We start from the raw sequence: 72,089 nt of genomic DNA, 5'->3' as shown, positions 1-72,089 counted from the left end.
TTGAGCTCATTTGATTGAGTGAGTCTACTTGGGATTCAAGATTTAGATTGATTAGAGGATGACACAGTCTATGCCTCATATTGATCAATCTAGATGTCTAGGATAGAAGGACAATGTCATATATTGTGAGGAGTCACAATTAGTAGTCACAAGGTGATGTTGGATCTCAACATTCTTATAACTTGGGTAATAATGATGTGTTGCTAGATACCGCTCATTACTTATGCTTCTAAATGGGTTCAGGAGCATTGCTAACGTTATAAGAACCTATAGGGTCACACACAAAGGGCAATTAGATGGAGATTAGGTTTATTTGATGAACCTAAAGGATTAGGTCCATGTGATGAACCAAATTGGATTAAGAGTAATCCAAATTAGGCTAATTGAGTTGGACTCAATTTGGTTCATGTGTAAGATGAGTCTAATTTGGACTTAGACTCATTGAATCAATTTAATTCAATGAATAGAGATTCATTAAATTAAAATTGACTTGAACCAATGGTTAGATTAGATCAACCATGGGAGAGAAGTGGTCAAGTTTGACTTGACTTGAGAGGAAGATGAAGGGTCAAGTTTGACTTGACCATTGGCCACCTCATTTGTGAGTTGGCATTAAGTGGGCCAATTATGATGTGCCACATCATCAAGGCTAGCACATGTGTGTGCCATCTCATGAGGGAGATCAAGAGTTGTGACTCTTGATATCCCATGGAGGTTTAAAAGCCTTCTTGAAAAGTGGCCAGCCACTTATGTCATTGTATGTGAGTTTCATTTTGGTGTAACTCTCATCTTCTTCCTCCACTCATCTTCTTCTCCCTCTCTTCCTCCTTGTCGTGACCATCAAAGGTGCTAGCACACCTTTTGTGTGGTTTTCTCCATCTCTTGCTTGTGTGGATGATACACATAGAGGAGTATCTACTTTGATACTCTCAAGATTCGGCGAACCTTGGGCGAGCGGGATTACGCGAAGGGCTTCGCATCAAGGGTAACCACTTTTCCTTTGTAGATCAAGGTTAGAGAAACTCGTATACGAAATTTTGTTTTATAAACTTCGCACGGATCGTGGCATGGGAATTTCGGGGTTTCCGTAATGCAAAAAGTGGTTTTTATGGCCCGAAAAACCCAACACACGGTCGTGCCTCACAACCAGCAACCAAGCAAGGAATGGTCGTGCAACCCTACACAGTCGTGCCCCCCATGACCGCAACTAAACAGTACATGATCGTGCAATCCTGCACGGTCGTGTCCCAGGAGTCAAGCCTGGAGTTCACACAGTCGTGCCAATTGGCACGACCGTGCAACGCAGCCAGAGACCAGAAAGGGCACGATCATGCCATCCTTACACGGTCGTGTCGTCGTAGCAGTGCCCTTGCCTATAAAAGGGTTTTAACCCTTTTCCTCAAAGAGGGGGAGCCAGGAGACGAGCCGTCAATAGGAGAATCACTTTGGTGTTATTCCACGCTGTCCAGGACATCATTCCAATGATCTTTCATCACCACATCAACTCCAGAAGCAAATGATTGGATTCGAAGATCACTCGCCGTCGTTGGATAAGCATACTTTTTCTTTCTCTCTTCATGTTTGAGAATTGTATGTTTAAATACACTATGTCTTCGGATTTTTCTCTAGCGTCTATGGAGTAGAGTCCTTGTTCTAGGATGAGGAAGTAATTGTGGATTGATTTTGATGTAAGACTCGTATTATGCTTATATTCATTGGATGATTTCACTTGCTTTGTTTCGACTACTCGATCTCTATATCGTGTTGATTGATTGTGTAGGAATTGCCAACCTCGTAGAGGGAATATCTTAGATTGTACACCCGAGGAGCCCTAGTGACAGGGATAACCCATTCACGGACATCTAGGGTACTTCCTTAAAAGGAGAGGTGACTCCTCTACAAAGAAGTAAGAGACCAAACTAAGCTCCTTAATTCTATCCTTGATAACATCTATTAGAGTTGTGTCCTTGTGATCTACCGAGGCGCCCTAGTGACAGGGGTTAACCGTAACATGATTTCATAGGGATCCTCTTTGTTTGGTGCTTAAGGATAGTTGCTTTAGCTTTCGGTGAATGCATGCTGATGGACAATGAGTATAGGATAGTATGTGATACGTCAATACCACCACAATAAAATCGAACTCCTAGAACTCTTCATAAACCAAGTTGATTACTTCTCGTTTCCGCTTCTCATTCCCTTTTCTTTAGATAACTTACAACCATCGATAGTTTAGCTAATCTTAGGTGAACCATTGCTAGTGCTTATAACCAGTTCTCGTGGGATCGATAATCTTTATTACTGACGACCAATCCGTGTACTTGCAGAATCGTAACAAGTTTTTAGCGTCGTTGCTGGGGACTGTGTTTATAACATTAGTGATAATCATATTAGATTAGACTAGACTTTGTTTTCTTTTCCTTCATCTTTCCTTTTTCTAATATTTAACATTTAGAGATAAATAATTTTATTCTTGTTTTTCTTTACCTTCTGCATTTTTATTAAAACGCCAAAGATAATATTATTTCATCTCTTCTTCTTTACTATATTTCATATTTTGTTTTTTGCATGCGAAGAGCTAATCTTTCAGGACAACTTCTATCGTTCGATCCAGAGATCAATAGGACCTTTTTGAGAAGAAGAAACTTTCAAAAAGTATTTCAAGCAATACAAGAATCTTCAGAGATGGCTGATAAATTGTTGAAGGATTAGGCAACACCTTATGCACGAGGGGTTCAGTCTAACATCACTCGACCACCAATCGAAGCTAACAATTTTGAAATCAAGCCTGCAGTAATTCACATGGTTCAGCAGAATCAATTTGGAGGAGGACTGTACGATGATCCAAACCACCACTTAGAGCTTTTCTACGAGATTGTGGTGCTATGAAAGTGAACAGAGCCCCTCTAGAATCAATAAGGTTATTGCTCTTCGGATTCTCCCTGAAAGACAGAACCAAGCAGTGGCTAAATTCCCTTCCAACAAATAGCATTACATCCTGGGAGCAGTGTGAGCAGAAATTTCTGGACAAATTCTATCCACCAAGTAAAACTGCTCATATCAGGAATTTGATTGCAAACTTCAAACAGATAGACTCAGAATCATTGTTTGAAGCCTGGAACAGATTCAAAAGTATGCTGAGACAGTGCCCCGATCATGGCCTTGAGAAATGGTTGGTTTTACACACCTTTTACAATGGAATCAACTATCACACGAAGGTATCCCTTGATTCTGCAGCAGGAGGAGCATTGATGAACAAGAGCCTTGATGAAGCTGAAGAGATCATAGAGAATGTGGCACAGAATCACCATCAGTGGGAATCAGAAAGATCTGGTGGTTCTCTCTTAGGGAATCCAATAAAAGCGTCAGGTAAATTTGATGTAGATGCAGACACTCTCATGTCTGCAAAACTAGATGCTCTGACCAAGAAGTTTGAGGCCATGGGAAACAACAACAACAACACAGCCAATGCAATAGTTTGTGTTTGCGAAACTTGCGAAAGTACGGATCATGCTCAAGATACTTGCCCCCTAGGGCCAATACAAGCATAGATAAACCAACTTGAGCAGTGTGATGCGATAGTCAGCTACAACCAAAGGCAAAACAATCCGTACTCCAACACATACAACCCAGGATGGAGGAATCACCCGAATTTCTCATATCGGAACAATCAGGACCAAGGGCCAGCAAAACAAAGCTATTAACCTGGACAACAGAGCTACTCACCTGAGCAGCAAAGCTACTCATCTAGACAACAGACTTTTCAACAACAACCTTCACAATTGTCCAGAATTGAAAAGATGCTTGAAGAAGCTCTCTCAGAGCAAAAAGAGATGAAGAATGAGATTAAGTTATTGACTCAAAGAATGGAAAATTCTGAGAAACACCAAAAGATACAAGATAGCTAGATAGCTCAGATAGCCCAATCCTTCTCAAGAGCACAGGGAACATTTCTAGGAAAGTCAGATATAAACCCAGTGGAACATTGCAACCGCATGGAGCTGAGGAGCGGATGAACTATGGGAGACTCCCAAATCATTACTCAGAAAGGACTTGACTCAGGGGAAAAACCCTCTCCTCTAATGCCCAATCATATCTAGAACAGGGATGGAGAGGAGGTCACCAATAAAGTTGAAGGGACTCTTCAAATTCCTCCCACAAAGTCAGACGATTCCTTTCCCTCAGAAACTGATAACATCCCAGAAGGATGAAGAGTTCAACCGATTCCTGAAGAAGATTAAGGAAATTTGCATAGAAGTACCACTGATAGATGCACTGCACCAAATGTCGAAGTTCGTAAAGTTCTTAAAGGGAATTTTATCCAATAGGATGCAAAAGGGAGACTTCGATATCGTAGCATTAACAGAGAATTGCAGTGCTCTACATATGGCAAATATTCCACCAAAACTTCAGGACCCAGGGAGTTTTTCCATACCTTGCAAAATTGGTTCTGAACTTATACAGAGAGCATTCTACAACTTGGGAGCCAGCGTTAGCCTACTTCCATACTCTTTATGTAAGAAGCTGGGACTCTAGGATATTAAACTGACTACTATGGCACTGCAATTAGCTGACCATTCAAATAGATACCCAATGGGAATAGTGGAAGACGTGTAAGTAGAAGTGGGTGGATGTATCATTCCTACAGATTTCATTATCCTGGATATGGAGGAGGATCCCAAGATACCGATCATCCTTGGAAGACCATTTCTTGCCACAGCTGGAGCCCTCATTGATGTGAAAAGTTACAAGTTATCCTTGGAGATCGGCAAAGAAAGGATTGAATTTGATTTATCATATTCCTCTATCTGTGACCCCTCTTCTCAGGGAAATTCGAGCAAGATGAATATACACAAAGTCGAGGAGTGCAGTTTCCAAGAGAGATCCCCTCCAGCAAGCAATAAGAAGTACATCTGTCCTGCACGAGCAAAACTAAAGGTGCAGATTGGAGCATTAACCTTAGGAGGAGAGTCGTGCTTCCACGGGTTTAGTCCACATTAACTGAAATGGGATCGAGCTAAAGACCTAAAACAAGCTCTTCTTGGGAGGCAACCCAAGGGTTTTCATTTTAGTTTATCATTCCGTTTATCGTTTTATTTCTTTAGTAAGTTCGAGTCGAGTACTTTTATTATTTCTTTATTTTTTGGATATTCGTTTCCAGGATGTGCAGAGCCTCCACGAGCTGGCCGTGAGCATTTCATGGGTGGGGTGTCAAAGGAACCAAAATGGCGAAAGGCGAGTCACCGTGAGCTTAAAGGAGTCAGGCGTGTGACCTCACACGGCCGTGCGAAGCCAACAGAGGGACGAAGGCCACGGGCTGTGCAACCTTTCACTCTCGTGTGGCATATGCAAAGAAGAGAAGAACATGGGTCGTGCCAATCGACATGGCCGTGCGAGAACGCCAGAGAGGGAGAAGACTCAAGCCGTGCCAATTGGCACGCCCATGAGACATATGCAGAGAAGAAGGAAAAACTGGCCGTGCCAATTGGCACGGCCGTGCGACTTTAGTCGAGGGGAGAAAAGAGGAGGTCATGCCAATCGGCACGGCCGTGCAGAATCCCACCTAACCCGACCGTGTCTATAAGACACGGTCGTGTCCCTACCTGTGTGCGTCGCCTATGTTAATACAGTCTGACCTGACTGTTGTTTTGATGTTGACACTGATTTAAGTTTGATCATGTGGAGAGGAAAAGTCCAAGTACGGATACTTGGCACGCGAAGTCGGAGAGGGCTCGGCAGCTCGTTCTCTGGACTAGGTCAGAGAGGGCTCGGTAGCTCGTTCTCTGGACCGGACGAAGTCGGAGAGGGCTCGGCAGCTCGTTCTCCAGACTAGGTCAGAGAGGGCTCGGCAGCTCGTTCTCCAGACTAGGTCAGAGAGGGCTCGGTAGCTCGTTCTCTGATCCAGACATGGAAGTCGTAGAGGGCTCGGTAGCTTGTTCTCCAGACTAGGTCAGAGAGGGCTCGGTAGCTCGTTCTCTGGACCAGGAAGACGTTAGGGTTTAGGGCTAGGAAGCGCTAAAACCAACAGAGGCATTGGATCAGTATGTTGACCGATCCAATGATACTTTGGCTGTCTGGATCGGTCTGTCGACCGATCCAGTGATACCTTAGTTATCTGATCGGTCTCTTGACCGATCAGCAACCACACAGTAGCTTTCTGTGGGTTACCTGATCGGTCTGGTGACCGATCAGTAACCAAACAGTGGTTCACTGTAAGTTATCTGATCGGTCTGTAGACCGATTAGAAGGAAGCGAAGGATTCAGAGGACTATAGCGGATCGGTCTGTGGACCGATCCACCTATAGGCTGATCGGTCCACAGACCGATCAGAAGCCTCCCAGACCGATCAGAAAATGTCCTGATTGGTCCAGAGAGCTATGGATCGGTCTGTTGATTGATCCACAACGATGTCATTTATCTTCTGATATTTCTCTGCGATTTCTGATTCATCTGATCTAACCATCTGCTGTAAGCTTTTTGAGTTACAGATTGCAGGTGTCGTGCCATGCTTGAATTCAAACTAAGCACCATCAGAAGAATAAGACCAAGTGCTCTTTCTGCTGTGTTTCGCTGCAAATTATGCAATTGGAGCGTCAACATTCACTGGCTGCGATCAGTTGGCAACAGCTTGACTCTTGCTTATTGGTTCGAGCTCAGAGACACCAGTGAAGACCATGGATGGTATTGGTGTGAGTTCAGAGAACCAGATGAGGAGGAAGAGTGATTGGAGACGCCTGAGTTGGTCGCAGTGATTCGATACAGGTGACAGTGATTCGGCTCTGGCTGAAGACAGTGAGAAAGCAGAGGGATAAGAAGAAGGAAGAAGAGAGGTTTTGTAAGAAGAAGATTTTGAAAAACTCTCTGTCGATCAAGCAAGAGGCTGTGTGTTTGAGCTCTTGGCTGAGGAACTTCTTCTGTCTTTGCGTTTTGCTTTCATCGTGGCTGTAAGTTCATTGTTCATTTCTTTTAGCCACTAAACTCTGTAAGTCTTGTGCTTCATTTCAAATCTTTTCTGAGACTTTGTGGAGAGGTTACTCCACCGAGAAGGAGAAATACTTAGCCGGAATCTGTCCGGGGTGTGATCTACCGAAAGATCAAGGGATCGTCCACCTTACGGACACGCCGAGGAGTAGGGGCAAGTTATCCCCGAACCTCGTACATCTTTGTGTGTTAGTGGTGGGTTGTTTCTTTTCCTTGCATCAGTTTTCCTTTTGCTTATTTCCGCTGTGCTAACAAATTTTTGTGAGGAAATTGATTGAGTTTTAGAGGAGGCTATTCACACCCCCCCCCCCTCTCTAGCCATCCGAAGGTCCTAACAAGTGATATTAGAGCAAGGCGCTCTTCATCCGGATTAACACCCCAAAGAGCAAGAAGATGGCTATGAAGGAAGGTTTTAGCACCAATCGTCCACCCTACTTCGACGGAGCGGACTTCCAATATTGGAAGAGCCGTATGGAGTATTATCTCAAGACCGACATCTCCATGTGGTTCTCGGTCAAGGAAGGGTTCACACCTCCGAAGGACGAAGAAGCTAAGGAACTAGAGTCGTCAAGGTGGTCCGCCGAGCAAACTCGCAAAGGACAAGCCGATGCCAAGGCGGTGGTCACTCTACAATGTGGGATAGCCAAAGATCAACTTGTCAAGGTAGGTCCATTTGTGAGCGCAAAAGATTTGTGGAACAAGCTCATCGAGCTCCAAGAAGGAACCCGAGACTCTCGGATCGCCAAGAGAAACTTGTTCCTAAACCAACTACAAAATCTCACCATGAAGGAGAACGAAACGGTAAGTGAACTACACGGAAGGTTCAAAGAGATTATCAATGGTCTTCATTCCGTAGATGAACGCGTAGAGAATCGCGATCTTGTAAGGTACGCTCTCAAACCCTTTCCGAGGAATGCCTTGTGGTCATCTATGGTAGATGCCTACAAGGTCTCCAAGGACCTTTCAATTGTTAAATTAGATGAATTCTTTTGTGAAATGGAACTTCATGAACTTGCTAACAAGGGTCAAAAAGAGAAAGGTATTGCCTTAGTTGCAGGAGAAAAGAGCAAGGATGGAAGAAGGAAGAAAGAAAAGAAGAAGGAGAAAGAGATTCCTACATCCTCATCCTCTTCCGAGTCCGATGATGAAGGTGGATCATCATCGAGCGAGATGGCCAACTTCGTAAGGAGAATCATGAGAAGGAGCCGGAGATACAAAGGGAAAGGTAAGTCTATTGATCAAAATGTTGATAAGACTAATGTTACGTGTTATAAGTGTAGCAAGAAAGGACACTATCGGAGCGAGTGTCCAAAACTCAAGAAGAAGGAGGAAAGGGCCAAGAAGAAGAAAGCCCTCAAAGCTACTTGGGATGAATCCTCCTCAAGCTCATCGGAGGAAGAGAAGAAGGAGAAAAGCACTAGTCAATTAGCACTCATGGCAAGGGAGGAATCGGATTCCGGAAGTGATACATCAGCCGCGGCTTCATCATCTTCGGATGATGAAGAGGTAACTTCTCCTCACTTAGAAAAATGCTATAAAACTATTGCACATTTATCTACTTTGCTTAAGAAATCAAAAACTGAAATCAAATCACTAAAAGATGAAGTAGAACACTTGAAGACTCTTAGGGAAGATGAGGTTGATGACCTACATCAAGAGCTTCTTGAGGATGAAAACAAAGCCTTAAAGAGTGAAGTTGAGAAACTCAAGAAAATGCTTGAGAAATTCTCAACTAGCTCTAAGACCTTAGATATGATTCTAAATGCCCAAAGGGCGGTCTACAACAAGGCTGGGTTAGGATATCAACATAAGGAGTCTAGTTTTATTTCCCTAGTGTCTAGAACCCAATTTTATAGATCACATGCTTCTAGGGTTCATGAGACTAGGAAGGGTGTGACCAAGGCATGGGTTCCTAGGTCTTTCATTGTAGATGCATTAGGTCCCAAGATTTGGGTACCTAAAACATCTATCTTTCGTGTCTTGTAGGCATTTGTCAAGGGGGAGCATCTATCAACTTGGTTTGTTGATAGTGGATGCTCCAAGCACATGACCGGTGACAAGCCACTCTTTACTACCCTTCAAAACAAAAATAGAGGTAATGTGTCCTTTGGTAATAATGGTAGCCTTAAGGTTATAGGAGTTGGAGATATTCATATATCCGAATGTCTCCAAATCAAAAATGTCCTTCTAGTCAAGGGGATGACCTTTAATCTCCTAAGTGTCAGCCAATTGTGTGATACGGGTTACACAATTGAGTTTCATTCAAGTCAATGTCTGGTCAAACACATTGACACACTTGACACGGTACTAGTAGGCACAAGGGTAGATAACATTTATCAAGTATTTTTTAAAAGTGTTACTAATGCCTCTGCTAAGTGTTTCATGTCAAAAGAAGAAGAATTATGGCTGTGGCATAGGAGGTTGGCCCACGTAAACATGAAGAATATTTGAAAGCTGGCCAACAAAGGATTAGTGCGAGACTTACCAAGCTCAAGTACCAAAAGACAAAATTATGTGATGCATGTCAAAAGGGTAAGCAAACAAAAGCGTCTCATAAAGGTAAAAGCGCTGTAAGTACATCTACTGCTTTAGATTTATTGCATATGGACTTATTTGATTGTAGTAATGTCATTTCATTGAATGAAAGTAGATATTGCTTAGTGATCATTGATGACTTTACTAGATATACATGGACTTTCTTTTTCAAAAATAAGGATCAAACCATAGATATTTTTGTTTCCTTTTGTAGAAGAACTGAAAATGAAAAATCAACAACAATTAAAACAATTAGAAGTGATCATGGTGGAGAATTTCAAAACCATAGATTTTTAGAATTTTGTCAAGAAAAAGGATATAAGTATGAGTTCTCTACTCCAAGGACCCCACAACAAAATGGGGTTGTGGAGAGAAAAAACCGAGTCTTGCAAGAGGCTGCACGAAGCATGCTCAATGAGTACTCACTACCGAGCTACTTATGGGCTGAAGCTGTAAATACCGCTTGCTATGTGCAAAACTGAGTCTTGATACATAGGTTTTTAGGAAAGACTCCCCATGAACTTTGGTTTGGGAAACCCCCTACAATTAAACATCTTAGGGTGTTTGTTTGTAAGGTGTTTATCTTGAGCACCAAGGATCATCTTGGAAAGTTCACGGCTAAAGCTGACGAAGGGATACTAGTTGGGTACTCTCTCATCAGCAAAGCCTATCGAGTCTACAACAATAGGGCTAAATTGATTGAAGAGTCCTCGGATGTAGCATTTGAAGAAATTCCTAAATCAAATGATCAATCGAGGGATGTAGGAGAAATTCAATTGGAACTTAGAAGGCTAAGTTTGAATGATCAAAACATAGAAAGAGTCGAAGTTGACTCCGATGACGATGAGCAAAGGCAACAAAGGCTCAGGCTGATCCATTGCCTGATACTGAGTCTTTGCCTGTGCCTAGTGAGACCACTCATGAGGCACCGCCAACACCAAGGCAATCTAGGATAGCCTCTAGTCATCCCCAAGACCAAATTGTGGGAGACATTCAACAAGGGGTTAGGACTAGATCATTCTTTAGAAATGAGTCTAATGAGGTCGCCTTGATCTCAGAAATCGAACCAAAATTAGTTGATGAGGCATTGCACGATCCTGATTGGATCATAGCTATGCAAGACGAGTTAGGTCAATTTAAAAGGAGCCAAGTGTGGGACTTAGTTCCTAGACCTAAGAAGACCACCATTATTGGAACCAAATGGGTCTTCAAAAATAAGTTAAACCAAAAGGGAGAAGTCGTAATAAACAAGGCAAGACTTGTAGCCAAAGGCTATAGTCAAGTCGAAGGCCTCGATTATGATGAGACTTATGCTCCTGTGGCTCGATTAGAGTCCATTCGTTTAATGCTAGCTTTTGTTGCATATAGAGGCTTCAAGCTCTATCAAATGGACGTTAAATCGGCCTTCTTAAACGGTTTCATTAAAGAAGAGGTCTATGTTGAACAACCATCGGGGTTTGTGAATACCGAAGCTCCAAACCACGTGTATAAGCTCAAGAAAGCTCTTTATGGGCTTAAACAAGCACCTCGAGCTTGGTACGAAAGGTTGTCAACTTACTTACTAGAAAAGGATTTTGTAAGAGGTCAAATAGACCCAACACTATTTCTGCGTAGAGATGGTGAAAACATATTTGTAGCCCAGGTGTATGTCGATGACATAATTTGTGGCTCAAATAACAAGGGCTATTTGAATGAATTTATCACTCACATGGAAAGTGAGTTTGAGATGAGTCTAGTGGGAGAATTGACATTCTTCCTTGGACTTGAAATCAAACAAACTCGAGATGGCATTTATGTCCATCAAACAAAATACACTCAAGAGATGCTCAAGAAATTCAAAATGAGTGACTCTAAGGAAGTATCCACTCCAATGGCGACGAACACTCGCCTTGACAATGATGAGAGTGGAAAACCAGTTGATCTAACGCAATATAGAAGCATGATCGGTAGTCTTCTATATCTCACAGCTAGTCGACCGGGCATACTCTTTGCTGTGGGCATGTTCGCTAGATATCAGGTCTGTGCCAAGGAATCTCATTTAATTGCAGTTAAGAGAATCCTGAGATATCTTAAGGGCACAATCAGAGTAGGTCTATGCTACCCTCGTACGGAGTCTTTTGACTTGATAGGTTATACCGACTCCGATTATGCTGGGTGCAAATTGGATCGGAAAAGCACTAGTGGGGGTTGCCAATTTTTAGGTTCATCATTGGTTAGTTGGTCAAGTCGGAAGCAACATTGCGTTGCTCTCTCCACAACCGAGGCTGAATACATTGCCTTGGGAGAGAGTGTATCACAATTGTTGTGGATGATCCACACCCTAGAAGATTATGGGCTTTCATATAAGGGAGTGCAAGTGTTGTGTGATAACATCAGCACAATAAACCTAACAAAAAATCCAGTCCATCATTCAAGGACCAAACATATTGAAGTGTGTCATCACTTCATTAGAGATCACGTAGCTAGGGAAGACATTGCACTCACATATGTTGAGTCAAAGTCAAACCTAGCCGATATTTTCACCAAACCTCTTCCGGAAAATGAATTTAGTCATTTAAGGAGAGAATTGGGAATGTGTTTGGCTCAATAGGCCATTAGGACTTCATCATAATCGATAAGGACATTAAAATGACAAGAGGAATTGGGAAATTAATTTGGGTAACTTGGGAACATCTCACACAAACTATAAGGTTTAACAAATTATTTTTTGTTTGCTAGAAATGGGGTGAGATGCTAGGATCAGCCGAATTATTCAAAATGTATCATGCATTCTTTGAATAATTAGATTGACGAGACATAAATTGAGTATGGGGAAGACCATTACATAATTCATGTGTATTTGGTTCCTAGATCTTACTCATATATTCCAACCAAGGAAACTTGGTTGGGCCTTTACCTAGAAATTATGTAACTTTGGTTGATGGACTGTTTGATACCTTTGACCGATACTTTTCATGATTTTGATTGAAACTAGGACAAATCCTTGAAATAATGATAGCAATTTGGTTATATTTTGACAAACTTGAAACTGAACATAACAAGGTCAAAAATTTCAGTTTTCAAGCCTTGAGTTGTCTGTTTTTCTAAATGTCTGAAACCTTCGGGCTATAAATAATTTCAGACCATGATCTTTAGGAAATAGTTATGCTTGTAGATTCTTCAGGTTCTAGGTACTAAATTTGAAAGTTTTACTGGAGAAACTTCTACGAATTATCGAACACCTCTACGAATTCCAGTTACTGAAATTACTGGAGAAACTTCAATATCAGGCACTGATCGGTCTATAGACCGATCAGGAGTTCCCTGATCGGTTCGGGGATCGATCAGGTCAGTCTGGTACGCAGAGAGGGGTACTGATCATTTTCTGATCGGTCTACAGACCGATCAGGAAGTTCCCTGATCGGTCTGGGGACCGATCAGGTCAGTCTGGCACGCAGAGCCTCTCTACTGATCATTTTCTGATCGGTCTACAGACCGATCAGGAGGTTCCCTGATCGGTCCAGAGACCGATCAGGAGGATTCCTGATCGGACTGGTGACCGATCAGGAAGGTTCTGATATCTCCTGATCGGACAACCGTCCGATCACTTCGACACCTGGACCCTAGCCGATCTCTCTTAAATCTTCCCGATCCTTTCTCCTCTCCTTTCATGCTGAAACCCTAGCCGACACTTTCCTACACCTCAACTCTTCTCTTCTCTGTGCACGCCGAAGCCCTAGCCAAAAGATACTTCAATGGCACCAAGGTAACTCCATACTTCTCTAGAACTACTCACCTTGGCATTTCAGTTTCATTTCTCACCGTATCTGTGCATTTTGTTTTGGCTTTCGGTTGTTGGTGGCTCCGGTGCTCACTTATTTGCCCCATTGTATCACATTGTTAAACCTTAGGAAGAAACAAGTGGGTGAAGGAACCTCTAAGTCGCCTGAGAAGTCTAAGTCTAAGGCTCCCTTCCGACCTCAACCATCTGTCTCCGGGAGATTCCCAAATCACCATTTTGAACAAGCCTTTAAACAACGGACCTTCAAATTGTCTCCCTTGTAGGTCTATGGATCGAAAATTCATGGACGAATTTTGTCCATCTGTATCAGAAATCATTGCCTATTACAAACTTGATTCACTTGTCTATTTAGAACGAGATATCAATTATGACTTAGTCTCTGAGTTTTATAACAATCTTCATCAAACTAATGATGTAAGTTATAAAACAAAAGTTGCTAAGCAGACTCTTGATTTCAGTTTCTCAGCGTTCTTTGATTATCTAGATTGTCGTAGGTGTTCTGGAAATGTCTTTTTCATATATCCTGACTTACCAGACCCCTTACCTTCTCCCTTTGATATCTCATCTGACTCCATTTATGAGTATTTCTTTGGCCATCCTAGACCGGGTGGACTAGATGAGTTAGATGTTGACTTTCCTACTTTTGCATCCTTGAGATTATCTGCCCCAGATTACATTCTTTTTAAGATTGTCACGAACTGCCTTCTGCCAATCACATCTAAACCCTTGTCTGAGATCCGACCATATCATTGCCTGATGCTTTATGGATTGCGTCGGCGTCTCGACTTTGACATCATGTCTAGCATCTATTCTTCGATCATCTCCTATAGTGAGCCAAACAGCTTCACTGTTTATATGCCTTATGGGCATATAATTACAGATTGGCTCGAGACCCTTCAGATTGATGTCTCCAAGGGTAGAATAGTCAAGATCGTCAGGCAGGACAGCAGACTTGGGAAACGGATATTTTCCAAGTCTAGCATCATAGGACAGAATGGGGAGGTTCGGTGGAAGGATGGGAGAGCACTAGGTGAGCTACCACGGGCACCTCCACGACAGGTTGCGGCTGCTCCTGTTGCTGTTCCTCTTGCTGCTGCTGCTGATGATGGAGAGGCAGATCCTGATCTACGCTGGCAGATCGCCGAGCTGGAGAGTCGCATTGATCGGTACGATGAGCTGCTGGTTGCTGAGCTCCACGGGCTGCGCGTTCGGATTGACCAGCGCTACGATGATCTACGCAGTCAGCAATTGGCGACACATCAGGCGATTATGGGATGGATGGCCAGATACCCACCTCCGTAGTATTTCCCGGGCTATCCATCCTCGAGCAGCGGCATGCCACCTCAGGGACCCACTCCTCCAGCTGATGATGCTGATGCTCCTCATGATGAGGAGGCTGATTGATACACATTGTTCTATGCTGTCATTTTGATTATCTATGTTTTGGATGTTGTTGGTTGGATACTTATGTCTGACCTGGATAATTGCTGATTTTATATATTTATGCTGCTCATTTTCTTGCTTATGTTTCACTTCCTATTGGCTATTAATATGCTGTTCATATGTCATGTCTTGTATGTCTCTTATTTCTTTATTACTGTCTTATAATACACTTAGAGGACATTCTAGGTGGATTAAGAAAAAGACAGTATGGGTTAAGGGGGAGTCCTTTAACGTTTTCTTTCCTAATTCGTACCTTTTCGGTGTTTGACAAAGGGGGAGAAGATAACTAAGTTTAGAGATAAATGAAAATTTGGTTTTAGGGGGAGGATCTTGATTCCCCTATCCTTACATGGTGTTGTATCTGTCTTAGGGGGAGGATCTTGATTCCCCTAAAATTAGGGAAATATGAACATTTCTGATCTAAACTTAAATCGTGTTGTCAAACAACAAAAAGGGGGAAATTGTTAATACAGTCTGACCTGGCTGTTGTTTTGATGTTGACACTGATTTAAGTTTGATCATGTGGAGAGGAAAAGTCCAAGTACGGATACTTGGCACGCGAAGTCGGAGAGGGCTCGGCGGCTCATTCTCCGGACTAGGTCAGAGAGGGCTCGGTAGCTCGTTCTCTGGACCGGACGAAGTCGGAGAGGGCTCGGCAGCTCGTTCTCCAGACTAGGTCAGAGAGAGCTCGGTAGCTCGTTCTCTGACCCGGACATGGAAGTCGGAGAGGGCTCGGTAGCTTGTTCTCCAGACTAGGTCAGAGAGGGCTCGGTAGCTCGTTCTCTGGACCAGGAAGACGTTAGGGTTTAGGGCTGGGAAGCGCTAAAACCAACAGAGGCATTGGATTAGTCTGTTGACCGATCCAGTGATACTTTGGCTGTCTGGATCGGTCTGTCGACCGATCCAGTGATACCTTAGTTATCTGATCGGTCTCTTGACCGATCAGTAACCACACAGTAGCTTTCTGTGGGTTACCTGATCGGTCTGCTGACCGATCAGTAACCAAACAGTGGTTCTTTAAGTTATCTGATCAGTCTGTAGACCGATCAGAAGGAAGCGAAGGATTCAGAGGACTATAGCGAATCGGTCTGTGGACCGATCCACCAATAGGCTGATCGGTCCACAGACCGATCAGAAGCCTCCCAGACCGATCAGAAAATGTCCTGATCGGTCCAGAGAGCTATGGATCGGTCTGTTGACCGATCCACAACGATGTCGTTTATCTTCTGATATTTCTCTGCGATTTCTGATTCATCTGATCTAACCATCTGCTGTAAGCTTTTTGAGTTACAGATTACAGGTGTCGTGCCATGCTTGAATTCAAACTAAGCACCATCAGAAGAATAAGACCAAGTGCTCTTTCTGCTGTATTTCGCTGCAAATTGTCCAATTGGAGCGTCAACGTTCACTGGCTGTGATCAGTTGGCAACAGCTTGACTCTTGCTTATTGGTTGGAGCTCAGAGACACCAGTGAAGACCATGGATGGTATTGGTGTGAGTTTAGAGAACCAGATGAGGAGGAAGAGTGATTGGCGACGCCTGAGTTGGTCGCAGTGATTCGGCTCTGGCTGAAGACAGTGAGAAAGCAGAGGGATAAGAAGAAGGAAGAAGAGAGGTTTTGTAAGAAGAAGATTTTGAAAAACTCTCTGTCGATCAAGCAAGAGGCTGTGTGTTTGAGCTCTTGGCTGAGGAACTTCTTCTGTCTTTGCGTTTTGCTTTCATCGTGGCTGTAAGTTCATTGTTCATTTCTTTTAGCCACTAAACTCTGTAAGTCTTGTGCTTCATTTCAAATCTTTTCTGAGACTTTGTGGAGAGGTTACTCCACCGAGAAGGAGAAATACTTAGCCGGAATCTGTCCGGGGTGTGATCTACCGAAAGATCAAGGGATCGTCCACCTTACGGACACGCCGAGGAGTAGGGGCAAGTTATCCCCGAACCTCGTACATCTTTGTGTGTTAGTGGTGGGTTGTTTCTTTTCCTTGCATCAGTTTTCCTTTTTCTTATTTCCGCTGTGCTAACAAATTTTTGTGAGGAAATTGATTGAGTTTTAGAGGAGGCTATTCACACACCCCCTCTCTAGCCATCCGAAGGTCCTAACAGCCTACTCCTTCAAAAGCCCTAATTTCCATCTCCTTCTCTCCCAAAAGTCTTCTCCTCCCTACTACACCTCATCAAACCACAAATTCCCACCTTTAGAGTTCATTTAGATCTACATCTAAATCTAACACTTCTTCAAGCTACAAAACCGGAAAGAGAGAAGCAACTTCCATATTTTCTTTCTCCTCCTCTCCCATTCTCAAGACCCATCTCCACAAGAAATTCCTCAAAACCTTGCACGCAGATCTTGAATAGACTTCATCGAGGAAGCAGTGGATCTGGCGAAGGAGATGTACCGGGAGGCGACAAAGGCAAAGGAAAAAGGGTGGCACGCGACGAAGGTAACGAAAGCGAGTTCAATATTATTTTTAGAAATCATGAACAAAAAGCTAGATATGATATCCTTGTTGCTAGAAAAATTATATGCACTAAGTATATGGATCCCATTACTATGGATATGCTAGGAATTAGGGATGATGTACATTGGATGATTAGTTCTTTAGATTGGAATGATACTATGTACGCTCATGCACCGACTTACCCTCGCCTAGTCCTTGAATTTTTGAGCTCGATTGATGTTAAATTTTCTTCTGAGGATAACTACGTAGGGGTCATAACTTTTAGGATGATGAATAAAGAAGTTCAGTGGACTTTTAGTGATTTCAATAATTGTTTTGGTTTATCCATTGGTGGTACCCGTGGATTTGATGATGAAATGAGATGGAATGAATTTTGGACGTCAAGAACCGGATCAAAAGACCCTTATGAACCCTCTAGAGCCAAGGCATGCCGCATGCAAAACCCGACCTTTAGATACCTTCACCGAGTGATGAGCAAAACGATCTTTGGTCGAGGAGAGAATGATGGGGTGGTTAGAAAGGTAGAACTCTATTCTATTTGGGCGATGTTGAATAAAGTATATTTTGATTCCAGATTTCATTTTTTGCAAACTTTGTTGAGGGCAGCAAAGGTATCTTCAGGGATGATAGTGTTTGGTAGATTGATCACCCAAATAGCATTCAATCTGGGCTGTGAGCTTGATGGATTAGAGGTGATTCATGGTAATGACAAGATCAATATCGATTCTTATCTTGCTATGAAGATGATTTGTCTGGATGAGAATGGGTTTGCCTTCCCTAGGAATAATGGTTTTCCATTACCCCTTCCTTGCCCCGAACGCACTTCAGTTTGCAACCCCGTGAACTGGGTGATTACTGATTTACACCCCGAGACTGTACCCTCCATTATAGAAGAAACCGAGTACCACCAAGAGCCCTCGTCATTAGGATTCCCGCACCCTTCTGAACATCCAGAACCTCCTAGGCACTCTTTTACCTATGGTACGGGACCCTCTAGATTTGATTTTTCTGACATCCGTGCCTCTTTAGACTCCCTTCATGAGAAGCAAAATACCCAACAATGATTATTGGAGGGTCGCTTCAAGTTATTTGACGACCAGTTTAGGGAGATACAGGATCATTTTCAGTTTACTAGGGACTTCCATAGTCAGGTGGCAGGATTCGTTCAGGATTATGAGGTTAACCAGAAAAGAATGAAAAATTTAATGGATGATATGGATATCACTAGACAACAATTAGATGCTCTTTATCAATATCATCAACACCTTGGTCATCTTCCTGGTATGCCTAGATTTCCCCCTAGCACACGTCGGGGACCCCCTTATCCTCCACCCCCGCCACCATATTGATTTCATCGGGACGATGAAAAGTTTAAGCCTGGGGGGGTGTTGTGTCTGTCAGCACAACCTGAGTCAAGTCGAGTTTTTTTTTCTTTCTGCATTTTATTTTATTTGGCATATTTTATTAGTCTATTTTTTTTATTCACATTTTACTAGTTTCATATTTTTATTTGCATCTTATTTACACTTTGCTTTATTTATTCGCATTTTATGAGTTTCATATTTCTAATTTTGAGGCATATTTGAGAACATCAAACCTTCTACTTTTTCTGCTACTTGTCCGATAGTAAAATGACTAGCATTTTCTTAGTTTATGTGTTGTCAAGATAGTGTTAGTATGTTTAGTGTATCTCCTTTCTCTAGCTCTAGTAGTATGAAATAAGCTAAGTATTGTACGGAGTTTGGTATAAGTTTTGGCCTAACCTTAAGGATCTTATTTACACTACACTTAAGTACTTAAGCTTGAATAGTAGAAATATTTTTGGAATAGTTATAATTCATCCAAATTGTTTAGTACTTTTGTTCCCATGGTGATTTCTTATTTACATTTTGGTTACTGGATGACCTCGGATCATGGAAGCTCATTTGGAAAAATCTAAATCCCAACATATGCATCCCGCATATGTGATTAGTACTACACTATAGCACTAAAAAAAATAAATAAATAAAAAATGAATAAGGGATAAAAAATAGTTGTCGTAAGTAGAAACTAACAATTCACCCCTTTGAGACTGAGTTAGGTTACTGGGGAAATGAATGTTATATTTCTCTTGATTCCGCGAAATATCCTTTGAGACCTTGTGTAATTTAAGGAAAACAAGCCAAGTGTGTGGCAAGTAAGTACCTATCACCGGAAACATTAGGAACTCAATTGAATGACGACTTAACTAGGATAGAAAAGTGAAACTTGAAGAGTTTGAGTTACTTATTGCACCGAGCACAAAGAACTTATGTTTAGGTCATACTTAGGTTACTCTACGATCATGCTTATCAATGAAACTAGTTGATAGAGTTAGGCGAATGCACTAGGGATTATGAAACACTGCTAGGCACTCATGAACATAGTTTGCAGCGTTTTGCTTTAGGACAAGCAAAGGTTCAAGTCTGGGGTTGTGATGTGCGTAAATATTATGATCATTTATGCATGTTTTAACGCACATTCACTTGCTTTATACGTATATATTCCTTGCATGATCACCTCTTTTATCATGTATTCATTATATATACTCTTTTGTTCGGATATCTGCTCTTTGTTTGGTTTTGTGTTGACAGAGACAACTTTTGGAGCGAAAACTGTGATTGTTAACGCACCGGAATAAAGCAGAGAGCACAGTTGTGCAACCTTGCACGACCGTGTGGCCAATCCAAAGAGGGATCAGAGCACGGTCGTGCCTCACAACCAGCAACCAAGCAAGGAACGGGCGTGCAACCCTGCACGGTCGTCGCCCCCCCCCCCATGATCGCAACCAAATAGTACACGGCCGTGCAATCTTGCACGGTCGTGTCCCAAGAGCCTAGCCCGGAGTTCACACAGTCGTGCCAATTAGCACGATCGTGCAGCGCAGCCAGAGACCAGAAAGGGCACGGTCGTGCCGCCGCCGCAGCGCCCTAGCCACGCCCTAGCCTATAAAAAGGGTTTTAACCCTTTTCCTCAAATGGGGGAGAGCCGGGAGGCGAGCCATCAACAGGAGAATCACTTTGGTGTTGTTCCACGCCATCCAGGACATCGTTTCAGCGATCTTTCATCATCACATCAACTCCAGAAGCAAAGGATTAGATCCGAAGATCACTCGCCATCGTTGGATAAGCATATTTCTTCTTTCTCTCTTTGTGTTTGAGAATTGTATGTTTAAATACACTATGTCTTCAGATTTTTCTCCGGCGTCTATGGAGTAGAGTCCTTTTTCTAGGATGAGGAAGTAATTGTGGATTGATTTTGATGTAAGACTCGTATTATGCTTATATTCATTGGATGATTTTGCTTGCTTTGTTTCGACTACTCGATCTCTATATCGTGTTGATTGATTGTGTAGGAATTGCCAACCTCATAGAGGGAATATCTTAAATTGTACACCCGAGGGGCCCTAGTGACAGGGATAACCCATTCACGGACATCTATGGTACTTCCTTGAAAGGAGAGGTGACTCCTCTACAAAGAAGTAAGAGACCAAACTAAGCTCCTTAATTCTATCCTTGATAACATCTATTAGAGTTGTGTCCTTGTGATCTACCGAGGCGCCCTAGTGACAGGGGTTAACCGTAACATGATTTCATAGGGATCCTCTTTGTTTGGTGCTTAAGGATAGTTGCTTTAGCTTTCGGTGAATGCATGCTGATGGACAATGAGTATAGGATAGTATGTGATATGTCAATACCACCACAATGAAATCGAACTCCTAGAACTCTTCATAAACCAAGTTGATTACTTCTCCTTGTTAGTTCTCGTTTCCGCTTCTCATTCCCTTTTCTTTAGATGACTTACAACCATCGATAGTTTAGCTAATCTTAGGTGAACCATTGCTAGTGCTTATAACCAGTCCTCGTGGGATCGATAATCTTTATTACTGACGACCAATCCGTGTACTTGCAGAATCGTAACAAACATGTTATCCATGTGCAATGTGGTACTTAAATGTCTCTTGGGCCTGTCCAGGACTCTTATACATTTCACTTTGTATGTTTAAGTGACCTGTTAAGTGTTTGACCCCCTTCGTGGATGTCTAGTCAGCTTATCACCCAAGCATGCATTAGCAAGGGTCATTTCACCTGATCGGGTGCTAATCCTTATTGGCCACTCCATCTCCCTGAGTGGGTTACGTAGTGCAGCTACTCGATCAGTCGTCAGCCACAATGATTCCAAGGTCCTCATCCCTGCCCAAGTAGGGATTATTGCAGCACCGCTTGTCTCCGATGTCATAAAGGCTTCTAACTCCTTTTTAACAAGTGTCCTTCAACCCAGATTTTTCTGACAAGACCCTTATGCACAGTTTTCTAAGGCGATCCAACGGCCAACATCACTTACGTGCTTACCCCTGACGCCACATACATTATTTACACAGCGTATGATTGGCGTTAATATCAAAGCATTTCTTCTGGCGTTCCTCCTGACAACTATAAATAGTCTACTCTACGCCTCCTTCGGACTCCTCACTGTTAGCTTAAGCCCTCTCCCCTTCTCTTCTTCCTTCCGCGTTCTTGCCTTCTCGCCTTCCTTTTGCTCTCCATGGATCCTTCAACACCTAGGCATGTTCCTAGCGTGTCAACCTTCAGCGGCGTGGATTTGAACAATCTTCGCTTCAACTATAAAGTGTCCAAATCCATGCACATCATCATACCCTCCGAGATTCATTAACTCTCTCGGCCTCCTCAGTGTTATGTGACTTTTTTCAAAGAATAGATTGTAGCTATCCTCCGTTTTTCCATTCACCCTTTCCTCTGTGACGTGAGTCGCTATTTCCGCATTCCCCTTTGTTAATTTACCCCTAATTCCATCCAAATTCTATGCGGCTTCATTCTTCTTTGTGAGTTATGTGATCTCCGTTGGACCCCTTGCCTGTTCCACTACTTATTTTCCCCTAGACACCCTACCGACGGCTTTTTCCACCTCCAAGCTCGCCTTAGGACTACTCTTTTCGCTCCCTTATCCTCTTTAGGGCCCGAGTGGAAAGAAAAGTACTTCTTCCTTCGCTTTCCCTCTGTCGTAGACTGGCCCACTGAGTGAAGGTCCTCACTTCCTTCATCACCTTTCCTAGGTAATTATCACGCATACCCTACATTTATGGAATCAAAGGCACAACTGGCGAGCTGGTGCTTCGACCTACGTGTACTACTGACAGAGGATGTGTTGTACCTGTTTAGGTTGAGCAGCATTCCTTCAGAGATTCCACATTCGCTTGGTAAGTAGTACCCTTGTCCTAATTTGCTTTTACCCTCTTATCCTGACCCTTATCTTGCTGCAGTGAATACTCTTACCAGGGTGTCTTTGATTAGACATCTTACACTGAGCGCTCCGGAAATAAATCGTCGAGGGTGAATGATCTTGAGCAGGTAACGCCCCTCATCTTCCCATTCGAGCGCTCCCGAGATGGTCGCAGATAGTACTTCATCTCATCCTGTCACCCCTCTCACCACACATCAGGTAGCTCTATCCTTGAACCTGCTCAGCAAACTCCTGTCCCCCCTGCTCGTCACCCTCTTCCTTCAGAAGAGGGGTCAGACTCAGATGATCAGCCACTTTCACGTCGGGTGAGGCATAGGCCAGCTAAAGTCGACCCTAGGACCAGGGCCTCCACTACAACCCAGGTGCCCCAATCAACGGCAGCCTCTATTCCGGAACCACCATCCCAGGGCGGTCCTTCCATTCCTTCATATGCTTGACCGTGGCTTGACTGAGGGAAAACCCCCGTCGTTAAGGAAGAGATTAATCCAGAGGGGGGACCCCTGCTAACTGCATTGGTTGGGCCATCCTCTCCTTGACTATCTACCTCCGCTCATCCTACCCCCAACGGGACCGCTCCCGATCCTCTAGGTCCCGGGTGTTCCGCTTTCACGCTAATATACTTTCTAAGCAAGGGATACGCCATGACCCTTCTTTTTGTGCTAGTACCGTCCTGCTTTGGGGGAAACTGGCAATGGTCTGGAAAGATGCTATGGATCAGACAAACTCTGTCCTAATTCATGGCCTGGTGGATTTGTTCGCTGAAGATGCTACTGTGGTCAGTCCTTAACTTCTTTTATTATTCCTCCCTTCTAATTCTGATTGTCCTTTTCTATGGCCAGCTCTATGTCGCGATGTTGTGCTTGAGTCAGACAGTCGCAGACATGCATTAGCATAATAAGATCTTGAAGGAGTGCATTGAAGACTAGAGTCTCCTCCTTCTGACCCCCCCCCCTCTAGAGTTGCATTAATTGAAGGCGGAGGTGACGTCTTTAGAAAAGTTGAACGCTTCGAACAGCTCCTCAATGAGGCCTTACTGGAGGCCCGACAGTTAAGGAATGACAAGAAGAAGCTTAAGGCCCTCCATCAATCGGCTAATGCTAAATATTAGGAGGAGCTGACCCTCAAGGAAAGGCTCAGTCAGAGCTGGTTCAACAAACTGCAGCCCTGGGGAACTTCAAGTTCATGCACAAGCAAGAGATCGACCGCCTAACCAAGGAATTTAATGCCAAGGATGTGCTCCTCATAGACCATAGAAGGGATCTAGAATCTCAAGTTACAGAGCTAGGCTCCTTGTGGGCAAAGCTATCTCAAGCCTAATCTGCCTTGTCTCACTCAACCCAAGCCTTGGAAACTTATAAAGCGGGGGAGAATGAGCGTCGCTTAATTGATCGAGCAGAGTATCTGCGCTCTCCGAAGTTTGGCTCTCAAGTAGGAGATCGCTTCGTCCAATCACTGGCCTATGGAGCAGTGGGAGCAGTCCAACAACTCCAAGAGGGAGGGTACTTATCGCCTGACCCTCCTGAAGATTTCCTAGACCATCATCAGATCATTAAAGAAATGTCCGATGATGTTTTTTCAAAGTTTAAGTGACTCAGCACATGGGATGCTTCTTTTTTCTGTTACCTCCCTTGTTTATAAGAGCTTTCCATAGCCTTTCAGTTCCTATTCCCCATTGGGATTTTCCTAATTTCCTTACACTGGACCCGTGTGTGTAAGTGAGGCAGAGCTCTTTAAACCAAGAGCCAAAAGAACTTATTGTGAGAGATTTTTTAGATCTTTGCCCGTCCTGGTTGGGACAGTCAACTGGAGATTAGAAGAGCTTCGTTCAAGGCTTGCACAAGGAGTATAGTAGGACTTAACTCAGTCCTGCATCTGGAACTTGAGGACTTCCGAAGTGCCTCGTTGGAAGAACTAGGCTTAATCCAGGTTAGGATTACCCAACCGAGTTTTTTATACATATGCATGTAGTGCTTATTCCCTGGCCTTAGCTCTTTCTCTCAAACAACTATTATTACAAAGAGTAACCCCCTCAGACACGGTAAGGCTGGAGGTAATTAGCACTCCATGGACGATCTAATTTTCTACCCTGAGTGTCTTGCAGGTAATAGGCACCGGACACTAGTTTCTTAATGACCTTATATGGGTTATCCCATTGAGGTGCTAACTTAGTCACCTCTCCTACTGGTCTGATCTTCTTTGATAGTAGGTCCCCTTCTCTGAAGAAATGGGGGATCACCTTCTTATCATAGTTTTACCGCATCCTCTATCAGTAGGTGTTAACCAGGCGGTTGTCCTCTCCTGAGTTTCACTTATAAGATCTAGCTCTAGAAGTTGCTGCTCAGCATTCTCAGAGTCATACAGTAAATGTCGGATGGATGGAATCCCAACCTTGACCGGCATGACTGTCTTGTTGCCGTAGACAAGATGAAAGGGAGGGAGCCCTGTACTTTCCCGAGGAGTCGTTCGGTAGGCCCACAGAATGTTGGGGAGCTCTTCAACCCAATTACCGTCCACATTGTCCAGCTTAACCTTCAGCCCGCACACTATCTCCCTATTAGTGACTCCGGTCTGTCCATTGCTTTGTGGATATATCATAGAAGTGAAGGCTTGGGTGATGTCAAATCCTCGACACCATTCTTGGATCCTGCACCCTTGGAACTGTCGACCATTGTCCGAGACTAACTTGTGAGGGATTTCAAATCGGCACAAGATGTTCTTCCATAAAAACTAGATGATAGCTTCTTCTGTTATCCTGGCCAGGGTTTCTGCCTCTATCCACTTAATCCACCACCACGAGTAAAAAGCGCCTCTTCTTGGGAGCCATGAGGAAAGGTCCCACGATGTCCATACTACATTGGTCAAAGGGACAAGAGACTATTGATGTCTTCAAAATCTTGGTCGGCTGATCGGTCAGGTTTTGATGCTTTTAGCAGGAGAGGCAAGTGTCCACCAATCGTTGAGCATCTCTCTGCAAAGTAGGCCAAAAATACCCGCCGAGAGTACTTTTCGGGCTAGCATCCTTCTTCCTACATGGCTACCGCAACATCCATGGTGAACTTCTTGTAGGGCATACTCCGCTTCATCCGGACCTAGGCATTTGAGCAATGGCCGAGAGAATGTCCGCTTGTATAATTGATCCCCGATCAGTGTGTATGCATGAGCTCTCTTCTTAATTGATCTGGCTTCTTCATCATCGGCAGGCAAAGCTCTTTGTTGAAGATAAATGGTCATTGGTGATCTCTAATCGATTGGTTCATCCAAATTGTTTTGTAGGTCAATCTAAGCTATCAGGAAGCTCTGGGCTATCGACTTATCCAATACCCAAGTAGTCAAAGAATTGGCCATTTTGGTTAATTCATCTGCTCTCTGGTTGTCCGCTTGAGAAATCTTGGTCACTGTAACTTTCTTGAAGCCCTTCTTCATTTTTCCCATATATTTCTCTGTATAGCTGCAACTTCTCATTGTTGACTTCAAAGTTACCGGCCACTTGCTGAGCTACCAGCTAAGAATTTGAATAAATGATTACCCGGGTTGCCCCTACATGCCGAGCTGTCTGCAATCCAGCTAGTAGTGCCTCATACTCTGCCTCATTATTGGTAGCTCTAAAGTTTAGCCGGATAGCTAGTTGCATAATATCTTCTTAAGGGGATATAAGGAGTATCCCCATTCCACTTCCTTATTGAGTGGATGATCCATCAATATATATTTTCCATGTTTCCTCAGCATTATCTTGATGGATTTTTGTTAGGAAGTCAGCTAAGGTTTGTGCTTTGATCATTGTTCGAGGCTGATACTGTATATCATATTCTCCTAACTCGGTTGCCCTTGATGAGGCAGCCAGCTATCTCCATGTTGGTAAGGGCCTTCCCCATGGTACTATTAGTCAGGACAGTAATTGAGTGTGCCAGAAAGCAAGGTCTTAAGCGACGAGCCATGAGAATCAATCTGTAAACCAACTTTTCCAAGGTCGTGTATCGAGACTCGACCCCTTTCAATAGGTGGCTCAAGAAGTACACTAGCCGCTGTACATCATCCTGCTCTTTTACCAACACTGCCCCCACGGCCTCAGAGGTAGCTAATAGGTATACCCAAAGCGACCCTTTGGCAATAGGTTTAAACAATGAAGGCAAGGTCTCTAGGTGTTGCTTCAGTTTCTCAAAAGCTCTGCTACACTATTCATCCCACTAAAACTTAGCAGACCTTCTGAGTACCTTAAAGAAAGGGAGCGCCAGATCTACAGATCGAGATATGAACCTGGAGAGTGTCGTAATCCTGCCCACTAGCTTCTGTGCTTCTTTCAGATTCCTGAGCGTATGCATGTCTCGGAGAGCCTGAACCTTCTCTAGGTTGGTTTCAATTCCGCGCTCAGTAACAAGGTACCCTAGGAATTTTTCCCCTCGGGCTCCGAACATGCACTTCAGTGGGTTTAACTTTAAGTCGTACTACCACAACGTGCCACAAGTTTCCTCCACATCAGTGATAAGGTTTGTTGCTGCAGTGGACTTGATGAGGATGTCATCTACATAAACTTCCACGTTTCGCCCAATCTGCTCTCAGAAGATCTTGTCCATCATTCGCTGATAAGTAGCTCCTGCATTGTGTAGACCGAATGGCATAACTGTATAACAAAAAGTACCGTCGGTTGTGATGAAGTTAACCTTTTCCTGATCTTCCTAGGTGAGAGGGATCTGGTGGTATCCTTGATAAACGTCAAGTATGCAGATCCTCTTGCAGCCCAAGGTTGAGTCCACCATCTAGTTGATCCTTGGTAGCGGATAACAGCCCTTAGGGCTAGCTCGGTTGAGGTCTCAGAAGTCGATGTAGACCCTCCACGTTAGAGAGCCAGGGTAGAAATTATACTTCTCTAACGTGTCCTGCTTTCAAGAGCTGATCAACTTCAGCTCGGATAATTTTATTTTGTTCGATCGAGAAGTTCCGCTTCTTCTGCTTGACCGTCCGGGAATCAAGCAGGAGGTGTAGCTTATGCTCATCTACCTCAGGCTTGACTCCCGATAGCTCCTCGGGGGATCAAGTGAAGACATCCCTATTACGTGTCAAGCATTTGACCAGATCTATCTTGATCTCGATCGGCAGATCACCTAATATGCGGGTGATGCTCTCTGGATGCTTTGGATAGAGCTGGACCTCCTCCCAAGGGATGGACTCCTCTACTATAAGCATAGGCTCCTCTTAGATGACAAGGATCCTTCCATCTTGGGTTCTTTGAGCTTTGCGAGCCTCCACCTTCACCATGTCGACGCAACATCTATGGGATATCAGTTGCTCACCCTTGACTTCCCCAACCTGGTCGCCCACAGGAAACTTCATCTTCTGATGGAAGGTGGAGATGGCCGCTCGGAACTTGTGCAGTGTGGGTCTTCCCAAGATGACGTTGTAGGAGAATGGAGACTCCACTACAATAAAAGTGCTCCTCCAGGTCCTCACCAATGGTTTGCTACCCAAAGAGATGACTAGCTTAATTAGATCCATTGGTTGTACCTTATTTCCAGTGAACCCATAAAAGGAAGTAACTACAGGCTGAAGCTCACTAGTGTCAATCTGCATGCCCTCGAATGCATTCTTGAACAGCACGTTAACAAAGCTTCTGGTGTCAATGAAAACTCTGGCCACGTGGTTGTTGGCGATGACTACTTTGATTATAAGGGCATCATCATAAGGGAGCTCCACTCCCTCCAGGTCTTGCGGCCGAAAGCTGATTATGGGCCCAGCAGCTTATTCCGGACTACACCCCACCACATGTATCTCCAAGAGGCGCTCATGGGATTTGATCAAAAAAAAAAAAAAGAGGCGCTCATGGGACTTTCGGACCCGGGTGGAGTCTCCATCAGTGGGCCCCCCGAATATCATGTCAATCTCTCGAATGGCGATATTTCTCCTATTCTCTTCCTCGGGGGATTCCATTGGCTCCTTGTCTCGACCTGGCTGCTGGGCTCCCTGACCTGCATTATCGGGCAGCGGTTTACCTAATTGCCCTGCAGCAGCAGACGAGTTGGCTAATAGCTTCTGAAGCTTGGGTGCAATCTTAGTCGAAGGCAAGCCCAGTTCAGCCGTCCTGCGAGAATCTCGGGCGAACTGGACACAATCTCTAGTGGAATGGGTATGGGACCTATGGTAGGTGCAATAACGGGGCCCCCACTGACCAGATCTAGGGGCTTGAACAGCTTCTACCTGTTGCGCCACCCTGGAATCCTGGCCAGGTTGAAATCCTGGTCAGCCATCCTTAGAACGGGGAAAGGGTCGAGCTGGAAGTTAGGGCAGCCTTTTCTCCGATTTGTTGGCAGGAGCAAGTGCCTTGTCTGCTTTCCACCGAGCCGCCTAGGCTTCTTCTATGTTAATGTAGTTGGTTGCCTTCCCCAACTGTTGGTGCAATATCCCTTGGGTCAGGTTGACCAGGTTGACTAAGTTTGAGTTGGCTCAAGCTTGAGTCTTGATGTTTGGGTTTCGATGTTTGACAATATATGGAGATTTCATGAGCAATCGTCCAATTGAGAAGATTGTTGGAGCAATTCCCCTCTAGTCAAGGTTTGACCAGTCTAATATGAAGAAGAATCGAGTATGTCAAAGGGTTGACTGGATACTTGACTGTGAAAGTCCTAACTGGAGGTTAGGCAAAGGAAAGTCCCGGTGAGTGAAGCCGGACAGTGGGAAAATCCTAGTGAGTGAGGCTATGTGAAAGCCCTAGTGAGTGGAGCTAGGCAGATGGAAAGTCCTGGTGAGTGAAGTCAGGCAAGTGAAAGTCCCGGTGAGTGAAGCTGGGTAGTGGAAAAATCCTAGTGAGTGAAGCTATGGGAAAGTCTTGGTGAGTGAAGCCAGGCAGATGAAAAGTCCTAGTGAGTGAAGTCAAACAAATGAAAAGTTCTAATGAGTAAAGCTAGGCAGATGAAAAGATCTGGTGAGTGAAGTCAGGCATGTGGAGATCCAGGTGGGTCAAGGTTGACCAGACACCTAGTGTTGGGAAGTCTAAGTAGGTCAAAGGAGTGACCGGATACTTGGCGTAAGGAATTCCAGATGGGTCAAGGTGACCAGACATCTGGTGAAAGGAAGTCCAAGTGGGTCATGGAGGACCGGACACTTATCACAAGATGGTAAATCCAAGTGGGTCAAGGATGACTGGACACTTGGCACGAGGAGTAAAGTCCAAGTGGGTCAAATGATTGACTGGACACTTGGTGAAGAAGTCCCAGTAGGTCAAGGTTGACCGGATGCTAGGTATGAAGAGTTCCAACAGGTCATGGTTGATTGGATGTTAGAATTGGGGATCCTTGACTTGATTTAAGCAAGTCAAAGGGAGGCCAATCGATCAACCAATCGATTAGACCATAATCCAATCGATCAATTGATTAGACCGTAGTCCAATCGATCAATCGATCGATTGGTTGTGTGCATGTGTGAAGGCAAGCCCAATCGATCAGCTAATCGATTGGGAAGCTAAATCGCGACCACAGAGGAGCTCCCAATCGATCAGTCGATCAATTGGGCAATGCCAATCGATCAGTCGATCGATTGGAGAGCTGGAAATCACGCGAGTTATAATAAAGGCTGAATCGATCAACTGATCGATTCAGGCCTTTTCCATCAGAGCACAGAGGCACTTTGAATCGATCAATCGATCGATTCAAGCCTCCCCAATCGATTGGTCAACCGATTGGGATATGACCGTTGCGAATGAAACGCTCAAAAGCCTTCTTCCTCGTAGCGATTCGATAAACCTTTCTCTCCACTTCTTCTTGCGATTGTTCTCACAGGTTCATGCCAGTTCTTGAAGTTTTCTTGGAGAAAAATGTTGTTGTACTTCCAAGGTCAAAAGATGTTCCATACAAGAAGGAGAAGCAAGCTAGGATTTTGCAAATCTTGTAAGATTTGATATTATATTAGCTTGTATTTCGTTCCTCTTGTATATCTGTGTGTGTATGTGTGAGATCTTGTACGAGGCTTCTCCACCTTCAATAGTTACTGAGAAGGACTTATTTCATAGTGGATGAGTGAGTGAGGGTCGGATCCTTGGATTAGTCACCTCTTCTTGAAGTGAATACCAAGTAAATCCCTTGTGTTAGCGTTGTGAGAGTTGCTTGAGTGTTTTCCGCTGCAACAACATCATCAAAGCAAGCAACCAAAGCGTGACGAGCTATTCATCCCCCCCCCCCTCTAGCTACAAATCGACCCTAACAAGTGGTATCAGAGTGAGACTGATCTTCACCGGAATCATTGCCGGAAAGGGCAACAAGCTAGAGGGAGAAGAAGTTGAAGCAAATTTTAACAAGTTAAAGACTTCATCAAAAGGCTCAACTTCAAATGAAATTCCAAGATGGACTTGGATTCAACATAAGGGTGCCTCCATAATACATATCGACGAGCTTCGATTCTTGGAAATCAAGAATCGAAAACTTCTTCATGATGGAGATAGAGCAATGGTTTGCTCTAATGGAAGGCTTTGAAGCTCTAACAAATTCAAAGGGCAAGCTCCTCAAGAAGAACAAATGGAGTCAAGAGAAAATTCAAAGGAGCGAGGCAAATGACAAGATGATCAAGTTATTGGTGAATTTATTGCCAAGCAATATTTTGACATAAATTAGAGAATACAAGGATGACAAGGAGCCTTGGAGCAAATTGGCGAAGATTCATGAGGTTCCCTCCACTACCAAATCAAGAGAAATCCAAAGAGGTCAACTCATTGGATCAAGACCAAGAGGAAGAGGACTTTGAGGTTAAGAGATGCTCAACATCGGAAGAAGAAGAACAAGAAACTTCATCCTCCACAAAGTGCAAAGAAAAAGGCAATGAGGGAGCATACTTCTTGTTTCATGTACATAAGGATGATAATGATGAAGCCTCTACCTCTAGGATTGAGGGGGAGTGTAGATCATTGACTCCGGAGTGAGAAGAAGCCTCTACCTCCAGATCAAGTGAAGAAGAAGAAGATGGTGCCACTTCCACAAATCAAGAAAAATCAAATGGAGGATCATGTACCACCCCTATAAACAAAGAAGGTATAACTATTTCAAATTTATATAATAAAAATCACATTATTTGCTTTAAGTGTAGGGAAAGAGGACACTATAAGAGCAAGTGTCCAAAATTGGCCAAGAAGAAGGGCCAAGTGGCACCCAAGGGCAAGGAGAAGCCCAAGAGAGTCGGTCCCGTAGAACACAAGGGAAAGGAGCACATTGTGTGCTTCTCTTGCAATCAAAGAGGACATTATAGGAGTCAATGTCCTAAAGAGAAGAAGCCGACCAAAGTCAAAGGAGGAAGCACAAATTAAGGAGAAACTTCCAAGGTAAAATCCAAGGTATCATTCATTGAACCTATTCCTTTGACCCATGATAAAAAGCATGCTAGAAATAATTTATATCATTTTAATGCTATTTATCATGAAAATAGGAAGCAGGATAGAATTAAGGAAAATCATGTAGCATATCATGCTAAGACCACCACACCTAGGGTTAGGAAGGTAGATAACAAATTAGGTAATAACTCTAAGGATTTTACATATTTGCATAAGAAAAAGAATGCTCAAGGATTTAATGAAAAATCCAAATCTAAGGATTTAAGGTTGAAAACCCAAATAAGCTAGATAAATTAGAAAAGACCCTAAAGAAAATGGAAAATATTCTTAAGGGTCAAAATGAGCATAACCTAGACTTAAGAACACAAGAGTCATCCTATGGCCATAGAGGTTTGGGATACAAACTCAAAGCTAAGAAGGATGTCCCTTCTTACCATAGGATTTCATATAGTTATGGAATCAACCCTAAGTCTAGGGGTCAAGTCAAAGATACAAGGGAAGTTATCCCTAGAAGTATTTTTTTTCCCCAAGAGCAATGTGACTAAGACTTCTAAGAAGTCAAAGAAAGTCACCAAGAAAGTCACAAGGGAAGCAATCCCTAGAGTTGACCTAAGTGAGTCAAGTGTGACGAAGGCTTCTAAGAAGCCTAGAAAGGTCATTAGGAAGGTATCTAGGGAAGTCATCCCTAGTGAATACCTAGAACATCCAAGGAGCACCAATAGATTGGTTTCTAGGAGCATATTCTCTACGCCCTAGATGGGTTTAGGGAGTGTCAACTCTAAATGGGTAGGGTGGTTAACCCAACCTTAATAAAGTTGACACTTAAAGGTATTTTCAATGTTTTCGTTAATCTTTAAAAATGAAAAAGATAACTCAATTACTCTTTGGAAGAGTAAAACATGTCAAAATTTGAGAAATTGGACTTAATTTTAATTGGCACAATAAATCAAGAGTAAAAGAAATATCAAGTTGGGGTTTGGCATTTTCTTGAGAAAATGAGGGCAAATCTAGGATCAATTTTATGTTTAGCTAAGGATTAAGGATACATAGATAGAATGTCTAGGTATATTTTATTTATGCTAAATTCCCATCATTGTTTGTCCATCATATGCCATGACATCATATTTTTCATTCATGCTTATTATCAAAAACAAACAAAAATATCATATCATGTCATACATACATCATGTAGCTATAGTATGTTTTCTTTTGAAAAGTTACTTATTTTGATGTATGTCATAAATCATTATGCATTATATTAATTTCCTTATAATTAAGGACAATGACATTTACTAATGAGTGACATCCTAGGTGGATACTCATAATTCCTAAAATGCCTAGGTAGATATGCATGATCCTTAGTTTAGGGCAAAACTAAAATCTACATCTCACAAAAACTATAAGATGACTTGTATATATTTTAGTGCACATTAGATATAAGTGAGACGCTAGGATGATGAATAAGACTCAAGATGTTGATATAGTGCATCTATTTGAGCTTTGATTTCATCTAAACACATAGTTATGTGTACTCCAATCATTGGGAAAGCTAATTTACAAATCATATGCATTGAGTCCAAATAACATGGTTGGAAATTAGTTTTGAAAAATATTTTAAATATACTTTGGAAAATCTTGGTGAAGGCTATTTTTTTATAGCAATTATCATTGAAAAGTTAGACACAAACTTAGAAGAAACATTGAAGTTTTTACAAGTTTTCAAGTTTATGTCAATCTTTGAAAATAGGAAGTATTTCCTTAGAAAACTATTTTTCCATGATAGTATTACCCTAAATAATGTTTACAAGAAGTTTCAAGATTTTTATAATTTTGTAGAATTTTGAAGGAATTTCTGAATTTCACTGAAATTGAATTTCAGGAAATTAGACCTCCAATTAATCAGCCGATTGATTGGAGTGTCTCAATCAATCGGGCGATCGATTGAGAAAGGGCATTATCGTGAGCAGAAGCTCGTTGAATCGATCAGCCGATCGATTCAACTATGTTGGATCGATCAATCGATTAATTCAAGCAGGTTTTCTGTGAGCATAAGCTTGCGGAATCGATCAGTGGATCGATTGAAACGAGTGGCAATCGATTGAGTCCCAATCCAATCGATTGAAAAGGCTAATTTTGGTTGGGAAAGCTTGATTTTAGTACTTTAGGCCACTTTTAGTCCCTTTAACCACTTCTAACCCCTTAGAATATATTTATATATATTTAAGGGTAGTTTTCATGATAAAAACAAGGAGAAATGGTTAAGGAACACTAGATTGAAGTTTAGGAAGAGGTTGGTTTCAATATTGAATCTGTTAAACCTCAAAACTTTAAGTTTTTGGGTTTTCTAAAGGTTTAGGGATTCCAAATCATTGTTGATGCAATGACAAAAGTTTAGAGCATGTCTTTAGGGGGAGTTACTCTTTAAGGACATGAAAATTATTTTTTTTTAAACACCTTGGAAGGTGGTTAACCTTCTTTAGAGTAAATGCTCAAGGTTGAGTATTGAAAAATAATGGAGAGTGGATATTTTCATTGTTAAGTTGTGAATGCTCAAGGATGAGCATTATAAAGTGGATTAATGCTCAATGGTGAGCATTGTCTATAATGAAGGGTATGAGACCTTCATTGTAGTGTTGTGAACAACGTTGTGTAACTCTTCAAGGGAGAGTTTTTGATGTGTTCCAATAGGGAAGAATGTAGGGTTTAAGTTAGGCCTTCATTTTCCTCAAGGAAAGTTTGGGGGAGAATGTAGGGTCTAAATTATGCCTTCATTATTCAACGGGAGAGTTTGCCCTCTTGGAAAGGGAGAGATTGAAAGGAAACCCTCATTCATGCATTGACATGAAGAAAAAGTTGAGGCTATGGGATTAGCCTAACTTAAAGGTATTGTCAAATATCAAAAAGAGGGAGATTGTTGGTGCAATATCCCTTGGGTCAGATTAACCAGGTTGACTAAGTTTGAGTTGACTTAAGCTTGAGTCTTTATGTTTGGGTTTCGATGTTTGACAATATTTGGAGATTGCAGGAGCAATCGTCCGATTAGGGAGATTGTTGGAGCAATTCCCCTCTAGTCAAGGTTTGACCAGTCTGATGTGAAGAAGAGTCAAGTAAGTCAAAGGGTTGACCGGATACTTGACTGCGAAAGTCCAAACTAGATGTTAGGCAAGGGGAAGTCCTGGTGAGTGAAGCCGAGCAGTGGGAAAATCCTAGTGAGTGAAGTTAGGTGAAAGCCCTTGTGAGTGAAGCCAGGCGGATGGAAAGTCCTGGTGAGTGAAGCCAGGCAAGCGAAAGTCCCAGTGAGTGAAGCTGAGTAATGGGAAAATCCTAGTGAGTGAAGCTAGGTAAAAGTCCTATTGAGTGAAGCCAGGCAGATGGAAAGTCCTGGTGAGTGAAACCAGACAGATGAAAAGTCCTAATGAGTGAAGCTAGGCAGATGAAAAGACCTGGTGAGTGAAGCCAGGAACATGGAGATCCAGGTGGGTCAAGGTTGACCGGGCACCTAGTGTTGGGAAGTCCAAGTAGGTCAAAGGAGTGATCGGATACATGGCGCAAGAAAATCCAGATGGGTCAAGGGTGATCGGAGATCTGGTGAAAAGAAGTCCAAATGAGTCATGAAGGACCGGACACTTGTCACGAGACGATAAATCCAAGTGAATCAAGAATGACCGAACACTTGGCATGAGGAGTAAAGTCCAAGTGGGTCAAAGGATTGACCGGACACTTGGTGAAGAAGTCCCAGCAGATTAAGGTTGATCGAATGCTAGGTATGAGGAGTTCTAATAGGTCATGGTTAACCAGATGTTGGAATTGGGGATCCTAGACTTGATTTAATCAAGTCAAAGGGAGGTCAATAGATCAACCAATCGATTGGACCGTAGTCCAATCGATCAGTTAATCGATTGGTTGTAAGCACGAGTGAAGGCTGGCCCAATCGATCAACTAATTGATTGGGAAGAGAAATCGCGGCCACAAAGGAGCTCCCAATCAATCAGCCGATCGATTGGGAAGCTGGAAATCACGCGAGTCATGATAAAGGTTGAATCGATCAGCTAATCGATTCAGGCCTTTTCCAGCAGACTACAAAGGCGCTCTGAATCGATCAACCGATCGATTCAAGCCTCTCCAATCGATTGGTCAATCGATTGGAATATAACCGTTGCAAAGGAAACGCTCAAAAGCCTTCTTCCTCGCAGCGATTCGATAACCCTTTCTCTCCACTTCTTCTTGCGATTGTTCTCATAGGTTCACACCAGTTTTTGAAGCTTTTTTGGAGCAAAGTGTTATTGTACTTCCAAGGTCAAGAAGCATTCCATACAAGAAGGAGAAGCAAGCTAGGGTTTTGCAGATCTTGTAAGATTTGATATTGTATTAGCTTATATTTCGTTCCTCTTGTATATCTATGTGTATGTGTGTGAGCTTGTACGAGGCTTCTCCGCCTCCGATAGTTACCGAGAAGGAGTTATTTCATAGTGGATGAGTGAGTGAGGGTCGAATCCTTGGATTAGTCACCTCTTCTTGAGGTGGATACCAAGTAAATCCCTTGTGTTAGCGTTGTGAGAGTTGCTTGAGTGTTTTCCGCTGCAACAACATCATCAAAGCACAACGAGTTATTCACCCCCCCCCCCCCCACCCCTCTAGCTACAAATCGACCCTAACACCAGCATCTCATCAAAATTCTTTACTGACTCCCGATGAGACAACTCCCCCTCCACTAGACTGTGGGAGAATACACTCATCAAGATCTCTGAAGTAGCGGACGAGACGTCCTGGGCTACCTGGTTGAAACGTTTGACATAGATTCTCAAGGGCTCCACTGACCCTTGTTTGAGGGCGAAGAGACAGTGGTCTGTCTTCTGATATTTCCTGCTATTGGTGAAATGGTGCAGGAAAATGTTCTTGAAGTCTTGAAAATAGGTGATGAACCCATGCAGTAATCCAGCGAACCACTTTTGTGCCGAGCTTGACAGAGTGTTTAAGAGCACTCGGCACTTGATGGCATCGCTATATTGGTGTAGCAACACAGCGTTCCAAAATTTTCGGAGATGATCTTCTGGATCTTTGCTACCATCATATTCTCCAATAGCTAAGAGCTTGTACCCCTTTGGTAGCTTTTCCTCGAGTACCCTTAGAGAGAATAGCACTTGCTCCTCGAGCATCTCTCTCAGCTCTTCTCGGAGGACTATGGCTTTTCCCTTCTTTAAATCTCTAGGCGGGGAACTCTCGGCCATGGAGGCATGCGGTTGCTCTTTCTTATTATAATAGTCCGGGTAGGGCTCACGATAGAAAGCTTGAGGGAAATTCTTGAGTTGTTTCCTCTTAGACCCCCGTCAGAAATGCGAGTCTGGTCCTTTGAAACTACAGGTATCTTGTGTGAGTGTGAAGCAGTGGTGTGTTTTTCGGAAGTCGCTCGCCTCTTGGCCTTCTTGAACTATTCGTACTCTCCTGCTGTCATGGCGACGTTGATCCTTCTAGTATCCTCCATCGTCGCGCTCCAGAACAGGTAAAGAAAGTTCCCATAGACGGTGCCAAATTGATCTTGTCCGAAATCTGAGTCAGACGTGTTGGTCTGGGTAGGCCGGCTAGAGAGGGTTGAGTCGCCTGAAACACTAAAACAAAAACTCATTTCTCGTCTTTCGACTTAGATTAGCAAAGTAATTAAAATAGAAATAACAACTTAAAGAAAATAAGTAAAAGGTCAAGAATTACTTGGTTACAGCCTAGATGGTTGTTAATCCAAGGCAGATGAAAGCTCACTAAGAATCTCCTTCGCTAAAGACGGAGAAATCTTTAACACAATAAAAAAAGCTCAGAAAAGACTAGGAAAGTGAATACAAAAGTTGTTACTTCTTTCCTAGGTCCAGGGGTCTTTTTATAGCCTTTAGAAAATCTTATCCACAGGCTAAAGGCGCCTTCCATAAGGCTAAGAGGCGCCTCCAGCGAGGCCAAGGATAAAACTTTATCCTTTTCCGCAATGGCTAGAATTGCACTGTCGAAGGCGCCTTCCATGGTCCATGGCTGGTTGAAGGTGCCTTCTGCCTGAAGGTCACGGAGGCGCCTTTAACTCCTATTGAAGGCGCCTCTAGCAGCTCCATAGCTCCACTTTAGTTCTTTCACTGCTCTGATCGCTTGGATGATTTTGATCAACCGAAATAGGGCTCACCTGAACCCAATTTCTGGCCTTCTCCTCGAGCAGGCTTCCACTTCGGCTTCTCGTCCCTCAAACGTCGTGCACGTTCTTCTCGTCCACCGGTGTACTCTTCCGCAGCATCTCGTCTGTCGGACGTACCGAGCCTGTCGGCTCTCTCCCGTGTCGTCCTTCTCGCTAGCCACGTCTTCCGCTCGACTTCCTGTGCTCCCAAGCTCTTGCACACTTAGACACAGGGATCAAAACATAACAGGACCTAACCTAAACTTGGTTGATCACACCAAAAATAACCTTGGGGTTCCAACAAGATGAAGGTCAGCTGAGATGGCGTCGGTGTTGACGAAGAGGCGACTTGGACACACCTAGCGTATGCAAATTGATCCTGTCCAGAATTTGAGTCAGACGAAGGCCGGCTAAGATAGCGTCGGTGTTTACGGAGAGGCGACTTGGACACACCTAGCATATGTGCATCAAAAAATGGATCCCCACGTGGAACTAAAGGACAGTGGTGACGAGATCGGAAGTACTTAGGCTCTGCGCACACTCAACAAGCACACGGAATGTTACAGACCAAAAACCAAAGAAAAAGTCTCCGACTCAGGCCCTCCGACGTTCAAGTCAGGTCCTTTTCCCCAGAAGAATAGCGTACGAAGGAAAAAAGAACTGTAGAACACGAGTGTGAATGTGTGTGCGTCCTTGCTCAAGGGAGAGGGCCTCCCTTTTTATATGATAATACGTACCCTCCAGAGAATGTCGGGTGGCAGGACCGTCGGGAGGTGGAGGATACGTGGTGCCCTCTCATTGGTTGAAAAAATGCTCCATTCGCAAATAATAGCAGATCATTGAAATATTCCCTGATGTATGATGGTTATTCCCTGACAGGAGGTTACGATTCCCTAACATTGTTGTCGCCTAGTGCTTTTTGTCCTGCCCGGGTTTAGCTATGGATAGCTCGGGATGACCGTTCGAGTGTGCCACATGGCTCGAGTCTTGATGAGGGAGGTGAGCTGTGACGATGACCCCATCTTTCACGCCTAGACCATTGAAGGACAGACCGGGAGCTGTCTTACTCAAAGTACCAAGCCTGGCTATGCGGCCCGAGCTGAGGGAATCCGATCAGTCATGATAGGTCAGGCATTACTCCAGACTGTATCTTATGTCTTAGATCTGGGACCCTGATCTGTCTAGACTCGATCAGGAATTATATGACCCATGACGTCAGACAGTCTAACTCTTTTCCCCTCCTAACCATTGATTGTCACGTTCCTTTAATTTTTAATTGTCACGTCCCTTTGACCTTGAACTATCCTTGATTATCATATTCCCTTGATTTTTAACTATCCGACCTCATCATACCCCATTTTTATGCACCGTATCAACAGATACTCCAACCCATTCTGGCACCTCTGCATTCGACTCATGACATTTGTTTTCAAGCCACTAGTTATACTTTAGAATTTCAGCTCATGAAATTTTGTCTCAAAACAAGTTCCATTTTCTTTTACAGTCATGCTATCTCAATCTGCATTGGGATCAAGTCAACCGTAACATAAACCAAGCGTGCATTTAAAAAGAAAAAAAAATACAAGAAATCCTAATAAACATATAATTTACTGGGTTGAGTTTTTATTTTTTTTAATTGGTAATATATATATATATACACTCGATTTAAACCGACTAATTATGGGATGACCGACAAAATCCCATAAAAAATTTTCACCATCAGGATAAATTAAATAGCGCTCTCAGAGGACGGCCACAATCCAGCATTGTTAGAACTTACAACTTAATGAAAATTGAAGAGGTGCAAATTCCCATACAAGCATAATTAAACCCTCAAAAGTATCATGCATCAAACAACATCTAGTTAAATCAGGGTCACTGGTTTTCTACTTAAAGCAACTTCAATATGATCCACTTAAATCCAGTAGTTTCATGATGTGACCATGTTGAACTGGAACCTTGAGAGCTGTTGAGGAATTGTAGAGATAACAGGTCCATACCTCTGCATCAAGATAACGATATGCTTCAGCTATGTAATTATAGTTTGTTCCATCGGAAAACAACATATAACTGGTGAATAAAAAGATGACAATGTTCATAAGAAATCTTACTGCATTAAAAACAAATTACCTATGGTTAGAAATTAAAAGTTTGCGGTAAAGAAAAAGATCAAATACTCAAGGCAGTAGCACCAAGCAAGTTTTCCATGTGTCTTCTTGATACACAGGCTCAAAAAGAAAGGAGAATGAAAAGGCTTGCTTCAATTGGTATGTTTTCCCTTGTTCAAAGATATTAGAATTGGCTTCAAAAGGTAATTATCGATAGTGGTATTTCTAACGAATAAGTCGTGCATCTGCAATTATTGTAGTTGTGCTAATCTTCAGGGAAATGGAGATAAATGCAGTGTTTAGATCTTGATAGACAATAATGTTACCTGAACATTGTCATACAGTTCAAATAATGGAACAGCAAGCAACTTCAAGTTTTTGGGAACAGCAAAATACTCTCTTTCTGAGAGGTGAACGATGAAAAGTTTCTTGCATTCCTGGAATTGGAGCTGTTAGATTTAATCGATATGACAATCCACAGAAATGGCCCCTGATGCCAACTTACCTTTGGCTTAGTAATGTGAGGAGGGCAGTATGGGTACATTACTGTCTCAAAGTTTGGCCTCCACCACGTCGCAACACACTCCCCGATCTGCAAGTTGGCAAACAGTAAACAACCTTTATAGAAGGTTCCTTAATTAAGCTTCCAACACAAACAATATACGCATTGCAATATTTTAAAGAAAAGCAACTCATGATAAAGCTCACTTAAATCAATTGATGATTCCAATGAAACAAAAGGCAGAGGCATCGGATCAGACGAGTCAACCAAACCAAATCATCAGTGTATCATTACCTCGGAACAGAAATAAAATCTCTACCCTGCATGGGCACTTGCTATGTGATGATATCCACTTAGTAAAATGACCTAGTCCCATGCACCTTAAAAAAGAATGCCAGGAGTCTCCTAATAGTCTTGATTATTCTTGGTTGCGCAGTCATTATTTTAGCCAGTGACCAATTCTATCATCCCAAAATAGCTTCCAATTTTGAAGGGGTTCCCAGGCCATCACCCGAGAGGAAAAACTCAGTACCCACCCAGCATCTCTCTCGATCAAGAACTTCTTTACCTCTTAACTAAGGCAAACAATATTATGAATATTCCAGATAAGAATATCCAATTTTAAGATATTAACAGCTGCCTGTTTTGAGGGTGTACTTTGAAAATCCCCTGTAACATTTGATATTTGCTTGCCTTTTCATGTTTGAGAAAAGTAACAAAATGGAGACAATTCCTTTTACTGCTTCTACCAGTACAGATGCTAGACTTGAAGGTTTATTCATGTTGACATTACTAAGGAATATTCTGATTTGATTTGACAACATTAATCTGATTTGATTTGATAATTAAGAAAGATTGACATAGAAGGAAAGGAATTAAATCTGTGATTAATAGAGATTGACACAGAAGGAAAGGAATTAAATTTGTAATTAAAAGAGATTTTTATTTTCCTTTTGTTTGTAATCTTTCTTTCTAATGTCTCTTGCATCCTCCTATTTAAGTCGGACTTCTTGTAAATTATAAAATAATGAAAAAGAGTTAAGTTCTTTTTCTCTTCAACCAATTCCACATGGTATCAGAGCAATAGGATGTAAGGATGAATTTCAAGGCAGCCATGGTTGGCTCTGGTCCAACATCTTCGGATGTTGGGAGTGAGATGATGCCTTTGGAGGCAAAAGCCCAAGTAAATGCTCAACCGATGGCGGGTTTTCTTCCTGACAACTCTACTGGATCTCTCCAGATTACTCTTCATAAACTGAATGGAAAAAATTATCTTGAGTGGTCTTGACAGTACGATTGGCAATAGACGGCAAAGGAAAACTTGGATATCTCAATGGTGAAATCAAACCTCCAACCACAAAGGATCCAAGATTCGAGCAGTGGCAGTCTCAAAATTCTATGGTCACTGCTTGGTTAATAAACTCTATGGATCCTGTGATTGGAAAGCCATTTATATTTCTACCCACAGCTCGAGATGTGTGGGAAGCTGTTAGAGAAACATATTCAGATTTGGACAATCATTCTCAATTGTTTGAATTAAACACTCGACGGTGGAAAATGGAGCAAGGAGATCATGAGGTAACAGCTTATTATAATGAAATGATGATTGTTTGGCAGGAGTTGGATTTGTTTGAAGAAGAAGATTGGGAAAATCCAAATGATAGTGCTCGCTATAAAAAAAAATAGAAAGAGGCCGGGTATTTGTGTTCCTGGCTGGTTTGAACAAGGAACTCGATGAGGTTCGAGGGCGTATTCTGGGACGAAAGCCTTTACCTCCTCTAAGAGAAGTTTTCTCAGAAGTACGTTGGGAAGAAGCAAGACGATATGTAATGCTAAAAAATATTCCTGAATCAAACCAGAAATGGAAGGGTCCACTCTTGCAGTTCGTGGTGCAGAAAAGCAAAGGCCTTGGTGTGACTATTGCAGAAAATCGTGGCACACACGTGAAAACTGCTGGAAATTGCATGGAAAACCAGCATATGGAAAGTAGAAATAGGGCAGTGATAACAAGTTAGGGGGAGCACATGAAAGTCGTGCCCTTCATGTGAACCATTCTGATCCAAAGCAGAAATCTTCCTCAGAATCTTTTCCCTTCACTAAGGAACAAATGGAGCACTTACAAAAACTATTTCAGTCCCAATCTTTAGGAAATTCTAATCCTTCATGTGCCCTTGCTGATTCAGGTATTGTTCCCATCGGTACCCTTGCATGTACCAAATCTAATGGCTTCTGGATCTTAGATTCAGGTGCTACTGATCATATGACTAGTATTTCGCAATATTTCTCATCTTATACACCAAGTGCAGGGAATCAAAAAATCAAAATTGCAGATGGTTCTTTTGCTACTGTTGCAGGAAAAGGACTAGTACCTATTTCTCAATCTATAACATTGAAAGATGTTCTACATGTTCCCACCCTTTCCTACAATCTTCTATCCATCAATAAATTCACCCATGATCATAATTGTAGAGCTAATTTTTGTTTCTCGCATTGTAAATTTCAGGATTTAACCTCGGGGAAGATGATTGGGGATGCTAAACAGGATGGTAGGCTTTACCTCTTTAATGAAGGGTCAGACCGTAAAACTTGTTTCAACTCTATTTCTGTTCCAAATAATAGTGAAATTTTGTTATGGCATTATAGATTGGGTCATCCTAGTTTTCAATATTTAAAGTTGTTGGTTCCCAAGCTGTTTATGAATAAAGAGCAGTCAGTTTTTCAATGTGAATTTTGTGAATTAGCAAAACATCATCGATCTGTTTTTCAACCTCAACCATACAAAAAATCAGCACCTTTTACTATGATTCATAGTGATATTTGGGGTCCTTCTAGGGTTACCACTCTTTCTGGGAAACGAAGGTACATTACTTTCATTGACGATCATACTAGGGTCACATGGATTTTTTTGCTAAAAGAAAAATCTGAGGCTACAATGATGTTCAAAATTTTTTATAACATGGTTCAAACTCAATTTTAGACTCAGATTAAAATTTTTCAAAGTGATAATGGAATGGAATTCTTTAACAATATATTGGGAAATTTTTTTGATGAGAAAGGAATTGTGCACCAAAGTTCATGTAATTATACACCCCAACAAAATGGGATTGCTGAAAGGAAAAACAAACATTTCCTTGAAGTTGCTAGAGCCTTAAGTTTTACAATTAAGATTCCTAAGTATCTTTGGGGAGAAGCAGTTCTGACAACAACCTATTTGATTAATTGAATGTCAACCCGAAATTTGTCGTTTAGAAGTCCAATCCAGGTTTTCACGGAATGCTTTTCTAATTCTCGGTTAGTGACAAACATCCCTTTAAAAATTTTTGGAAGTGTTGCATTTGTTCATAATTTTAATCCTAGAAAATCAAAACTTGATCCAAAAGCACATAAATGCATATTTATAGGATACCCCAACAATCAAAAAGGTTACAAATGCTTTGATCCAATTTTGAAAAAAATATTTGTCTCTATGGATGTCACTTTTCTTGAGGGAACTTCATACCAAAACACTCATCTTCAGGGGGAGAACAAACCTAATGAAGATGAATGTGTTGATAAATCTGACTTAACCTTTGCACTTGTTCCTAACGTGCTCTATCACTAAAAGAGGTAGAAAATGGGGAAAATATTAAGTCTATCGACAAACAAGAACACTCTGTGATAATGCCATCTCAAAATAAACAATATGAAATAACAGAAATGGATGAGAAACGATATAAAGGTCTGGTCTATTCAAAGAAGAAGGAAGGCCCTAGTTCCCAGCATCCTCAAGAATCCAATCAGAGGTTCAATCATGAAATTCATGATTCACAAGGACCCAATCTTCCAGGTAATCCTGAGTTTTCTAGTCAACTGGATCTTCCCATTGCTCTTAGGAAAGGTGTTAGATCTTGTACAAAATATCCCCTGTCAAACTTTGTGTCGTATGAAAATATTTCACCTTCCTATTGTACATTTATTTCACAATTGTCTAGTGTATCCATTCTTAACAGCATCCAGGAAGCCCTGAATGTTCCTGAGTGGAGAGAAGCTATTCTTGAAGAGATGAAAGCTTTGGAGAAGAACTCTACTTGGGAGAAAGTGGATTTTCCTAATGGGAAGACAATTGTTGGTTGTAAGTGGGTATTTACTGTGAAATACAACTCAGATGGATCCTTGGAGAGGTACAAGGCCCGCCTGGTAGCTAAAGGGTTCACTCAGACTTATGGAGTAGATTACTCTGAGAATTTTTCTCCTGTTGCTAAATTAAACACAGTACGAATACTTTTATCTATAGCTGCTAACCTTGATTGGCCATTGAATCAGCTAGATGTGAAGAATGTATTCTTAAATGGGAACCTAGAAGAGGAGGTTTATATGGAACCTCCACCTGGATTCACTGAGGAATTTGGGAGTAAAGTGTGCAAGCTGAGAAAGTCTATATATATGGACTCAAACAGTCCCCCAGAGCTTGGTTTGACAGGTTTACAAGGTTTGTTAAGGGTCAAGGATATATTCAGGGTCAATCTGATCATACTCTATTTACTAAAAGATCCACCAAAAACAAGATTTCAGTGGTGATTGTTTACGTGGACGATATAATATTGACTGGTGATGATGCTGAAGAAATGAGCAGATTAAAGCAAAGCTTAGCAAAAGAATTTGAGATTAAAGACTTGGGCCAACTAAAATATTTTCTGGGAATGGAAGTTGCAAGATCCAAGAAGGGCATTGTGGTTACCCAACGAAAGTATATTCTGGATCTTTTAAAAGAAACTGGATTGAATGATTGCAGACCATCAGAAACGCCAATAGATGTTAGTGTTAAGCTTGGAGAAGTCAAACAGGGAACTCCTGCAGATGTAGGATGGTACTAAAGATTGGTTGGAAGGTTGATTTACTTGTCACACACACGCCCTGATATTGCTTTTGCTGTGAGTATGGTAAGTCAATTTATGCATTCTCCATTTAAAGAGCACCTTGAAGTTGCATATCGAATTCTTCGATATTTGAAAGGGACTCCAAGGAAAGGACTCTTCTTTAGGAAAATTGATAAGAGAGGGATTGAGGTGTATACTGATGCTGATTGGGCAGGATCAATCACTGATAGGAGGTCAACTTCAGGGTACTGTACATTTCTTTGGGGTAACTTAGTTTCTTGGAGAAGCAAGAAACAAAGTATAGTTGCAAGAAGCAATGTCGAGGTAGAATTTAGATCTATGGCTCAAGGTATCTGTGAGGTTCTTTGGATTAAGAAGGTCCTAGAAGATCTTACTAAGGAAATTAATCTCCCTATGAAGTTGTACTGTGATAACAAGGCAGCGATCAACATTGCTCAAAATCCAATTCAACATGACAGAACAAAGCATGTTGAGATTGACCGACACTTTATAAAGGAGAAACTCGATGAAGGGATAATTTGCATGCCATTTGTGCCAACTTCACAGCAAGTGGCAGATGTGTTGACTAAGGGCTTGTTGAAACAAGGATTTGAATTTCAAGTCAACAAGTTGGGCATGATAGATATCTTTGCACCAACTTGAGGGGGAGTGTTGACATTACTAAGGAATATTCTGATTTGATTTGACAACATTAAAGAATATTCCGATCTGATTTGATTTGATAATTAAGAGAGATTGACATAGAAGGAAAGGAATTAAATCTGTGATTAATAGAGATTGACACAGAAGGAAAGGAATTAAATTTGTAATTAAGAGAGATTTTTATTTTCCTTTTGTTTGTAATCTTTCTTTTTAATGTCTCTTGCATCCTCCTATTTAAGTCGGACTTCTTGTAAATTATAAAATAATGAAAAAGATTTAAGTTCTTTTTCTCTTCATCCAATTCCACAATTCACTCATCTAAAAGACCATTTGGTTTGTGGAATCTTGTAAGAATCCCAGGAAAGTTGTGGGAATATATCACTGTTGTGTTTGCTTTGACCATTCTTTCAGATTATCAGGTATCTTACGTGGTCAAGGGAAACGCAGAACAGCAGAATGTGATTCCCACTAAATAGACAGTTATCCTACCCTCCAACCACTTAGGAATGATAAATACAATTGCCAATTATATTAATTTGCTTACATCAATAATAATAACAAATTTTAGGATATACTGATAACAATGTTTATATATCATATATTAATTTTAGTTATATGTTATTTGTCAAATTTTAGAAATAGTTAAACAATATTTTAAAATTAATATCCCTAAAGGGTTAATATTAGAAAAGCAAAAGATATTACCAAATTACCATCATACTCATATTGATGCATTCATTAAACCTATGTTAATCTCACTTTCTCATCAATGATCTAATACGTTCCTAGAAATGTAATTCCTCAAGATAATAGTTCAGATAACCATGATGAAAGTGATTCTACATTATTTTCTCATCAATGATCTAACACATTCCTAGATATGTAATTCCTCGAGATGATATTTTAGATAACCATGATGAGAGCAATTGTACATTATTTTCTCTTGGAATGAGATTAGAACATCCCTGAAATGAAATAAGCTTGTGCCACACAAAGAAAGCAATATAACATGAAGACAAAGGAAAATTGAATTTGTTTAAATACCTGCCAATTAGGCTGGAAAGAAGCTGAACTTGGAGCAAGTTTGCTTGAAAGTTTCCGCTTCAGGCCCTCAATTTCTGAGACAGCAGTCACAAGAACAATCAAGCAAGGACTTGGAATGTACAATTTATAAACTATGGCTTAGAAAAAAAAGGGACATGAAGGCACATAGATATAAAACAATATGGCCTACCATTTTCTCCAGGTTTCAGACGTCCACCAGGGAGTTTACAGAAAGTATTTCCTATTTGCAGTAGAAGTATATGTGGGTGGTTGTGCTCCTGCACCTAAAAGAAATGAGCAAAATGGTTTAATGAACGTGCAGGGCACAAATATGTAATTTGATGAAGTTGAGCTAGTGATGGACTATCATTAGGATCACAATCACATGAAAGGGCAAAAAGAACGAAGGGAGACAGAAAAACCGACAAGATAATGGTACTACGTGTAGTTATTTACCAACAATATCCCTTCAACACTTGTCCGCATGCCTTCTTTCATATAGCTGAGGCAAAAAAAAAAAAAAAAAAACAATCAAAAATTAAAAATTATTAAGATCCAAATCAATGTTAAGCTACAAGAGAACAAGAAAAAGAGAAGTCCAGGACATTTTACCAATATAATCCCAAAACCATCACCAAGTCATCATCGTTATCAAATCAAACAGTGTTTGTCCTAACTATTTGGAATCAACTTTACAAATTATCCCCACATTTAACTTATGCGAGCTATATTACTACTAATATTCAAATTCATTGAATCATTTTTCTTATATTAACAAAAATTTCTGTGGTCTCCCTCTACCCCCTGAATCGAAGGCCCCATTTACCTAGGAGGAGAGGAGAGGATAGCATCAGTAGCCTATAAGAGGTATAGGAACTAAAAGTGATTCAACAAGCATGATTTATCAGTAACAATCTAGAAAATAATGGTAGCATATAAGACAAGAAGGTGGAACTAAAAAGGAGAGAGAGAGAGAGAACTGATATGAAGTAACCAAAATTCCCTACAAGGTAATAATCCTGCAGATTTTCTGAAAATTAGGCTTGTCTATGCTTACAAACCGTAGGTCATTACCCTAAATCCCTCTGCTGATGATTTCAATCCAATTAAAAGCTTATTCAATCACAATTTGACGACAAATGCCAAAGACAAAAAGTACAAAAAAAAAAAGTTCTAATGTGAAACCTTGTAGCATACTGATAGGTAAAAAGGCTTTCTACATTGAGCACTAGATGATTGACAGAAGTAGTTCAACATGGGAAAATCTTTGCAAGCAATGTACTATGAGAAAATAAGAAGGAAAAAAAACAAAATTATTCTATCTGCCTATATTGACACCTAATATTTCTCTATCATTTGTGAGAACAAATTGACAAAACACCGAAGTAGTATTTGATAAATCCATTTTCATATCACCAACCAACCCAAAATAACTCAGCTATATGCACACATATATCAACAATTTTCATTCTCAGCCATTTATGTTTTCTAAAAAAATGAGAACAAACTGGTGAAGCACCTAGATATTATTTGTTACATATATGTTCATATCACCTACCAACTCACAGTAACTCTGCTATATGCATTCTCTGTCATTCGTGTTCCAATCACCATCAATCTATCAATTAATTCCTAGAATAGATCCTTATATTTAGTGTGCGAAAAAATCTAACTTTGATAGAGTGGGCAAAACATTTACCACAAAGAAGTACCATAACCGTCAGAAACGACTTTATGAACCAAAGGATCAGAGAATCGGAGTAAAAAGGAGGAAAAGGGCTCTTTCTTCACAAAGCAATGAACATCTATATTGGACGCTTGAGTACGCCCCAAAAAAAAAAAGGTTCTGAATATTAATCTAGTTTTCACCTCGAAATCTAACTCCAGGGCACAGAAAAAATAACAAAAGAAATGGACTTACATATGAAATTAGGGTTTTAAGTTACGGGGAGAGGGAAAGAAAGTGATTTAGAATCCCGGTTGCAATAGCAGAAGGAAAGTGCAAGGGAACTGAGAAAGAAAGGGCATACTTGAGTTTCATGCGGGCGAGACGATCGGCCACGGACGTGTCCTTCTCCATCTTGGGCTCCTTCGCCCCGAAGGTGTAGTTGGAAAGAGGGTAAGTGTTTACCACCGGAGACGACACCATCTTTCTCGTCTTCACCTCGAGCTCCTCCGCGCGTGCACCGCTCTCAGCAACGCCGCTGGTCAACGACGGCGACCACGGCAAGGAAGCGAATCGCCGCAATGAATGGGTACGGTACGATAGGAGGCGCAGGTTAGGTTGGGTTGGGTTGGGTTGGGTCGGGCTGGCTCGCGCAATTACTCGATTTGGGTTCTATAATTTAATATTTAAAGTACATTTTTGGCTTTTGAAAGATTTAACTGTAAAAATTTTGATAATTCATATACACATTGATTTTCAAGATTGATGATCTTCCTTCTACATTTTTTTTATCCAGTAAATTCATAACGCAAGACGGACGGAAGAATATTCATCCTAAGGGTGTAATGGAGTCGAATTTTTAGAATGTTTAAATTTGATTTATTTATAATCGAGTCGAGCTCGAATTTTATTTAATAAATATATTCATGACTCACAAATTTATTCAAATTTTTATCGAACATAAACGATATTAATAAATATAAATCATAAATTTAAATATTCATTAAAAATTAAATTATATATTTAGAGAAAATTATAATAATATTATTAAAATCTATAATTTTATTCTAATAAATAAATGTAATATGTTTGTCTATATTTTTCATAAATAGAGTATAAAATCTATAAATTCAATATCAAAATTATTATTTTTTTATTTAAAAATTACTTAATGAGCTTAACGAACGTGTTCACGAGCTAACGAGTCGAATATTGCGAAGCTTGAGCTTGGTTTGTTTATCTTAACAAGCCTCATTAAACGAGCTCAAATGATCTTTTATCGAATCGAGAATAACTCATGAACGACTTAATTCATTTACACCTCTAATTCATCCTCTTGACATTTCAATTTGACCATCTTATTTATATTCCCTTACTATTGCACTACACCTATGAGAGCTAATTAAATAATTTTATGATTTCGTCCTATGATGTAGTGGTAAATTATTTATGATTTCAGAGTTTGAATTTTAATAGAAATAAATATTCGATGGTCAACCTATAAATTGCATTTTAAATCATATCCTATCTTGAGAATTATAAAATTTAGATACTTAAATTAATAATAATAATAATTAAAAAGTAAAAAAGTTGTCAAATTTGAAATTGAGTTTGCCTTTGCATCCCACTAGACTAGGCATACACTCAGTGAGAAGGAAAGGAAAATCTAGTTGTACCCAATTTTGGATAAAACAAAATAGTAAAAAATAATACTAAAATAGTTTTTAAATTTATCTATCTATTATTTTATAAATAAATAAAAAAATACCACCCATCCATTTTCTCATCCATATCTTTCAACAAAAAATAGAGCATAAAAAATAAAAACCCCCACTATAAATATTTTCATCCCATTATTTTTTTATAATTTAAGTATCCAACTCATCCTAAAGGTGATCGGCTGATCCCATAAAAATTTTTTACTAACTACTAGTGTAAATCGGGAAGTACTCACAGAGATCTATCCAAGCAACCAATGTTCTTAGATTTGTCATCTTACTAGAAGAAAATCACTACAGTAAGTTGTAGGTAAGAATATCTGTTGGTGCAATTTGTACTAACGGACTAATTCAGATTTTGATAAATGATAAGTAAGTTAAGTTAGGTATTTTCATAATCTAATACATTTATCGAGTGTACAAGGTTAACTAACTTGACGGGTCAAGAAGATCTGATATCAGGCAAGAAGTCCAGTCAGGATGTGTGATTCTCGATTAGTGAAATCCATATGTGGGATCCTGGCGGGAGGTCGGGATATTCAATTTCTGACAAGATGAAGTCCGGATATGCCATTACTGCAGAAAGAAACTCGACATTTGGTAACTGAAGGTAAGTCACTGGAGAAGAGTGATTAAGTGAGAACGTGTTTCGATTAAGGGGACAATAGGTGTCGGTTGAATTTAGGTCCATTTCATAAATATAAATTGAGACCCTGACTAGATCCTAATCTGGAGAATAGGGTCTAAATCATAAATTAATTATATCATAATTGTGCTAACCTTATTTTGTAGGTTAAATACTTTTATGTTGAACTAATATATTTTACAGGATAAAGGGAGCAAAAAAGTCTTAGGGTGAATAGTACCCCATGTGCCTTCCATGCGACGGAAGGTGCCTTCAGTACTATTCATGGAAGGCGCCTTCGGTGGTATAGAAGGCGCCTTCCAACGAATAAAAACAGACTCTGTTGATGATAAGGAGCGAGTTGTTTGGGATTAGATTTTGCATATTAGAGGCGCCTTCGAGACTATGGAAGGTGCCTTCCACACCTTATAAAAGTGCTGCTCAACTAAGCATTTTTCACCAACTCTTCTACAAGCTTCTACATGTCTATTTGATGTTCCGACTGCTCTAGCTTCCTGCTGTTGCTTTGGTACAATGTTGTTGTATCCGACTACTACCGAGGAGCCAACACCAAGCCTAAGTCGATCATCTTCGAAAGCGTTGGGTAACAAAATTAAATTTTGTATTTACTTTCTGCATAAGAAAAACTGTAGCGCGTTATGTTAGTACCCGGGGTAGTTTTGATGTGGTTAACTAAGTTCAGTTAGGTCCTGTTATATTTGATCCTTGTGTTTAAGTGTATAGAAGCTTAGGAACACAAGAAGTCGAGCGGAAGACGTACCTAACGAGAAGGATGGCACAGGAAGGGAGTCGACAGGCTCGGTGCATCCGAAGGATGATATACTGTGGAAGAGTACACCGACGGACGAGAAGGACTTGCATGACATTTGAGGGACAAGAAGCCAGGAAGGAAGCCTGCTTGAGAAGAAGCTTGGAGTTAGATTCGGGTGAGCTCAACTCCGGTTAGTCGGAGAATTGCCTACACAAAGAACTATGCGAAGAAATCATCTTTCAGCTGAGTTGCCCTGTGGAAGGCGCCTTCCAGTCTATTAAAGGTGCCTTCTCTAGCTATTAGCCGAAGATAAAATTTTATCTTCGGCGATAAGATTTGCCACACTAGAGGTGCCTTCCACCCTATTGAAGGCGTCTTTCAGCTTCGGATAAAATTTTTCAGGGGCTATAAAAAGACCCCTATATCTAAGAATAATTCAACAACTTTTGTATTCATTTCCTAGCAATTTTCTAAGCGTTCAACGAGTGTAAGAGATTTATTTGCCTTTAACAAAGGAGACTTTTTTAGTTCTTTTATTTGCCTTAGATTAACAACTACCTAGGTTGTAACTAAGTAATTCTTTTGCCTTTTCTTTTTAGTTGTTAATTTAATTTAGTATAATTGTGCTACTAGTTAGAGTTGAAAGATCGAGGAGAAAGGTCTTTTATTTTGCAGACAATTCACCCCCCCCCCCCTCTCTTGTCGGTCATGCAACACCAACAATTGGTATCAAAGCCAAAACGCCTTAGATTGACTAACCGTCGACTGAAGCACCGAGACGATGGCCGAACCGATAATCTACCCTCCGATGTTCGAAGGAGATTTCGTGCAATGGAAACGTCGGATGGAGGTATTCTTTAAAACAGACTTTGAGGTTCTCTTAATTATAAAATATGGTTTTGCAACTCCCAAAAACTCGCAAGGAAATTAAAAAGAAGAATACCAATGGATCAAGAAGGAGCAAGTAGACTTCGTAGCAAATGGAAGAGCCGAGTTCCACCTGCTCAGTGTACTTCCACCCTAGGAAGTCAATCGGATCAGAGATTATGAATCAGTAGAGGAACTTTGGGAGAAGTTCCTGGAGCTACATGAAGGAACCTCCGAAGCAAAGCTCGAGAGATGGGACCTGCTCCGGAACCAACTGACGAACCTCCGGATGGAAGAAAGCGAAACAATCACACATCTACACTCGAGGATCAAAGAACTCACACCTGACTCACAAATCTCGAAGAAAAGGTAATGAACCAAGATTCATTAAGGTACGCTTTAAATGTATTTCCTAGGACACCCGAGTGGACATCTATAATCAACTCATTTTATATATCTAAAGACCTTGAAGTTAGTTCGTTAGGAAATCTGTTTTCTACTTTTGAACTTCACGAATCAAGATGTGTATGCTTATGAAATAAAGAATAAAAGACAGCCCACAACATAGCTCTAAAGACCAACCAGAAAGGTGAACCAGATCTAGACTCTGAAGAATCAATCGACGAAGATGAAGCTTGGTAAGAATATTTAACATATTTATTAAATCTAATAAATTTAATAAGTCGCAGGCGAAAAAGTATTTTTGGAGCAAAAGAAAGGTTCGATGCTACAACTGCCAAGGAGAAGAGCACATCAAGGGTGACTATCCTGAACTGAAGAAGAAGGACAATGACAAGGGCAAAAGACCAACAAGATCGAAGCACAAGATCTCGAAAGTTACATTGGATGAATCATCGTTCTCCGAGTCTGAGATCAAAGCTTACGCTAGACTAGCTCTAATGGCATACCACCAAGAAGAAGATGCAAGTAGCTCAGAAATGAGCATCGATGAAGGGGGAGGATTATCAGAGGAAAGCTGCGATAAAGGGAGAGCATCAGAATACGAGATAAGTGAGGTACGTGTGCTATCTCTCAACAATCTTTTGAATTTATCAAAATACTTTCTAAAAATATGTGCAAATTATAAAAGAAAATATTGATTTGAAAAGATAATTAGCTAATGCATGTCCACTAGAATTGTTTGATAATTTAAAATTATAAAATTAAAAATTAAAAATATAAATAGAGAAATTGAAAGATTACCATGCATGTTCTAACTACATTCAACCAAAATTTAAAAATTACTGTAGAATTAATTATTACATAATAAATCACCAAGAACAAATTAGGAAAATCCCTAAAAATTATGTGCCTCCAAAAAATTTAGTAAATCCAGTAGGCAGGAACATATATTGGGTTCCAAAATTTTTTTTAGATTAAACTCTAATTTTTTATTAAGATAGAAATTGTTTCAATTAGAAAAATATTTTTATTATTATTATGAGATGAAAAATATTTTCCTATCTGATGATTTAATTTACAAACAGAGATTTTTTTAAGTTTTTTCTATTGAGTTATTTTTTTAATTAATTATTGATGAAAATCATATTTTAAAATTTAAAATTATTTTGTATATTTAAATTTTGATTTTTTTTGTGATAAAACACGATTACAAATATTTTTGATTTTTTTAATGTCTGAATTATTATTAATTATTTTTCAAAAATATAATTGTTCAAGAAAATAGAAATTTTGAAAATTTTATTTTTCTGCTATTTAGCAATGTGTACTACACATCTAGGAAAAATAGTAGAATTTTTTAGAATTGAAAAATACTAGCTTACTGGTAATCGTTGTTATATACCCTTAGAAAAGTTTTTCAAATTTTTTAACAGTTTACTTTACTTTTCCAAATTTTTTCCTAATTTTTTTTATGTGATCAAAGGAGAAGAGATAAGTAAAAGTTAAGGGGGATTAAAGGGAAGTTAGGACATTTCCTATAATTTTTATCCTTGTATTTATTTTTTCAATTAACTTGTTTAATTCATTGCTTTACTATATTATTTCATTGTATTTTTAACCCTAACTTGAACTTAGGTTGATGCACATAAAAAAGGGAAACATTGTTAGTATCCAGGAGTAGTTTTGATGTGGTCAACTAAGTTCAGTTAGGTCCTGTTATGCTTGATCCTTGTGTCTAAGTATGTAGAAGCTTAGAAACACAAGAAGTTGAGCGGAAGACGCAACTAGCGAAAAGGATGACACAAGAAGTTATGGGGCAAACTCATAAAATTACACGAAGGAACTAACGATGCCAAGATAACTAACCGAGACTTACTTCTAAATTCATTATTTAACATTAAAATATCATACGGAGAAATCGCAAGCCAGTTACATATGAGAATCAAGGATATCCTCAAAAGCCTACACATAATTGGACATCAACTCGAGAACCGCAACGTTATCAGGTACGCTCTGAACTCATTCCCTCGAACCTCATTATGGGCATTGATCGTAAATACCTATAAGGTTTTGAGAAACCTTTCAAAATTAAAATTAGATGAATTATTTTGTGAATTAAAGTTGCACGAACAAACTAACGCCACAAAGGTCGAGAAAGGAATTGTATTTCTTGTAGGTACTTTGAAGGGAGCTAAACCCGAGGTGAAAACTGAGTCCAACTTGAATTCAATGAAGAAGAGCAGCTAATGAACATGGTAAGGAAGATGTTTGCTAGATGCGAGAAAAACTTCACCAAACGCGACATGAAGAAGATTCCAAGTCTTCATCCAACAACTCAAAGGCAAACATCACATGCTATGGCTGCAACAAGAAGGAGCACTTTAAACACGAATGCCTGAACAAAGACAAGATCAAGAAGACAAAGCAAAAGAAAGTACTAAAGGTGACTTGGGACGAGTATTCCTCAGACGGATCGGAAGCAGATGAACTAAAGCAAGCTAGCTACCTCGCACTGATGGCAACTGGAGATAAATCAGATCAAGAAGAAGAATTCAAATACTAGTCAAGAAACATATCCGCATTCGATTCAAATGAACCAACTGGGGTAATATTTAATTATACCATAATTTTTTAAAAAATTATTTCCTGCTTAAATAAAAAATTAACAAAAACTGAGGAATACGCTAAACTCCTCCTTAAGGAAAATAACATCCTTAAGGAACAACTGAGTTTGACCTTCTTAACTGACCAAGTCCAAAATAGAAATTCAAATCAAGCTACAAATCTTGAGGAAGAAAATTTTGTCTTGAAAAGTTAAGTAAAAGAGTTAAAAGAATAGTTGGAAAAGTTTACCTCAGGATCTAAGTATCATAACATGATGCTTGGATCCTAAAGAGCTGTGTATAATAAATCTGGACTTGGATACAAGTCTAACTCTACATTTAAATCATTTTTTAACTCTAACTCAAAATAAAAAACTAACTAAACACTACAACAAAAATCACTTTTCGCAGCGCGCAAATTCACTTTCCGCAGCGCACATTACATGCTGCGTAGTTGAAAGCTGTTGAAAGTCCTATATTATTCGCGGCGCGCAATGTGCGCTGCAGAAAATAATATCCGTGGCGCGCATTGCGCGCTGCAGAAAATACTATCCGCAACGCGCATTGCGCGTCGCGGAAAAGACTATCCGCAGCATGCATTGCGCGCTATGGATTGTAATTTCTGTGAAATAAAAAAATAATATCCACGGCACGCAATGCACGCCGCGGATAGTAATTTCCGTAGCACGCAATGCACACCGCGAAAAATAATATCCGCGGCACGCAATGCACGCTGCGGATAGTAATTTCCAAGGCGTGCATTGCGCGCTGCGGATATTATTTTCCGCGGCGTGCATTGCGCGCCGCGGATGGTCTAATGAATATAAAAAAAATAATTTTATTATGCTAAAATAATCAATAAACATTTCACAATAAATTAAATACAAATCCAATCCACACACAATAAATAAAAGTCATTTCATTATACTAAAAAACAGTTAACCAAGCAACTGTACTTCCTATCAGTCATACACAACTATAAACTAAATAGAGTATGACTTTAAACTAAATAGAATCTATATCAGTCATACACAACTATAAACTTTGTTAACCAAGCAACTGTACTTCCTATTGCATCCTCGAGAAAAAGCATTTCATCATTCGGTCTAATTAGATCCACCTTCTCTACAAAAACTTTATCAACCCAAACTTTCCAACATGATCCACCAAGAAGAACGTGATGCACTTTTGCTTTTGGATCTGTAGATGTGATTCGACCTTCTGCCACAACTCCATCAACACACCAATGAAGTAGCTTACATTTAGCATTATCCATGATATCTCCATGACTCACATCCTTCATTTTTTACTGTATAACCATACAAAATTATTAATTCTACCATATCTATTTTATAACAAATATGTAATTTAGAAAACAAAAATTACAAAATAATTACTTGAGCTACAGTTAGAGGTTGGTTAACATTACCATTTTTTTTCCCATGACTACTGCCACCAACATAATTACCAATACCGCTACCAATGTCACCGCTACCAACCTAATTTAATAAACAAGTTGTGTCAATTAATATCACCATAAGATAATTTTACTAACAAGAATACAAAATAACTCAAAGTAATTAACACAATTAATGACAAACTTTTCCATATTATATATTTTGTTTTTAATTACTAACCTGTTCTTGCTCATTTTGTTGCCTCATATTTTGAAAAAACAAGAACTTCATTTCTTGCATTTCTTGTTGAAGGTTATTCACCGTACTTTCAAGTCGTTTAACAGTTCCATTTTGTTGCACAGATGCTCCAACTTTCGATGGTATTACTCCAAAGCTCATTCCACGCACTCTACCTCGAGCTTCCTTGCCAAATACAAGACTAATTGCATCATCAAGAATGTTAGTTGTGTTGTGAGATTCAGGTGGACACCGTTCTATTTCTTTCTGCAAATAAAAAAATATAACTTTTAAAAATGATATATCGCAGATTCTAAAATAAAAAATTTAGATTGTTTTTTTTTTCGAATTCTACAAATAATAAAGAGATGGTTTTATTACTATTTTCTCTCCACTAGCTTGACTACTAGGTTCTCCATTTTTCTTCTTGTGACCTTCGATCCAAACTTTTGATCGTGTAATTGGTGTATCTGCAGGACTTGCTTTTTCCTGCAGTATAAAACATATAAACAGTGTTAGAACAAATAATGTTACTAATTAAGTGTATATGTAAATGTTTTTGTATAAAGTTCAATAAATAAAATTTTTTACCATCATGCAAGCCAAACGGGCATAACCTCTACGACTCATTGTGTGAATGTGATCTTGATTTTCCCTCATTGTTCTGAATTTTGCACTTTTTCCTGAGAATAAAAAAATGTCTATCATATTCATATATAATTAATTATTCATTAGATCAATAAATAATAATTTCTTAGACAAGGAAAATAAAATAAACAGTAGTAATTATTTAGACAAGGCATGGGATATGCAACTTTTGTTGTAGTGATTCATGCATGGGATATGCAACTTTTCTGGTATTAAAAACATGGCTAGGAGATTTTTTGCTTCTCTTGATTCTTATCACATATTCAAACATAGTCATCGCTGTGGCTGCAGTCAATGGAACAGTCATGGAGTTTCCATAAAAGCAGAGAAAAAAAACAAAAGATGTGGCAGTAAAATATCACTGGCGTTACAAATGCAGGAGAACAAATTCAGGATGCTGACTGAATAATTGTAAATTGTAAATTGTAAATTGTAAATTGTAAATTGTAAATTGTAGGTGATGGTTTGATCTGTCATTGCAGCATAAACTACTAAATTTAGCACCTGTTTCACTCAAGCAGTAACATGCAGCAAAGCCGTGTCTGCTGATCTGTTGATGTCTAATCCTGGAGGAAATGCAGATTCTAGTGAGGGATTACCAGTTCTACAAGTTCAATCAGCTGTATCATTTTCCTTTTCCGGTGTAACCAGCGATAACAATACTGGAGATTTTCAAGATTGTGGAATGTCAGACTAGCTTACTGGATAAATTGGTCTTTTGCCTAACAGCAAGCTTTTGGATAAGTGTAGTGCATAGCAGGAGCTCTTGGGTTTGAATACTACCTTTTTCAAATTAAAAATCGTTATAAAGAAACATGTTGAAGCTAGTAAGCTCCATGCTATTAATTTCATATGGACAATTGTGGTTGTCGAATATATAAATATAAAATTGGTACCTTTTCTAACACATAAAGCTTACAAAATGAGTAGTTAGCCAATGAACTTTAACACTAGGAAAAGTTCTTTATTTTATTGTTGCTATATGTTTAATTATCCAGCATATGGAGGAAAGCGATGATTCTGGTACAAGTAGATGGACTAAATCCACCCAATGATTCCTTTGTTGAGTACTATGCTAAAATACATTGTTTTAATAATGTCACAATATAGATGTAAACTAAATAATGTATATGAAGTACCTAAAATAATAAAAAAAAACTTTAACCATTAAAAGCAAGATTTATTAATTAAATACTTACTTGAAAAGCGGATGATAGTGTCCTCTTTAAATAAAGTATAATGAAACTTGAAAAGAAAATTCATTAGATGGAGTAATTAACTATAAAATCTACACTATAAAATTTAAGTCATGGATCAGTTACATCAATTCCCTCACACTCATTCCTTACATATGGTTCATTCTCGGTAATGTTAATCTCAAGTCTAGACACATCAAGAGGTGTTGATGATGTATAGGCATCCTCTTCAATCAAATTCATGTCATGAATACCCCGAGGCGGCGCTTTTAGCAACACATACCAATTTGATTCATCATCGTCCCTAGAATAGAATACTTGCTTTGCTTGTGATGCTAAAATGAAAGGATCACTTTCAAAAGTACTTAGTCCTTGGTGTAAGTTGATCAGTGTAAAACCATCTTCTATTTTAATACCAATTCCATGATTGGCCCAATCACACCTAAAGACAGGCACTTTGAAAGAATAGTAGTCCAGTAAAATAATATCTCGTATAACCCCATAGTATGATAACCTTCCTATGGTATATGAATAATCATTACCACTAGATTGACAAACAGTATCTGATTCAATTGAAACACCACTATCTTGTGTCGACCTTCCAACATCAATTGTGTGGAACCGATATCCATTTATAATATAACCTGTATAAGATATAGCATGCTTTCTTGGACCATGTGCTAGCCATTGAATTCTGCCTGAAGAGGTAATAGGAACATGTTTTGATAGCCATTGAGCAAATGTTTCCATATATTGTTTCTGTAACAACCCTTCATTCCTTATGAAACGATGATCTACTTGTTTAAGCTCCTCAATGTGCATCCTATTTAAAATCATTGAAGAGTGATTGTTAAAATATATAAATTATGTACTAGACCAAGATTAATAGGATTTGCAATTAACTATACTTACTGTAAGTAAGGTTCAACTTCTGCAGTATTGAACAACACATATCGATGTGCGGCTTGTAACACATGGTCTTCTAAAATCTTAACTTTTCCTTGAGAAATTGGGCGACCTTCGAATAATCCAGTCTCCAAATCCGCATTCCGATTAGAACGAACACCAATACTAGCAGCTTTTTTAATATAAGCACTACAAAATCGCATTCTTTCTTCTGCGAGGTAACACTCAGCTATACAACCCTCTGGCCTTGCTCGATTCTTCACATAACCTTTAAGTATTTTCATAAATCTAAATAACAAAATAAATTAGATGAAAGAAGTATTGATAACAAAATCTAATTCGTTGTATAATATTTATTACCTTTCAAATGGATACATCCAGCGGAATTGGACTGGTCCACACAAGCGAGCTTCTCTAGCTAAATGAATTGTCAAATGAACTGAAATGGTAAAAAAAGCAGGTGGAAAATACCTTTCCAACATGCATAGAGTTTCCACAATATTCTCCTCGAGTTGTTCTAAACGGTTTCTATCTAACACTCTTTGACATAATTCATTGTAAAATGCACACAGCAAAAATAGAGCATTGCGTGGACCTTTCAATAAAAGATTTCTCAATGCAACTGATAGCAATTGTTGCATTAGAACATGACAATCATGAGATTTTAGTCCAATAAGTTTACGGTCTTCTAAAGAAACACAATTACCAATATTTGAGCTATAACCATCGGGTAGCTTTATTTTCTTCAACCTAGAGCAAAATACATCCATTTCTTTTTTAGACAATGTGTAAGGTGCAGCAGGCAAGTGATACATGTTTTCCCCTTTTTGTTGAGGATGCAATTCTTCTCTAATTTTTAAGTGCATCAAATCTTTGCGAGCATTAACACCATCTTTGGATTTTTTCTTCACGTTTAACAATGAGCCTATGATATTCTCACAAACATTCTTTTCAACATGCATCACATCTAAGTTGTGACGTAACAGAAGCCCCTATAAGTAATCATTCATAGTATTAGTTCAGAAATATAACAAATTATTAAAAACTATTAAATAGAGAGTCAAATAACTTACACTCCAGTATGTCAAATCGAAAAAAATTGACTTTTTCTTCCACATTTGAACTGTTTTTTGTACCCTTTTTGAATTATCCGGCGTCTTCCTCTTTTTCTGAAATGTATTGATAGTCTGACCCTTTTGTTTTTTACCCCAATCATTTTCAATATCTTTCACTGCATTAAGAATTTGTAGCCCAGTCAAAGGTCTAGGTTTCCCTTTTCTCTCTTTTTTTCCATTAAACCACTTCTTTTTCTGACGAAATGGATGATCAGGACAAGAAATCTCCTATGACCCATGTATGCAAACTTTCTACTGTACTTAAGCCACATTGAACATATGTCTTCACCACATATAGGGCAACCAACTTTTCCTTTTGTGGTACATCCAGCTAGATTTCCGTAAGCAGGAAAATCATTGATCGTCCACATCAAAATAGCCTTCAGATTAAACATTGATTTGCTAAATGCATCATAAGCCTCTACACCTGTGTCCCACAACTCTTTCAAATCCTCCACAAGGGGTTCCAAGTAGACATCTATATCATTTCCAGGTTGTTTTGGGCCTGGAATCAATAATGTTAGCATAAGATTTTCCTTCGCCATGCACATCAATGGAGAAAGGTTGTAATTTACCAAAATTACTGGCCAACAACTATATTTGGAACTAAGGTCACCAAAAGGATTGAATCCATCTGTAGCAAGACCAAGTCGGAGATTTCTAGGATCGATGCAAAAGTTGGCCACTTATGATTTATTGTATCCCAAGCTACTGAATCAACTGGATGACGCATCATATGATCTTGACTTTTGTTGTTGGAATGCCAAATCAAGTCTTCAACCTTTTCTTCTAATGTAAACATCCTTTTTAATCTTGGTATCATGGGAAACACCGTAGTACCTTTTCAGGAACTCCTTTATGAACTTGGGTGGTTATTTGTCCACCTTCCATCTTGAGGAACCACACTTTGGACATGAGTCCAACTCCTTTCTAAATAGACAACAATCATTTGGGCAAGCATGAATCTTCTCATATTCTAAATCAAATGGTTTCAACATCTTTCTCATTAAATAAACAGTTTCTGGAAGTGTGTTTTTTTCTGGAAGCATGCCACCTAAGATCTTAAGGAGCTCATTGAAACTGTTGTCAGTGTGACCATTAGTAGACTTGTAATTGTATAATGTGACAACTGCTGACAGCTTTGTGTAAGTTGTGCAACCAGGGAAGAGAGGAGTTTCTGCATCTTCTAATAAATCAGCAAATTCATAATCCTTTGCCTCAGATATAGTGTGTCCAACCTCTTCTTCCAGCACAAAGACATTCCTATATAAGTGATATTCCTCTCTAGTTTTATCATCATCTACTTGAACTCCTCCTGATCTACCTTCTTCTTGAAATTGTGGGGTATAACTTTCATCATGGAAGACCCAACTAGTGTAAGAAGGATCCATCCCCTTAATAATTAAGTGCTCATACACTTGGTCAAATTTCATATACTTTTTATTTTTACAACGCTTGCAAGGACATATGTCACGCCCCCAGAGGAGTCCTTACCGAAAAATTTCGACAGCATCTCCCCTGTATCGGTGACAATCTGAGACATACATACATACAAAATACATCAGCCACATACGGCTGGAAAATATCTACACAACCACGCAGTTATATAACCAGCCCACTCGGCTGGAACAGAAATAAATACAACCACGCAGTTATATAAATATATGAATCAGCCCACACAGCTGTACTAAATCAACACAGCGGAAAACATAAACAACGATCACAAAACATAAAGTAACTAACTGCGAGCCGGCTCGGCTTGACACAATAATATCAAACCAAATACAAGAGAATACAAATACATAAACAAATACAAAACCCAAACTACAAATAACGTAAGAAATACCAAAATCGTAAGGTCATCCTCGAACGTGGGATTGACGGACAGGATCTCCAAGCGACTCCATAACTCCTTTACCTATTACCTGGTGAAATTACCAATATGCGGGGTGGTGAGTATAAAAACTCAGCGGATAATAGACAGATAGTGCATGAGTATGGTAAAAAAACTAGAGATGCAAAGGTATACAGTCTCGTATGGAAATAGCAGATACTACAGTGATATCATAATAAGTGTCCATACCTGAAACCATACCCTAGGCTAGTGGTAGAAGGTAAAGTGTAGCAAAGTCCTGCTACAGTACTGCTCATAACTACATGGTCTCATGTGAGGTATATACATGTCAACAGTAAGTAGGCCAGTGTCTAAACACATATCACAGGTATAAATCTCAACCTATGTAAGCATAACAGCATAAATAAACAACAGCAGTATAATCTAGCAACAGCAGCATAGATAAGCAACAACAGCATAAGTAAACAACCAGCAGATATAATAACAACAGCGTATGTACGGATGGTCACCCCGCCCACCTCTCTGCACCACGACCCCTGTATGGTCGAGAGGCCGGATCGATGACAAACTGTACCACCCAAAGGCCGCCACTACTCTCGAGTGACCGGATGGACAGGTGCATAGTAGCTGAATAGCTACGTCTGCTGCCACAACTCCAGCCGCCACTACCCATGAGTGGCCGAGTGTGGCACGACAGGACAAGCGGCACGCTCCAGCTACCACTACCCATGAGCGGCCGAGCGTGCGGCTCTAGCCAACGACCCTCTCAACCACAAGGGAGACATGGTCGACGGCATGCATGCAATGACATGATGCGAATAATGCAACAGTCATCATATATATATAAACAGAAACAGGTATGCTACATGAAGCCAGCATGCTCAGCAAGGTGTGTAAATAAACAGAAATCAAAGCAGGTAAACATGGTATCAGGTGTCCACATATCCAATACCTACTATCTAATGTCTGGTATCTGGTATCTGGTATCTGATACCTAGTAATATAGTATCTAGTGTCCGGTATCTGCTAAATATCATGAATAGCAACGAGAGACTGTATAGATACAGAACCGAGTAGCTCAAAGATTGAGTGGAAGTATCAAGCGCAGGAAAAATAAGAGTGGAGTCAAGATAAACATAGTAGCCATCTAAACATATAGCTCATGCACTAAGATCAATGTGCTAAAGAGATAAAGCAAGAAGTACCCGCCTTTATACGTAGTGCGTGTCAACCGTCTTCAACAACTCCAGAAGATCACATCCAACTCGGATCCTACAAATACAAGATACGAGACAAAACTAAGGATCTATAATCAATGTATCAACTATCAACAAACCTAAACCGATTCAACCTCTTTATTCACATACTTCCATTTAATCCAAGAAAGCATAATCTACCCATCCAACTTATCTAGCCAAATTCAATTCCATCAACAACTAAACATCATGCATACTTCTTCCACATAATCCATTTCTAACTACCACAGCTGACAATCCAACCAACACAACTAATTATTCGTTAATCAAGATACCACAAATTAAAATCTAAATCAGAAATGGATACATAACTACATCCACCCCACAGCATCAACCAAAATCAACCAATCCATCACAAGACTACAAACCAATCTCCAAACACAACTTAGCAATGGAAAACAACTTCCAAAACTCACCTTAATCAGTAGCACCACCACTTGACCGCTGTTGAGGAGGTTGAAGCTGAAAATGGTGATTGAAACAAGGTGGAGTCGTTTTCCAACAAATCAAATGCCCTAAAATCATCACCTATCATAGACCCAATGCCCAATTCACTACCAATATAACCACAACCAAGAATTCAACTCTAATTCTTAATTCATAACATTTAACTAACAACTTACCTCCTTTCAATCCTCAGCTGATATCAACCAACTTACCCTCTGTTGAGCCATAATTCTTCAGTCAAGAAATCGATCAGCCTCAAGGAGGAAGAAGAACAAGGTCTGTTCAGGGGAGTTCCATCAATAGGTAAATCTGACACTTTCCCTTAATCCGAAACAGAAAGGAATCGAAATTGGAAACCCCATAACTCATAATCTTTGAATTCACAGAATTTCTTGACAAAGCCTTACCTTAATCCGATACCTAGCAATATAGTCATGTAGATGAAAGAGTCCTCCTCTGGTCCAAGATCCGGTGAAGAGGAAACGCAATGGACATCCACGGGAAGCAGCTAGGGCACGGGTTCCCCTCACGGCTGAAGACCCATATGCGCAAAGGAAAGCACTCGGTGAAGGGAGACAGTGGCTAGATGGACTCGGGCAGTCAGCGGAGGAGAAGGGAGGCTCGGTTGCTACACGACATCGGCTGTGCGTCGATGCAATCAAGATGCCAGCGGTGGTGGCGCGACAGCGAGGGAGGAATCGGAGAGGAGAGGAAAAGGAATCGCGGCATCCTCGACCTGAAGGGTCGGCTGAGGCACACTGGAGAAGACCGCTGCCGGCGGTGGTGAGCTTACGGCGATCGGCGATCGGGCGCCTGAGGAAGGGGTTTGAGATTGGGATCGGGATCGGGGAAGGAGGGAGTTCTCGGCGCTTTCATATAGTTAGGGCACAGTAACAATAAGGTTTATATACTTAGGTTTGCCTAATTAAATCCTAAGTACATTCCTCAATCAACTCCCACATTTGGGTATTCTAAAGAGGCTTTCTTGCAACGCATAATTAATCCCCTTAAACTACGCCAAACGGACTCCGAAAAATTCCCAGAAAATTTCTAAAAATTCCTGAAAAATCCAATAAGATTATTTGTCCAATAACCTTATTATTTAAATATTATTTGGGTGCTGTATTTTACAACATAAGATTACTTCACGTGTTTTAGCATAGTTCCTAGCTTGTGTAAGAAATTTTTGAACCCCTTCTTCATACTCAGGTACAAGCCTTGAAGGCAGATGCATCCATTCCTTATCCATTTCGTAAATGATCTAAGCTTTCGATTTAAAAAAAGTCGCCTCTGTCTCACAACAAGGGGAGCAAACATAGCTTAAGCCTCGTGCACAAAATACCAAATTAAATTAATTATTTTAAAAAATAATACCAAAAAGAAACATAAATACCAAATTAATAATAGCAATAGCAATTACACTAACTCAAGCATAATGGAAGATAAACAGGGGCGGAGCTAGGATTTTAGTTCAATGTAGACAATAATATAATTAATAAAGCAAAAGGAAAGTGCAAGAAACTCCTATCAACATGGATCCCAAGGAATGATCTATTGTACTATACAAGAGACTATTTTCAAGACTAGAATCTATGACCTTCGGGTCACACAACAATAATTTTACTATTGGATCAAAAATCTCCTTTAATATAATTAATCAAATAAAAATATACATATAAAAACTTATAATGGATCATACAATAATTTATTTATAATTCTTATTTTCGAATTAAACTCAGAAATTGATCTTCAAACACTTTTTTTAACTTAAACAAAAATATTCTACACTGTTATTGCTTATTAATTGAAATAGGTCTTCAGTTCATATGCAGAGCAGTTGAAGATGAATATCCTTATTGTAAATTCTATAAATCATGAGAAGTCTGTTAAAAAAAGCACATTATATTTCTTCTTGTCTATGACTTGACAACATGAGGTATAGCTAATCGCTTCATGGTATTGTTTCTAATCAACACTTCACGATATCAATGCATATAAATTGTATCAACTTTCCCTACATTTTTCAGATATAACTGATACGATTGTAAAATAGTTACCAGCAGAAAAGAGGATAGAAACAGATTAAAAAATGCGCACACATGAAAATACTCGATGTTTTTACTTATTACCAAACCAGTTAACTAAATTGCTACTAGAAAATCTATCTCGAATTAGTAACAGTGTGACAAAATAAAATTGTAACTTGTATCGAAATAATCTGAATGACTTGATTAAATAAAATAAAAGTAGTTGCCAATATAAAAATATTACTAAAGAAAATTTCTAATGACTATAGTAAAGAAATAGTAACATAACCATCTAACCAATAATTTAGTTATGATTTCATACTGAATAAAATAAATAGTAAACCAAAAGAACCCCTGATTTGGTTTGTTTCAATTTCTAAGGGATTCTCGCCGAGCCCAACCAGTCCATGTGATACATGTACGCTTTGTAGCAACAAAAAACCAATTGATGCTCCACGATCAAAACCAAATTAACCAAACCAAAACAAAATTAAAACACATGTAGCAACAAACTTAAACCTCCCCTCTTCAAGTTCTCTGTTCCAACTGTAAACGGAATTGATGCTCCATGATCAATTAAAACGAAATTGTTCAACCTAATTCAAAGCAGCGACAACATAATACAAGAAAAAAAAAGAAAATCCAACCTGAGAAAGGGAAGGATCGACGAAGATATTCAATTTGGTGGAGAGCTTCGGAGGAAAGGGCTTCACAGGAGAGCGCTTCGTCTGGGAGAGGATGGAGATGTTCAGCAGAGAGACAATATTAGGGTTGCGGCAGAGAGTCTTCGGCGGAGGGAGTTCGCCTGAGGAGGCTTCGGCTGAGAGGGCTTCGATGGGGAGAGATTGCGTGAGGAGGAGGGCTTTGGCTGAGAGTGCTTCGCCGGCGAAGATGTTGGCGGAGAGGAGTTGGGCTGCGGCAGAGAGGTTCGGCGAAGCGAATTTCTTTTGAGAGGCTGCGTTTTAGGTTTTGCGGGAGAATATAAGATTATTTCGCCGCGCGGGCATCTTGGGTGAGAATAATTCGCGGCCTTAAGAAGCGCGAAAAATATTGGGAGAAAATTATTCGCGGCAGGTTTATTTCTACGTGAAAAATTTTGATTAAATATTAATTTAGAAAATGTTGAAGATTATTAATGGCGCCTATTGTATGCTGTTAATATTTTTTTAATATTTAATAATTATTAACAGCGCGCTCTGCACGCTGTTAATATTAAATTTTAACAGCGTACTTTGCACGTCGTTAAAAATTGTATTGACAGCGCACTTTTTCTGCACGCTGTTATTTGTATAAATATTATACTTTCCGCAGCGCACATAATTAGGCGCGCCGTAAAAACTATTATTAACGGCGCGCTTTAAATGCACGCCGTTGATGATGCGCTGCGGAAAGTGACTTTTCTTGTAGTGAAAGCTTGGGTTCCGAAAGTGTGTCTAACCACGCAAGTAGGACTTAATCAATATTATGTACCACAAAATAAAATACACTACCTAAATCAAAATAAATCAAATAACTCACTCTTAATTTCAAAAATTAAACCTTCAAAACTAAATTTAAACCTAAATAATAAATCAAATCAAATAAATCAAAAACTAAACCTAAATCAAATAAATACAAAAGTAATCTAAACTCAAACTATAATCAAGTCTATTATAGCTATAAAGCAAATCAATACAAACCTAAAACTTAAACTCAAAATTCAATAATTCAGGGGGACTCTAAATTAGTTGGCACCTCTAAAAATAATAATTTACCCAGCTCGGTAATTAGGACTAGGATAAATAGAGATAAAACATTAATTTGATAAATGATACTGGAGAAGTTTTTGATGATAGTAGGTTAGGGAAGCTCTATCTATGTATGTATAGGAAGATATGATTTTGGCCTGGTGTATTTGACTTAGTGGAATTAACTGAAGCTACCCCTTACTAATCCTAACTAGTTAAAATAAAGTTTTGTACTAAGTTTAGTGGGTAGAACTATTTGAAAATTTTTAAAGGTGTGGTTACTCTAATGATGTCCAAGTAACTCATCATAGCTTAGACGTTTATCCAAAGAATATTTGCTTATTGAACCCAAGGCTAAATTTGAATCTAACACAAGTTAAGTCAAACCCTGAAATTCAACTTAACTCATCTCACAAAGTTATAGAATTCCCTAATTGAAAATATAGATCGGGTGAGATAAATAAGGATAAAATTAAAATTAAATTCAAATATAAATTAAAATTAAATCAAAATTAAAATTTAAAATATCTTAAAAATTATTTAAATAAATTATTTTAAATTTTTTTAAAAAAATTATTTTTTAAAAAAAATCATTTAAAAAAATAAATATATTTACTTAAAAACTTAGGGGGCGTTTGGTTTAAGGGAATAGAAGTAAGGAATAGGAATAGCAATCAATGTTAATGTTTGGATTACAACAATGGGAATATAAATGAGGGAATGATTCCTTATTAGTGGGTGATCCTGTCCGAGCGCTAAGTCGATGGACACTGGGGACGTGACACTCTCCGCTGTCTTCGACTGGTGATGTGGATCTCCGGCGAACCTGCAAAGAAGCCGAGCCGGGAGGGGTTTCCCGGCATCGACCCTCCGACGCTCAAGTCAGGCAGTGAAGAAGAAGAAGAGCAAGGCAACGCTACTGTGGCTACAGTGATGAGAATCGCATACCTCCGTCGAAGTCTGGGGGTCCTTATATAGGACACCGGGGAGGCGCAAGCACGCTTCTCGATGTGTACAAGCTTCCCCAAAACATACCTCAATAAGGTTGTGTCAGGAAAGCATGCCTGACGTCATTCCACAAGCGTCCGAGCATATCCCAGATGTGACGGTGGAAACTTCCACCGTATGATACTCTGTCCGCTACGGTCGTCGACCATGCTATTTGTCGGCGGCAGGTGTCTCGAGGATGAAGTTACCAGCTGTCATTTTTGTCTCCTTGCGCTCTTACCTATTCCCGGCCCGAGCGGACCAGCCGCTCGGGGCTCATGGCCTCCGGGAATGCACATACCTCGGCCCGGGCGGAGAAGCCCTGCTCATGTGCTCAGATGGAATTGCGCCTTATTGCCCTGTGGCTCGGCCGAGCGGCCTGTCCGCCCGGCCCATAGACTCTTTTACCTTGAGCATCAAAAACCTGACCCCTGGTCGGGCTGCCTTTCGTCCGGTCCGGGAGACCCTTGGTCGGATGTCCGGTCGGCCGGATGCTCGGTCGGCTCGCCACTCCGCTTAGCACGACCTCTGTCCGCTCGGCACGACCTTGGGGTTGACCCTCTTGACCATTGACCTCCACGTGTCGTTGACCTCCCGCCAATGAGGGTCCCCCGTCCTTACCACCAGATCACATGCCTCCCCCTCAAGTCTAGTCGAAGGAGGCGCTAAGTCTGACTGACTGGACTATGAGTTTGGCCAAGCGACAGCCATCCTGCCACTCCCGAAAGTGTACCTCCGCTCGACCACTATGGGGTCGCATAGCGTCGGTCGGCTAATTGGCAAGGGTTGCCCCACTGGCCTGTGATGATGTCCCCGGGATCTTCTCGGAATGCGTGCAAATCTTCACCATTATGGTTGAGCACGCGGGTTCAGCCTCGTGATGGGGCTCATTAAACGCCCTCCTCTGACCGAGTGCCACGTGGCGCTGTTGACGTCATCGTATGGTCGCCGCCTTACGCCCGATGCGACGTTCATCGGTTTGAAATGGACGGTTGGATGCGGGCCTCGGGTCATGTGACCTGCATTCGACGGCTCGGGCAGATCGAGCCCATCCTTATAAAGCTCTCGTCGCCTTCTTCCGCCGCACTTTCGCTGTCGCATGCTCAGAAGCCTTCTCCTGCGCTCCTTGCCCCGGTGACCTCGTTCCTCGGCACTCCGGCGACCCCTTGCCCTCTTCTTTCGATCCTCATCTTTTATGTAAGGTTCTCTGCCTTTCTCTCTTCGGTTATGTGTTTTCTTTGCGTTCTTTGTCGCGTTCTCGCCTTTTGGTCACTGTTCCTTTCATCTCCCTCGAACCCTTATGTTTTCTCCCGATTTCTGCTTCCTCCACTGTTCCGACGATGGCCAGCTCTTCCCAGCCCGTGGACCTTGCTCTCGGCCCATGGTATACTGCCATGGAGTCACGGTTCGATCGGCGTGATACCGAGAGCCTGATTAACGCTTTTGACATCCCTTCTGATTTCGAACTGATTTTACCCTCTCCTTCTGCTTGGCCGCACAAATCACCGAGCGGCGCTATTTGTTTCTTCCGCGACCAATTCACAGTTGGTCTGCGGTTTCCTCTCCATCCCTTCATCATCGAAGTTTATGATTTTTTCGACATTCCGCTCGCCCAGTTGGTTCCCAATGTTGGATCGAGAAGCGCTAGAGGGGGGTGAATAGCGCTCGTGGCTTTCACTTTGCGAATTCGTAAATCATACGGAAAACTAACAGAGTAATAAGCAGTGGAATAAAGAGAACAAGCACACAGACACGAAGAAATTTACTTCGTTCGGAGCATGTGACGACTCCTACTCGAAGGCCCGCGATCCTTGATCGCTTTTCGTGGGCAACAACTATAATATCGTCAATAGTACAAGTATGAAATGAGTACAGAAAATCTAAGTAATACCGACAACGAAATTTACAGAAATCGAAGCGTCGGGTTGTCAGTGTCGAGTCGCAACACTTCCGGGTCATCTTGTTAGCAGCTAGTTGCAAAGGGATCGCTTGGTACTTCTTGTTTTGAGCTGTTGGTCGAGACCCTCTTATAAAGGGTGTTTAAGGTGCCTTGAAAGCCATCCAAGGCGCCTCCATGCTGGTCGAGTCACACGCTGAGATAGGGGCTGAATTGGTCGAACCTTATCAGGTTCAAGGCGCCTTCATGCTTCCTCAAGGCGCCTTCATCCACCAGTCCAAGGCGCCTTGAGCTTCCTTCAAGGCGCCTCTAAGCCTGCTTCACAACCAGCTCATCTTTTGCACCCGAGTCGCCTCCAAGCTCCATGGAGGCGCCTCGGACACTATTTATCTAAGGTTTAACCTTGTTCTTTCGTACCTGCAAGACATGTTAGATCCAAAACACAAACATATCCTGTAAAATAAAAGTTAGCACATATAATATCATAAATATGAAGTTTGACAGTCATCGGACTGTCCGGGTCTGACTTCGAATTTCCAACCGGAAACCCTAGGTCGACCCGACGCCTACTGTTCCCTCTAGGGGAACGCGTCCTCACCCACTCCACTCAGGAGATTTACTTGTTGCCAGTGCGATCCTCTAG

General features: G+C 40.5%; 2 protein-coding genes across 2 annotated transcripts; both read right to left on the bottom strand.

The window, feature by feature from the left end:
• Window positions 1-27,663: 27,663 nt before the first annotated feature.
• LOC122031291 lies at window positions 27,664-37,005 on the bottom strand. The gene is made up of 3 exons (XM_042590419.1): window positions 36,436-37,005; window positions 28,295-28,683; window positions 27,664-28,186 (listed from the first exon to the last, which is right to left on the bottom strand). The coding sequence occupies exons 1-3, from the start codon at window positions 37,003-37,005 to the stop codon at window positions 27,664-27,666; spliced, it is 1,482 nt and encodes a 493-aa protein (XP_042446353.1).
• Window positions 37,006-39,691: 2,686 nt separating this feature from the next.
• On the bottom strand, window positions 39,692-49,376 carry LOC122032631 (pre-mRNA cleavage factor Im 25 kDa subunit 2). Its single transcript, XM_042591946.1, has 7 exons — window positions 49,129-49,376; window positions 47,555-47,600; window positions 47,289-47,382; window positions 47,099-47,172; window positions 40,539-40,625; window positions 40,360-40,470; window positions 39,692-39,927 (listed from the first exon to the last, which is right to left on the bottom strand). The coding sequence occupies exons 1-7, from the start codon at window positions 49,245-49,247 to the stop codon at window positions 39,856-39,858; spliced, it is 603 nt and encodes a 200-aa protein (XP_042447880.1). The 5' UTR covers window positions 49,248-49,376; the 3' UTR covers window positions 39,692-39,855.
• Between the last annotated feature and the right edge of the window lie 22,713 nt (window positions 49,377-72,089).

This window comes from Zingiber officinale, chromosome 11A (genome assembly GCF_018446385.1).
Source record: "Zingiber officinale cultivar Zhangliang chromosome 11A, Zo_v1.1, whole genome shotgun sequence".
Taxonomy (NCBI): domain Eukaryota; kingdom Viridiplantae; phylum Streptophyta; class Magnoliopsida; order Zingiberales; family Zingiberaceae; genus Zingiber; species Zingiber officinale.
Note: the sequence above shows the minus strand (reverse complement) of the source record. Positions and strands in the feature narration are given on the sequence as shown.

What these genes read in the sequence shown, in the direction of transcription:
- LOC122031291 (XM_042590419.1), bottom strand. Translation starts at nt 37,005, where the DNA reads ATGGCCGAGAGTTCCCCGCCTAGAGATTTAAAGAAGGGAAAAGCCATA. An exon ending in AGAATTTTGATGAGATGCTG is followed by an intron (nt 28,684 to 36,435) that starts GTGTTAGGGTCG and finishes CAACCTGGCCAG; the next exon opens with GATTCCAGGGTGGCGCAACA. An exon ending in GACTCCACCCGGGTCCGAAA is followed by an intron (nt 28,187 to 28,294) that starts GTCCCATGAGCG and finishes GCCCATAATCAG; the next exon opens with CTTTCGGCCGCAAGACCTGG.
- LOC122032631 (XM_042591946.1), bottom strand. Translation starts at nt 49,247, where the DNA reads ATGGTGTCGTCTCCGGTGGTAAACACTTACCCTCTTTCCAACTACACC. An exon ending in TCTGAAACCTGGAGAAAATG is followed by an intron (nt 47,173 to 47,288) that starts GTAGGCCATATT and finishes CTGCTGTCTCAG; the next exon opens with AAATTGAGGGCCTGAAGCGG. An exon ending in CTCACATTACTAAGCCAAAG is followed by an intron (nt 40,471 to 40,538) that starts GTAAGTTGGCAT and finishes CTCCAATTCCAG; the next exon opens with GAATGCAAGAAACTTTTCAT.